Here is a 72,089-nt window from a genome sequence, read left to right as displayed (position 1 = left end):
TATTTCAGATTTATAATCGACAAGACTTAGGCAGCAACTATTTGATTTTCTGGGGGGGGGGGGGGGGGCTATGTTTTTTTTTTTTGGAAAAAAAAGTTTGTTTCCAGTTTTTGGTGAAAAAAATAATTTGTTTTGGACCCTGAGAAAAAAAAATTGTTTCGTTTCATCCTTATCTGCCACTATATGTAATGCTAAAATTGAAAGAAAAAAATTGTTTTCGGTTTGTCGCTAAAAAAATAGATTGTTCTTCGCCGAAGTCGAAAAAAAAAGTTTGTACAGAAAAAAACCCATAGCCCCCCCCCCCCCCCCCCCCCCCCCAAAAAAAAAATCAAATGGTTGCTGCCTTGGAGAACATGTTTAACCTGTTAACCCTGCCATATTCTGCATGTATGTGCCTGTTCCAAGTCAGGAGCATGTAATTCAGTGATTTTCTTCTGTTGATGTGTTACATAAATTTTTGTTTTTCTCTCAATTTTTGTACATAAATTAGGCCGTTAGTATTAGGGGGGGGGGCATTATTATTTGAATTGTTTTACATTTGTTATTCCGGGAGTCAGGGTGGCTCATTATCACATAACAAAATTATCGGACCTCAATAACCAATATAATATCTGTTTACGAGTAGTTTTCATACCTCGGACGACCTGTTAAACAAAAATCTTTTGACCGCATCAATCTAAACTGCCTTTATTTGCTTTTTCTTTCTGCAAATCTATATAGCTGCACAGTACTTCAGTTTTAATTTTAGGTCTAGAGGGACTGTTATAATTACAAGTTACAGCAATTTTGGAAAAAAAATGTAATTGTTCACATCAATTTATAGTGCCAGCATGCAGGGGCAGCTAGATCTAGGCTGGGGGTCCAACTATATGCTCCCATTCATATGCATTGATGTTAAAAAAAAAAAGTGGGGTTCCAACCCCTGGACCCCCTCCCCTTGATCCTCCAATGAGCATGTCCTTGTTTTATTCAAAATATTGAATCATAAACAAATATCAGTAGTTTTTATACTTCAGACTGAGTCGTGTAATAAAATTTTTTGACTGCATCAACCAAAACTTACCATATTTGCTTTTTATTATGTAAATCTATATAGCTGCACAGCAATTCAGTTATAATTTTAGTTCGAGAGGGACTGTAGTATATAAATAACTGCAATATTGTAAATCAATGACCACAAATTTTTTTTTCGCATTAATTGAGGGTGCCAGCATTTCCTATTTTTATTCAAAATATCGCATCAGAAACAAATATCAGTAGTTTTCATACCTCAGACTGACTCATGTTACAAAATTATTTGTCCGTATCAATCAAAACTGACCAAAACTGACCATATTTGCTCTTTTTTATACAACTCTTATAGTCGCATAGTAAATCTGTAATATTTTTATGTAAGGATGGAGTGTATAATCATTATAATACAAATCATCTATATTATAGGGTTATTGCATGAATATTGGGGAATATTGTTCCGAGTAGAATTTTATATTGCGCGTGCTTATATTATTATATCAGGATGGATTGTTCAATATAAACAAGATGAAGGAAAGCAATATTGGAAAACAAAATTATGCTCGCATCAGTTTAAAGTGCCAGCATGTCCTCTTTTTAATCAAAATTTTGAATCGTAAACTAATTTCAGTAGTTTTGATATCTCAGACTGACTCATGGATATTACAAAATTATTTGTCCGCATCAACCAAAACCATGAAAACTGACCATATTTGACCGCATCAACCAAAACTGACCATATGTGACAGCATCAACCAAAACTGACCATATTTACACTTTATAATGTAAATCTTAATATATATATATATATATATATAGCCGCATAGTAAATCACTTATACATGTAGTTACATATCACGATGGATTGTATAATTTAAAAGACAGCAATATTGTAACACATTGGCTAAAAAAAAATTTCACATCAATTTAGAGTACCAGCAATTTTCTGCAAGTCCTCTTTTTATTCAAAATATTGAATTGTAAACAAATTTCAGTAGTTTCAATATACATGTATCAGACTGAGTTGTTTTAACAAAATTATTTGACCATATCAACCAAAACTGAACTTATTTACACTTATAATGTAAATATATAAGGCCTCATTGTAAACCAATAATATTTCTATGTCAGGACAGATCATATGATAAAAATGACACCAACTTTGGAACACAATACACCTATATTGCTAATCCTGGCTGACCCGGCCTCTTGAACTTTTGAAGCATACAACAATCACTTTTCCATTGTGGCTAGATATTTTGTTTTAAGATGTCAAATTTTTACGGGAACCTGTGCGATATCCAGTAATGGCAGACAAATAGCGGTAAGGTGTATTTATACCATATCTAAAAATTTAGCGCACCCTTATTTTCTCTCTGTATCCATGATAATGAACCGTCACTAAAGTGACTTTTTAAGTCAGTTAGTTTGTGATGTTTTTTTTTAACAAAACTATTTTACGGCATCATCCAACACTCACATGACTGATTCATATACTTTATTTTAAAATAAAAAGTACATGTATGGGAAGTTCTCTTCTTGGAATAGTCTACTGTTAATATAATTTGAAGCCAATGGAAGAAGGCAAAGAAAATGCATGATTTTGTTTGTAGCCGAACGTCCAGTGGCAAATGCTTCATTTATGTTCAGATGAGTATATTTTTCTGAGTTTCAGACTCCAAGATATCATTTATAATCGTTATGGATATGTCTGGCTAAATTGACGAGATGGTGCAAATGTATATAGTTTTTTTACGTTATAATACAACACTTTTATCATTAATATCCCATAATTCATCCACTGTACAATTTTCGTATACACATTTGTCAAAACAGAATCTTAAATGAATGTAAATCCAAGGCAAACAAGGTAAATTACGATTAAAATTTCATGAATTAAATGCAGAGATATTATGACATGTATGAAGAGACTGTTAAAAACAGGGAACGAAGGAACGTAAACAATGATGTTTCCTATGCAATCTTAATATATCAATAAAAATATTTCTCCGATGAGTTGGATAACCTCCTATTCACTTCGATATTTGTACATGTAACGTATGATCAGAAAGAAATATAGAAAATCTGCTATTATATAGCAAAGTAATTGGAAGTGATTTATTTCTTCTAAATTATAAAGTTCCCTTACTGCAGTGACGTCAGTTTAGAACTGTTCTACAGTCCTGGCTGATTTAGTCAGTTCTGCTGACAGTTCTACGGTCAGAACTGATTTGGAAAGTTCTACCTAGAACTGATCCTGACAGTTCTACCCAGAACTGATTTAGTCAGTTCTGCCTAGAACTGATTCTGACAGTTCTACTTAGAACAGTTCTAGGGTAGAACTGTTCTAGGTAGAACTGTTCTAGGACAGGTTAGAACAGTTCTATGACAGTTCTCCTGACAGTTCTAAAGAGAGGTTAGAAGTGATCTCCATTGTACTTTGATTCAGACACGTACTCTTGGTGTCGCTGGTTTGTTTTATTGTTCTACATTTATTTGTTTTTGTAACTATTTCAAAGAAAATATTTTCATCGTAAAGATCGGCTTGAGTACTTTTTGTTATAGTGTGCGGCGTGCTCTTTTTATAAGGGATATTCGGAGATCTGTTCGAATTAACCAGTGTGTTCATCTCATCAAATTGCATACAGGAACTGGTGTATGTAAAAAAAAGTTAATTTGAAAAATTGGCCTGATCTATCATCAAACATTAAATGCTTACGTTTTGGTCAAATATGGTGAGACGTGTTTTTTTTTAATCTAAATAGACATAACGCGTACGTTTCACTGTGAGTCTTTGATTATCATTTTGAAAGAAGATAAAATTGAGAATGGAAATGGGGAATGTGTCAAAGAGACAACAACCCTACCATAGAGCAGAAAACAGCAGAAGACCACCAACAGATCTTCAATGCAATTCCCGCTACCGGAGGCGTCCTTCAGCTGGCCCCATAACAAATATATATACTAGTTTAGTAATAATGAATGCCATACTAAACTCCAAATTGTACACAAGAAACTAAAATTAAAAATAATACAAGACTTACAAAGGCCAGAGGCTCCTGACCTGGGACAGGCACAAAAATATGGCGGGGTTAAACATGTTGATGAGATCTCCACCTCCCCCTATACCTCTAGCCAATGCAGAAAATAAAAGTATTTTAGAATATTGTTTTTGCTTACTAGTTCTGTCAAAACTAAAACCTAATACAGTTCATAAATGGTTCAATGTGTATATTGTAGACACTAGATTATACCTTAACACCTTAACACCTTAACAGGTACTGTTCGGTTTTTAAGACACTAACTTGACGCAAATGACAGTATGACATAAGTCGTTGACCCCTGACAGTAATCTTTACGGTTACCTTTGATAAATCTTGTAATGTTTCGTGATTACATGAGGTACGCTTTTAAGTAACTATAAGGGATGGCTCAACTATATTTGGTCTAAAATTTAACAACAGTGTACAATTATGCCATGATAGTTGTAAATCTACCATCGATCTTATATTCATATTCCACTGACTCATGTTTAGGTTTTTGTAACGTGGTTATGTTCAAAAACTGTTAGGGTAAACAAAACTCAATTCGAAATGCTATTCTTCAGGCGTACATAAATATCTGGCATCTGTCACCTGACCTTGACTCCATTTTCTACGTCCTGTGATTTATGTTGCGTTTTCGTGGTATGCTCAGCTTCTCAATAACTCTATGTGATACCTCTCTCTCTCTCTCTCTCTCTCTCTCTCTCTCTCTCTCTCTCTCTCTCTCTCTCTCTCTCTCTCTCTCTCTCTCTCTCTCTCTCTCTCTCTCTCTCTCTCTCTCTCTCTCTCTCTCTCTCTCTCTCTCTCTCTCTCTCTCTCTCTATATATATATATATATATGTATTCCTCTTGAGGTGCACATAGGTGTCTGGCATATGTCAGTTGACTTTCAAAGCATGACCACAGAGTTATTATTTGTCTTGAAATTGTATTGTTTATAATTGCGTAAGCTTCTAATGAACGTTTAATTTAATCTGTATTTTTTTTCAATCACAACGTATGTAGCCTTTACAGAATGATAAAGGCAAGGAACCAAACAATTGCCTAATATAGTTCAAGTCAATAGCTGTGTCAAGAGTTGAACTGGATACAGTAAATACTATCCAATACTCATAGCATTTCTTCAAGAAGACTTCACGGATATCAAGGCGAGAAAAATCATTAAACAAACAGACCCCAGATATTAAAATCAATATGTAGTATATGTGGGTATATGTAAACAGTGGACGGCAATCTATTCGCCCAGCCCTACTGGGTTTACAGTACTCTCCTTCATACAGCTTAAAAGTTGTTTACATAATGTATAATCGTGGTGTATAATAATTTGTTTGTGTCATTTAATAGTGTTGTTTCTTTTCTTAACCCGTCGTTGCATAATCCGTATAAGACTTGTGCAAGCACACACAACTTCGGTCAAGATTCACTTGAAACATAGCATGTCAGATAAGTTGTATGCTTCAAGTTTCGAAGCATGTGTTATTGAGAAACAAACGGATCACAGTCTTTGCGAGTTTTGCAAGACGATTTCAAAGAATTATCTACAAAAAAATCACCCATTCCCAACTTACGATTCACCTTCAATATTTCAACGACAAGGAGAACTATAAAATGAATCGCTTGAAATATTCCATTTACCATTCAAAACGTGTATACGTTTTCCAACCATCTCTCATTCAACATGTCTAACCTCAACTCAACTCCTTAAATTATGTAACCTCAGTAGCCTAACGTCTGCTTTTCTTTTTTTTCAAATCATTCAAACTTAGAAAATGTAACTTTGTTAAAATTTGATACCAAATACACGTCACATGTGCTATCTAGATAAGACCAATGGACAATAATACTGACTATCGTCCTATAACTGATTTATTTACCATTGGTTTACACATGAGAGATTGCTGATGACATCTTTAATAATATAATAATAGATACGGTAACCGGAAAAGAAGCTCCACTTGCCATGTACTATTTCCGATCCTGATTCAGGGTAATAACATACTTTGACAACATATCCCTTGTGTAGATATACAACTGCATTCATTGACCCTTCATGCGATCCCCCGTCATCTGCTGCATGCATGTCCTCGTGATATCTCGCTGCTGTTTTGAACTATTTGAAGATGTAAAGAATAGCTTTTCATTGGTCTGATGAATGTACAAACAAAGAAATAGGGTCCATTAGAGGGTGCCGTGAAATGACCCGTGTATTGGTTATAGGTTTTACCGATATTGGTAATCACCTGATCAAAAATAACTGTCTGTGTAGAACCAAGGGTGGGTGACATATGGTTTCAATCTGGCATGAAAGGCAACCTTACTGGAAGGCACGGGAGAACCTTTTATTTAAAAAAAGGGAAAAAAAACATCAATGAACAGTTTATTTTTTCAATATTTACTTTTGTTGTATAATTCGACGCTAAGCAGTTGTTTGTAGTCAAACGGGTTTTCTTCTTCCCGATATCATGATACGTAATCCCTACCGATAATGATAGTGGTTGATTTTCATAAAACGGGAAAAAAGTCTGTTAAACAGTTTACCTGCCGTCTGAAGCTGACATAATAGTAACTAATGCATGTAGTAAACCTTTGTTAATTAATGTTGATTATTGTCATTTTACCTGCTTTGGTCTGTTACCTTTGACTTCTTTTAAACTGAGTCGTAATGTGTGTTTTAGTAGTTTGCAGTAAGTAAGAGTTGCAGTTCTTACCTCTGCATATCCCAAGTATTCCAATTTACCTATCCCAGAGTGTTTTTAAATTTTTGGTGAGTATTTGTTTTTTATAGTTTTTGATTAAGTTATTTATAAGGTCAATATATTTTCGCTCTTTAAGTATACTATTGTTTATTTTATTTTAAAGAAACCCCTGCCTCTTTCTCCTGAATTTGGTCTAACTTGTAAGAAAATGACCTGGTGATCAGTTTTTTTTTATAACTTTCAATTATTATTTAATTTATTAAATCAAATTTTATTAATAAATTCAAACCGCTAATTTGGCTTAGCGAGAATACATTGGCGAAGAAACCTGGAATTGCTCGTATTGGTTACTTTGGATTTATAAAATTTGATTGATCAAAACTAGTTATGTTTTTTTAATAAATTCAAACCGCTTATTCTTTGTTGTAGCAGTAATGTTCATTTTGTTACATCAAAAAATATCTGGTTTAAACTTACTCTGTCTAAGCAGTTCGATTATCAGTCCTTTTCAGTGTATCAATTGCTTCTTCTCATGTTGACTTTGCTCTATCTAAAATAATGTTTTATGTTATTTTTATGAGCGTATATCCAAACCTTTTTGATTGAAGCAAGTGTAAAACAAAGTAGGACGTTTCAGAGAGTTATAATGAGCAACGGTCATAATTATACAGCATAATGAAACTGAAACAAAGTAAAACAAAGTTATATTCACATGTACTAATCGAAAACAAGCAGACATTATCATGGCAAATAATCGACAGAAATACTAACAACAGAGATAAAACAACTCACAGAAACTAACGACTGAGCATAACGAAAACCACCAAAAACTAAGGTTATCTTAGGTCTTTTAGAAGGGCATTAAGAGCTTGCACCATATATATATATGGTACCTATCGAATTGCGCATGTAAGTGCAGGCATACCTGGTGATACCAACAAATATTTGACACACTCTTAGTCTTCACCTGTTTTACGAACGGCGTTTCTAGGATATTCAAAATAGGGGGCGTAGAAAACATTTTGTTTTACCTTTGTTTCGCTTAAAAACATAAAATAATTGTGAAATGCACTAATGTAACGGTTCCTGACTTGGAGCATGTATAGTTTATAGTTTAAGTGTCAAGGTTTGATATTGTTATGCCGAATTCTCTCCATTAATTGTCTATGGTATATTAAAATGATTGGATGGATTTTAACAGCAGTAGCCCAATAACGAGTAATTCCAAATTCTAGGGTAATAGGTGTTATTTTACATTGCAAAAGTCCTAAGCCAGGATGTTAAGAACGGGAGGCGTAATTCTGGTTGCCCTGGTATAGCGTACATGGGGAATGTCAGAAGCTTCTGGAATCAACCATTTAGCATCAAATTATGAAGTGTTATAACAGACTCCATGATTCAAATTGGTGAAAATAGTCTGCCTTTTGATCATTCAAATTATCTTTTGATTAACATGTGGATATCAAACATTTGAAAAAAGTTGTAAATTCAGTTAAAAGGTTATATGAAATTGGAATGAAAAATGAAAAATAAATCTTTAACGATAGCTTTTTCTGAACTTTTGATATATATATAAAAGTCTATAAAAAGGACCAACCAGCAAATTTACTACGTACCGGATCGTCTAGAATATGCGATATTATGCAGATAAGGAAAAAATTATATCAGTCTAAAAATTTGCACAACGGTACTGATATAAGATGTTATAAAACGAAAATGTTGTTATTAAATCGTGTTGACAAATATTTCGGCTCAACAAATGGCCTTCTTCTGTGTCACAAGTATATATATGTATACCTGTTTTGTTAAAATATACTTTTTTACTGTTTTTTTTTTTTTTTTGAAATGTTGTTTGTGCTGTATTTTAACCCCTTTACCAAGAAATTCGTTTTGCATGCACACGTATACAAAATGCTGTCTTGTTCACGAATACCTAAGATCTCCCTGTCATCATCAATCGAATTAATTACTATATATCGTTTAATTCAAACACTCGTTTCTTTGCATAGAAACAACTCTTCGTTAATCTGAGCATGGACAGAATACTTTACATCAAGAACTATAAATAAGTATACAAAAAGTGATGCACGAAAAAATGTGTTGCATTTCAGTAAATAACACGTGTTCGCGATTGATTGTAAACATGAAGAAGTCCGCCATGCATTGTTACTCATTTATTGGATTGGTCAAAAACCCAGGTAAAAATAGATTGCGTCACACGAAAATAAATAATGACATGTGCGAGAACATAAGTATGCTAATTCGGTCATTACCATATAAGGTAGTATTCCTGACCTGTTAAATGTGTTTGAACTAATTACCTACTTACCAATGTTTCCGCAACAGTCCTCTTCGCCGTTAACAGTTAATACAATACTGAGCAGTATGCTGATGCATACAAATCTCATTTATGTCATAACAACAGTTACATTTTTGTACCTCGAACCAGAATCGGTAAGTTTTGCGACAAAATAACAAAATATTAAACTATGATTTCTTTTATTTTCGGTTCTTCAAATAACAACATTGAGTAATTCTATAATTTAAGGATCGTATTGTATGCTTAATTCCACTTCATATTACTTTAGCAGACACTAAACCCGCTGCATATATAAATGATATGTTTGTTGACACACAACAAATGAAATTATATCCGTTTTAGGACCATTTATTTGTACTGCTGAGGAACCATCCTTAACATAGATTGTTAATTGTTCATTTAAATCATCGTAGCTAATATATGAAAAGAGAATGGAAACAGAAACTGGAACGTTCCAAGCAGAAAACAACCCAATTAAAGAGCAGAAATCAGCACTAGGCCCCTTATGTATCTTCAAAGCAGCACGAAATCCCGAATTCGGGAACTGGCTTCAGCTGGCCCCTGAACACAAGTGTACATGTATAAGAATTCAGCAAAATGGATACTAACCATAGTTTCGAACATACAAATGAGCCAAAATTGAAAAATAACACAAAAAAAACACACCAGACAAACGTAGGCTAGCGGTTCCTGACTTTTTACAGGCACCGGGGTTTAAATTGTCTTGTGGGACAAAAATGTGGGATCTCCACTCTGTATTGCCATTACGTAATTAAAATTTCCAATGCATAATCCTCATGTTGCTTTTGCTTATCCACCCCTTTTCTATTGATTTTGTATTTAAATTGTATTATAAATCACATTTATTCGTTCAGTGTTTGTTTAAATGTATTTATATGGCTTTTGATTCAGTTAAGCCATTTCAATTGATAATGTGTAATTATATAGTGTGTCTTTCTATGTGGTGTTGTTACACTTTTGTTTCATATAAGCATTGTATATATGATCAAACTCGCTGTATTTGTTTGCACCTGTCCTATGTCAGAAATCAGATGTTCAGTAGATGTCGTTTGTTTATGTGGTTCACACGTGTTTCTCGTTTCTCGTTTTTTTTTTTATATATATATACATTAGACCGTTGGTTTTCCCGCTTGCATGGATTTACACTTATCATTATTGAGACTCATTATAGCTTGCTGTTCGGTGTGAGCCAAAAGCTCCGTGTTGAAGACCGTACTTTGACCGATAATGGTTTACTTTTATAAATTGTGACTTGAATGTAGAGTTTTCTCATTGGCACCTATAACACATCTTCTTATATCTATCAACACACTGAACATTCTAGATGAAAAAGTAAAATTACAAAAATACTAGAACTGAACTCCGTGGAAAATTCAAAACGGAAAGTCCCTAATCAAATGGCAAACTGAAAAGATAAAACACATCAAACAAATTCAATTTGATAACAACTGTCATTTTCCTGACTTGGTACAGAAATTGAGACCGTAATACATTAAATACCAATGATGGCTAGATCAAGAATAACATATTGTCCAATAAAAAAGCTTTTGTCTTATTCACAATTACAAATAGTTGGTTTAAATTCTACCGAGGTCACATGTGCATAAGCCGATGAATTAATGGTTCGTGCTATTAAAACAGACAACACTAATTAAGACTAAAAACCTAACAATAATGTTACACAACTTTATAACCTTATTTTTAATAAGTTTTATTTATCTCGGGATCTCAATAACTGACAAATTATAAAAATAAGCCACCAAAAAGACACGATGAAAAGGTCTGAAAAATATTGAAAACACAAGTCTTTATGATAACAATATATATATATGTTAACGGTTTCCGATCACAGCAAGTGATAAACAATGACTATTATATGGTTTTAAAATATAAGAAAAAAATATTATAAATAATTATCAGATACAATTTACTCCCATGGGCTAAGATGATGCTGGTGAGTGCTCTGATCCGATCCCTCTTATTTTTGAATATCGGTTATAAGACATACAACGCATACACAAAAAATTATTGACTCTTATATAGCAGCACAACGAACAATTGTTTAACCACAATTAACTAGAAGCACACAGTTTAAAAGCAATCTTGCAATGACTGAACTTAAGTTTAAAAAATTGAACTCATAAAGTCATGATAATTTATTATTTGTAAATATTAATAGACTTGATATCCAGAAAAGAAACACCAATCTCCATGAATTGATTCTATTACAGATCCTGCATGATGACGTACGATTACAGTGTCTCCTCGCTTCAGGGATACTATTGCATTCATGGAGCCTGCTTCTGCATACCCCCCAGGTGCAGCATGACCTTTTGATATCATATCGTTGTTTTTCATCATTTGTAAATGTAGACTACTGCTACGATGCGTCTTAAGAAATGTAGAAGCAAAGAAATACACACCGTCATTGGGAGCTGAAAAATGACCAGTTCGGAAGTCATAAGCGCTACCAATATTTGTGATTACGTCATCAAAAATTACTGTTTGAGAAGAGCCCAGAGTGACGTCCGTCGATAGTCGTGCATGAAAAGCGACTTTTTTATCTAAAGTTTGTCCACCTGAAAAAAAAAACACAGTGTGGGGTATTAGCCTTTAATCTGAAATATGAACAAACTTGCATGGTATACAAATAGATTTAAGATGTATGTTTAATGACTGATCACTAAAATAAGTTGGTTTACTAGAGATATAGCACTTATATCAACATTGCTTTTGTTCTCTTCATAATTTTATATATAAATAAATCATCTTGCTAAAACTTACACTCTCCAAGCAGTCTGTTGGTTCTGTGCAGTGTATCAATTGCCCCTAGTAATGCTGCCTTAGATTTACCTAAAATAAGATGATTTTTACAACATTTGTGTAAACTTTCATCCCTGGCCTCTACAATTGAAGCTTATAATACAATACATTTGAAATATCACTTTGAACTCTTAGTCAGCATCAACCCTTATTAATCAGTGAAACCAGGATATGAAATCGTTATAGGAGAAGCCAATAGAATAAGAACATGTACAGGTCAGCAAAACCAGTTTAAAACGCACAATGTTCAATAGATAAATAAATATCTTACTTTTGACAAGATACTTTTCTATTACCAAAAGGAATGATTTAAAGCTAATGGCAAAGACTCCAGATGGCAGTTCTTTGTTTTTAAATAAGATAAACAATTGAAGATACATACCAATATTTCGGCAACAGTCCTTCCCACCGTAAACAAGCACAATTGTACTGAACAGTATGTTAATATATAGGTTTCTCATTTTGGTCCTGTGCAAGTATTTTTTTTTTAAGTTGAATCGTTTGTAAAATATTAAAATTTGACAATCATTAACAACTGATTTCGTTTTGCATTCAGTACTTAAAATGATAGCATAAAGTCATTTGATATTATAATGATCTTATAGCGTGCTGCTAACAACTAGTTTTTCAATTTACCAATCAATATATAGATTCGTTTTACCTTTTCTAAATGCTATAGGTATGGCAAAACAGTACCATACAAAAATAACGAGCTTCAAGGTAAAATTGTGACAGCCAGGCTATTTGAGAGATATTTGATAACCATCCAGCGACAAACATTACACTCATATCTTGACACGGGAACAAGCACATTTTACATTAATATACTAATGTATTGAACTTTAGTTTAACCTATGATACTCTCTTCAGCAGATAGGTTAAGGCAGCGAGGATGCCACATAATAGTACTTTAAATAAGAAGAGAACAAAATAAAAAATACAAAATGGGAAAAAAATTATAATGATATGACATATTTTAGTCATGCTTCTAATTTTATATTCACTCCGTTACACTTACCTGATAGGTTTAAATAATTAGATATGCTCTCCGGTATTTGGTCTTTCCTCGTTCAAGCGCTTAGCTGATCTTTTAAAAATCATCTACATCTATATCAGTTAAGCGTTTAGAACCTCAGTCTTCTTTCCGGCGAACATCCAGCCGGTCGTGTTTTCGCTCTGAGAAATACATTGAAATTTAATAGTTTATGAGTTAAGAAGTCTTTAAATAATTTGCATTATGGCAGAAGTCGCTATGAACGGTTCAAATAGCGAAGACGACGTTTTGCAGGAACGTCCCAGTTTGTCAACTGACGCGAACGAAACGACAAAGATGGAGGCTCGTACTCGTTCTTCTCCTTCGTCTAAGAAGAGCAAAAGCAGGTCTACTAAGAAAAAGGAAGACCAGCTAGACGCTAAAGAACAGAAATAGGAAAGCAGCTCTGTCCAATTTAATACAAGGTTACATAAAATATGTAATTTTATGGAAACTAGTCAAAGTCCTGGCACTTTAGGTGAGCAGGTACCAAATGTTTCTACTTGTAATCAACAGGATAGTGGCTCTTCGGGAGCGCGCAGACCTTTACAAGAAACACAAACTTCTGATGTAAATTTGCCTACAGATAATGAAGCAGAGGAAAAATTACATGGAGATGTTATGTCTCTGGCACCAGGTCGTTCAGAGAGGAGACTTAACATTGGGTTATTCTCAGATGAAGAAGATGGGATTTCAATGAAAAGTGACAATGAAAACCATAATACTGTAGCTAGATTCAGTAAATATTCAAAGTGTCAAGAACTTTAGAAAACAGACTCTGGTATTGACAATCTTAAACAGTTATTTGGTGACGACGCCAAAACTAAATCAGTTTCTAAGTCAGTTGGCCTTGTTTTAGACAAAAGTCAGATTGATATTCTTTCTGGATCATTGCATTGTGAAAAACCAGAAAAGATAAATGCATACAATGATCAATATAAGTTGTGTTTTCCAGTTCATGAAAGTTCTGAAAAACATTTGAGAAAAATATCTATTGGATATACCTAGTCTAGATAGCTTTACATCAAACCTACTAGTTAAAAAACATGGTCCAAAAGCTTTTACAATTTCTAGTAAGAAAAAGACTTTATATACACCTTATCTAAAATCAGTAGAAAGATTGGCTTATCAAGGACAAGCTGCTACAAAAATGGGTATTGTTTCATCGTCTTACATGCAACAAGCGTTAGGTATATATTAGAAACATTATTAAACAAAGAGGTGAATATAACTAGGGCTGTACAACAAGTCCGTGATATTTTTGCTATGTCAACAAAAAGTGTTGATCAGGTTGCAAGAGCAGGTGCTTTTCATCACCTTATTAGAAGAAAATTAGTAATGGAAGATACTGGGTTAAATGATATAAAAGAACTTAAAAATTCTTTAATTTCTTTACCACTTTCAACAGGTCAGGACCACTACCTTATATGGAAATGCATAAATTAGCATACTTATGTTCTCGCACATGTAATTGTTTATTTACATGTGACGCAATTTATTTTTACCTAGGTTTTTGACCAATCCAGTAAATGAGTCACAATGCATGATGGACTACTACGTGTTTACATCAACCAAGAACACGTGTTATTTACTGAAATACAACACATTTTTTCGTGCAATGCGGGATTCACATTTTCGCTTAGTTTTTCATTTTGTGTATCCTCATTTATAGTTCGTGATATAAAGTATTACTTCCATGCTCAGATTAACGAAGAGTTGTTTCTATGCGAAGAAAAAAGGGTTTGAATTACCCGATATATAGCCATTAACATGTTTGATGATGGCACAGAGATTTCATGAATTTGTCCACCAGAAGCAACGAAACAACAGCGAAAAAACACAATTACCCATGAGACAAACTTACTGGTTTAAAGTGAGCCGTCGATAACAGCCGGTGCTGATATTCAAGAGTACAGCAATGTTCGTATAGATAATAAAAGGCAAATGTGGGATCCTTGAATTTTGTGTTCGTAAAAAAGGCGAAGAAATATTTGCATAGATATAGGAAGATGTGGTGTGAGTGCCAATGAGACAACTCTCCATCCAAATAACAATTTAAAAAAAAAAAGTAAACCATTATAGGTCAATGGACGGCCTTCAACACGGAGCCTTGGCTCACACCGAAAAACAAGCTATAAAGGGCCCCAAAATTACTAGTGTAAAACCATTCAAACGGGAAAACCAACGGTCTATATATAATCTATATAAAAAAAAAACGAGAAACACGAATATATTACATAAACAAACGACAACAACTGTACATCAGATTCCTGACTTAGGACAGGTGCAAACATTTGCAGCGGACCTTCGCCCTTTTTCTGAAACAATAGCATAACATCACAACATAGAAAAACACACGATAAAATATCAATTGGCAGACTTAACTCAATCAAAAAACGTAAATTAATACACAATGAATGGCATACATGGCAGTGTTAACAAAATCTATAAGTATTTTTCTTGGTCACATTTCAGTATATGGGACTTCCAAACTGTTCCCTTTGTTTTGAAGGTAGTGAAGTCAGCAACTGTTTCAGTTTGTTCGTTTTTTAACGGGCTCGGACATTTGTCAAACTAAATAAAATCATTACAGCTGATTTCTTAAACCTGCAAAGTAAAACTTTGGTTGGCTTGCTTGCTTTGTTTGTATAGTTGTGTATACAAGCTTTGAAAATAAGATTGCCATCTTGAAACAATATATATATATATATAGGCATAGTTTAACTTGTATATTTTATATTTTGTACAATATACAAACAAAGCAAGCAAGCTAACCAAAGTTTTGCTTTACATGCATTAGAAAATAAGCTGTAATGATTTTATCCATATGTATTTGCGACAAGGTGGAAAATTTGATATGTTTTGTGAAAATTGCAGCGTTGGATCTATAATAAAAAAGAAGATGTGGTATGATTGCCAATGAAACAGCTGTACACAAGAGACCAAAATGACACAGAAATTAACATTTATAGATCACCGTACGGCCTTCAACAATGAGCAAAGCCCATATCACATAGTCAGCTATAAAAGGCCCCGATATGACAATGTAAAACAATTCAAACGAGAAAACTAACGGCCCTTAATTACATGTATATAAAAAAAAAATGAACGAAAAACAAATATGTTACACATAAACAAACGACAACCACTGAAATACATGCTCCTATACAATATATTTTTTTTTGATGGGATAGATTTCTTGTCCTTTTTATATATTTAATTGGGTACGGTTTTTTTTGTTTGTTTTTTTTTTGTTTGGATTGTTTTACACAAGTAATTTTTGGGTCATTAATAGCTTACTTTTTAGCATTGGACCTATGACTGCTTACTTTACTAAATTTTGTCTTTGTTGGAAAGATGTCTCATTTGGCACTCATACCTCATCTTCTTATTTCTATATACAAAGCACGTTTTAGAAAAAAAATAATAGGCAATATGGCACCCACTATGATCCAGAGACTTTTAATATTGGAGATATTTGACATATGTCAACAGGACAGCAGCCGAACGATAAAAAAAACCTCTGAGGTATATTTTGTGATAAAATTAGCAACAAACGGATATTATCGATGGATGAAATTATAAAAAATTTATTGAGCTATATACCGTACCTGCTCAGTGGCTGATCCAGGGGGCGGGGGTTCCGGGGGATGGACCCCCTTTTTTTGGACGATGAGTGCATTTGGATGGGGACATGTAGTTGGAACTCCCTCCCCTTTTGTCCAGGGTCAGGACCCCCCTTTTTAAAATGGCTGGACCTGCCCCTATCGCTTTCATAACACTTATTTTTAGCATACTGAATATTATGATGTTCTTAAAGGGGCACTAGCTACGATATATATAAAAAAAATAAAGTATGATTTTTTTTAGATCAATCATTAATCAAATTGGAATAATGAAATAATAATTTGCTTTTAGCAATCAATTTCCTTTAATTTTGTTGAAATACGCGATTAAACATAATTTTTGACTGATTCACTTGCAAGTGAAAACGTCATCATCATTCTAACCGGTATTCATGTGAACTTCAAGTTAACCCCCAGCTAGAGATTGACAACGCATGCATTGTACGTGTACTGGTTATTTAAAGAAAAAGAATGTCAACAATGAAAGTGAAACTACGGTAAATCATTTGATTACTAATTCGATGCACATAAAATCATTCTTATATGGTTAAAAACATTGAGAAACATCTATTTTTAATCTATAAAATAAAATCAAACAGACCTATAAAAATGCAATTGCACGTGTTGGTTTAATCTATTCGTTTCTTTATTTTTGTTTACATCGCTTATATGGTCATCTGAGGTCAAATCGATAGTTAATTAGATGGCGTCTGGACTAAAATACACACGAAACGAACCTATATATTATCTACCCCATGCTCTGTAAACTGTTTATTTTAGACTTTTGATAGTTTGGATAAATGTTTTACATTGTTATAAACCAAATATGAGAATTTGAGTCAAATCGGTTACAATGAATTTGACAGCTAGTGCCCCTTTAATACTATTAGTTCAGGTCATGTTAAAAAAAAATACACATTCAGTACAGAAAGAAGTGTTTCAATGAAAGTTTCGTCTTTTTTTAGGCAGAAATGATTTTGCAATAATATTATACAGGTTTAAAAGAGCTCAAATGATTTTCTTACTGGACAGTGGTCACTTCATTGGATATTTCACTGTGTCATGTCGTGAAATTAATGCTGGTTCAATTCATAACAATGCACAAAACCGGTTCAACTACTTTTGCAAGGCGAAAAAGAAAGTCGAATCGTGAAGCCAATAAACAATATTTTTTTAATCTGAGCATGCAAATTGAAGATTACGTTTTATCCTGCAATTGGGTGTCCTACTATACATATACAGCCCTACAGATATCGCTATGCTATATCTGTATACTATACAGATATCGCTTTAAAGCTCCGCCCACTGCCGGACTGAGTATTGTTTGAACCTGTGTGACCTCAGAATGTGTATTCCAGTTGTATTCCAATGACGATGACAATTGTCGATTTCAAAACTTGAATGTCAATGAATGTGTATGATTGTGTTACAAAATCAACCATGTCAATTTCAGCATGCATGTTTAGTGAAAGTCAAGTCTGAAGCGTAGGACAACTCGTACACTTCTGTTTCAAATTTGACAATGTTTTGTTATTTATTTTTACTGTTGAAATTAGTTGTTATGTTAAAATAGATAATTATTCACATTGAGCGATGTATTATTGATGACCATTCGAGATTCTTTTTTTGCGAAACCCGTCTTCAGCGTAATGTGTGATTTTGATCATATTACTACGCGGGCCTCAAGGGATTACAAATCGAAAATCAATGCTAAATATGTTAGTTTTTGTGTCTTTCAAAACACAAACAATATACAGAATTAATTGCAGGATAAAGACAATAACTGTTTAGTGTCTTTAAATATCAGCTGTATTTGTACTCGGCTCGAAACAGGTGTAGTAGCTCGCTAAAAGCTCGCATACACCTTGTTTCCTAGCCTCGTACAAATACAGCTGATATTTAAAGACACTAAACAGTTATTGTCTATATATATTTTACATTAAATATATTTGCAGAATAAAAACTTTGGTAATGAGAGTCCCAGACAATATATTAATTGACTGTTTTCCCACTAATTCCACGTGTTTTAAGTAGTAGTTTACTCGTAGTAGCCCACAATGCATTGTAGTTCATTGAGTCGATTGGTCAGTTTTTCAAGGCCATATTGGCCTTGTGTTTTTGAAATTACTATGCAAATATATTCTGACGTCAGAAAATCTAGAGTTCTCGACCTGTTCAAGCTGTGGAGTGTTTGGTGATAAATTTGAACAAACCTTGAAAGATAGGATAGAAAAAGTCAAACAACTTAAGAAATTGCTTCCTGAGTTGCATATTGAAAATAAACCTGGGTCTTTTCTGGGTAAAATAAAAAACAATGTTTTTAATGATTGGCAAGCAAAACGTGTAAAATAAAATGTTAATCAGAACAGTTTTAAATCAACTCCAAGTACTTAGCGTTCTTTTCAGAGAACAAGCACTGTTTCAAGACCTGACAAGAGTGACAATAAGTTTGAGAAAACGGGAACTATTTTTCGTCCCTCATGGTGCAACCAGGGAAAAAACCAAAAGAGAAAATGACTATTGAAAGGTAAGCAATATCATGGCTTGTCATCCGGAGATACCTGTTGGGGGACGTCTAATTTATTTTCTGAAAAAATGAGAACAAATAACAGACGATCAATGGGTGCTTTCTGTTATCAAAGAGGGTTACAAACTGGAATTCTTAGAGATTTCAAAGAACACAGGAATAAAATTAACCTGTGTATCTGCAAAAGATCTATATATTTTAGATACAGAAATAAAAGAGCTAGTACAAAAAGAAGCTGTAGAATATGTACCTCTGAACGAAATAGAAAACGGTTTTTACAGCACATTTTTTCTTGTCCCCAAGAAATCAGGGGACATGAGACCAGTAGTAAATTTAAAACCCCTCAACAAGTATCTCCGAAAACAACATTTCAAAATGGATTCCCTTTCTACCGTTCTCAATCTGGTGAAACAAGGAGATTGGGGAATCAGTCTGGACTTAAAGGACACATATGTACACGTCCCAATTTACAAAACGCACAAGATATATCTGAGGTTTTGTCTAAAAAATAGGAGAGCTCTTCAGTTCAAGGCTCTACCTTTCGGTCCAACCTCAGCCCCAAGAGATTTTACAAAAAATGTTGCAGTAGTTCCTGCTCACTTAAGGTCAAGGGGCATAAGACTGGTTGTCTATCTAGACGACTAGTTCCTTCTGAATCAGGAAAAAAGTCAAATAATATTAGATCGAGAATTAGTACTCAATCTCCTTGTCGAACTAGGATTCATAATAAACTTTAAAAAGTCCACTTTGGATCCATCACAACAGATAACATACTATGGGGCAATGTTTCTTTTGGATCTGGGGATCGTTGCAATGATCCTTCAAAATCAAATAAAAGCCAGACATTTCTTTTACCTTCTAGGGATAATGTCATCCTGCTTAGAAATAATTCCCAATGCCAGATTACACATGAGACCTGTTCAAATACATCTGTTGAAATTTTGGAAATCAGTTCAAAGTCCCAATTACTGCAATCTAATAAGCCATCTAAAATGGTTGTTAGATCAAACCAACATAAACAGGGGAGATCATTGAAAAATTGGGAAACCCATGCTACTATGACAACGGATGCCTCAACATAAGTGGGTTGGGGAGGTCACATGAAATTCAATAAAAACTGCTTAGACATGGAAGCAGTGATAAGAACGATAAAACACATCTTATCCCAACTGAGGTAGGGAGGGAAATATTAATACGTTGTGACAACTCAACGGTGGTACAATACATCAATCGTCAAGGGGGAACCAAAGCAATGATTTGTTGTCTAAAAACTTGGGAATTATGGAATTTGGCAATCGATCATAAGATTCAATTGAAAGCAGCACACTTTCTAGCGGATTTATTGTCGAGAAACAAAATAAGACACACAGAATGGACACTAGAAAAATCTATAGTGCAAAAAATATTCCTAAAGTTGGGATCACCAATAATAGATCTGTTTGCATCAATCCACAACAAACAAACTCAGATTTTTTGCACGTGGTTCCCTAACGACCAAGTTCATGCTCTAGACGCACTGTCAATTCCATGTCAGAATCTGTTCGGGTATGCATATCCTCCGATATGCCTAATTCCAAAAATGCTACAACACATGTCCCAATACAGGTGTCAAATTCTTCTAAGAGCACCACATTGGCCAAGAAGACCATGGTACCCAGACCCGTTGAAATTTCTAGTAGATTACCCTTTAAATATTCCAATCAAAAGTAATCTTTCACACCAGCCAGAATCAAGGATGTATCATCCCAATCCAGAAATATTCAATCTAACTGTATGGCTTCTATCAACAGACTCTTTAAAAAGAGAGGCTTTTCTAAGGACACTAGACAATTAGTGTCTGCCTCATGGAGGGCAGAAACTCAAAAAGATTATTTTGGTAAATTCAAAAAATTCTGTAGCTGGTGTAATGAAAGGGAAATTGATCCCTATACTGCCTCTTTGACAGAGGTAGCAGATTTTTTGACAGGTCTGTTTACTAGGGGACTTCAATATAGAACAATAGCTGGATATAGGTCCATGTTATCTACAGTGTTACCGCCCATAGCAAAAATTCATGTAGGCCAACATCCTTACATAATAAGACTTTTAAAAGGTGTATTCAATTCAAGACCACCTAAAATTAAACTTTTACCAGAATGGGATCTTCTGAAAGTTTTAGACATGTTACAAAAAAGTCCGTTTGAACCAATGAAAAACAGTGTTTTAAAATATGTAACTTGGAAAACTATTTTTGCTATAACTCTTTTCAGACGCTGTAGTGATCTTCAAGCATTGAAAATAGGAGATGGTAATATTAGTGTACATAGTACTGGTGTGTTTTTCATTAGAGAAGGCCTTTCAAAGCAGGATCGTCCTGGACATGATTGTTCAAAAATATTTGTTCCAAGTTTTAAGGACAACGAATTATTGAATCCGGAAAGGTCATTGTTTTATTATTTGAAAATGATAGATAACTTCCGTAATTGTGACAGAAGTATTCGTAAACTGTTTTTGAGTGTAAATAGTCCGCACAACCCGGTCTCTAGTCAGACAATTTCGAATTGGATTGTCCAAACTATCCAAAAGGCATATAATGACAAAAATAAGTCTGTCAAGGCGCATAGTACAAGAGCTATTGGTCCTTCATGGGCCGTATTTAATGGTTTATCTTTGAAATCCATCATGGAGGCAGCAGACTGGTGTAGAGAGTCTACTTTCACGAAATTCTATTTGAGAAATCTAGAACCGAGCGTTTTATCTTAATTGTTGAAGAAAACAGAAAGAAAACATAAATAAAATAAACATTAAATATTGTACATTCATGTATATTATATATAGATATTGAAATTCTCTTTTCCGACGAGATGCGATGGATTTTTAGATGACGAATATAGACTAAAACGTGTTTGAATGAAAGAACAACAGAATATTCATTTGAATATAAGGGTAAATAATGGGTGATATTTTACATGGAGAAGAGGAGGAGTGATATTATTGTTTTAAAAATGTACAGTGTATATATATAAATTGAACAAGAATGTTTTACCAACCACAGAACAAATTTCTGCTTTGAGTTCCGGATGTATCCAATTATGTAAACCTATCAGGTAAGTGTAACGTAGTGAATATAAAATTATATAATTTGGTCCACAAATTTGAATTTTGTGAACAGAGATACACTAACCTGATATACTACCCACCTCCTCCCCTCAGTAATTTCTTTGGTGAATTCAGCTGGATTTTCGCCGGAGAAAACTGAGGTTCTAAGCGCTAAACTGATATAGATGTAGATGATTTTAAAAGATCAGCTAAGCGCTTGAGCGAGATAAGACCAAATACCGGGGAGAATATCCAATATCTTTTTTTTTTATTATATTCAGTCTATTAATCATGAAAAACGCTTTTTTTTAATGTCAGTAACATCCTTTTGGGCGCGTTGAACTTGGCAAACTAAACCTTATAGAATCCTGATTAAGTGCTGCTGCTAATGGATTCTTGATTTAAAAACTTTACTTACAGTAAATGATTATAAACTGTAATAATACACTACATGTTTAGTCATTAACTAAATAAAAGCAGATTTGCATGCACCCTAACTTAACACATGTGTAAATGGGGACATCTTATTTTATCTTTAATAGTTATTAAGCTAGTCATGTTAATATTTTGGCTTGTCCCAGACATGATTCAAATAATTACAGATCAACGATAGTAAAATCAGTCAACGTTCCCTGGTTTCTAAACGTACACGTTATATATTTCAAAAATGCATAAATTAGATTGACTCATTATTGTTTGCAAATAGTGTTTGGTAATTATGCCATTCATGTTCAGGATGTAAATACCCTGATGAAGGAAAGGTCGTTCTGTTTTCCATTGGGTAGAGAAATACATGTTGGACATTGGACAAATAGTTTGTCTTGGAAAAAACCACATTCAAATTGTTCAGAGACATGCCGATCGAGTTCGTCAGCATGCATAATACGCGGCACTGTTAGAACAAGAGATATCGGAATTCACCAAACATTCCAACGGGAAATAGATGCATAAACTAGCATTCCACAGAGTAAATTGATCACCCTGTCCAGAGGGATAAAGTATAAATAACCATAACGTTATACCTAAGAAACTGCTAGATTTCAAACTTGATATTTAGGTTAGTCAATAGTTGAGGTAATATTTTAGTTAATCTCCATTTTCCTGAAATTAAGGCAAAGACATAGTCGATATCTGTTAACCATCTAACTAATATGACCATTATTTTTCTTATTTTACAAAAATATAAAAAAAGATCATGTGGTGTGATTGCCAATGAGACAACTATTAACACGAGACCAAATGACACAGAAATTAAAAACTATAGGTCCCCGTACGGACTTCAACAATGAGCAAAGCCAATACCGCATAGTCAAAGGCCCCGAAATTACAAATGTAAAACAATTCAAACTAGAAAACTAACGGCCTAATTTATGTACAAAAAAATGAACGGAAAACAAGCATGTAACACAGCAACTAACGACAACCACTGAATTACAGGCTCCTGACTTGGGACAGGCACATACATACATACAGAATGTGGCGGGCTAAACATGTTAGCCGGATCCCCTTAACCTGGCACAGTGGTATAACAGTAGAACAAAAGAACTATAAAAATCAGTTGAAAAAGACTCAACTCATCAGATAGATACAAATAGAAATACATCTCTAACAAAAACACATAGTAAACGTGGCCGGTAACTTGTACATCCCAACAACAAATAGACACTAAGTACAGATCTGAGAGTACTCGCAGTTACTGACAGCTAGTTCAAAACCACTAACAACTTAAAATCGTGCATGTAAGACTAAATTGTCTATCAGTACACATCCAACATCCAATGGATTTAGTGTAAAGACTGCATAAACAGTCAGAGAAAAGCATGATCTTGTGCAATGCCAAGATACAGGTATCGACAAGTTGTAGATCCCTAAACGTGCATATGTATATAACCATAATATTTAGTTTGCTTTTAACATAATGATAACAAAATCAATAGTGGTACCTATAAAAACAATATTCAAAGATCGAATTACTGTCTTTGAGAATAAGTTTATCTAAAGGATCGATAAGTTTATTTGGATCGTTCCAAATTTCCGGCCACGGTAAACAACATTTCCGTGAAAATGAAGATGCTTTATCCCGTTTGACATAAGTTTTCTAAAAGTACATTTACATGTACCCCTCTTTTCACCCATTTTCTATTGTTATATCTCAATCAAAAATCAAAACAATCTACAATATCGTACGTTGATAACAAATCGATTGACTCAATAGCACTGAAGACGAACAGACACCTTACAAATAGCAACAGCAACTGTATATTTGATTAATTAAAGGAGGCGAATTCAATCAGACACCGCAGATTTCTTAATGTTTGAATAATTACATTAGATGTAGTTTCATTATAACACCTTATTCTGATTGGCTAACTGTACATCACGTGTTATTCCTCAAGCAATTGCATTGCACAATAAAACTTATCATTCATGATAACACGAGGTCCCACAATAAAGTGCACAGGTGAATTAATAAAAAAAAATGATAAAATTCTAGTATTTTTATTATCCTAGCTAAAAATGTAATTATAAGTATTGAATGCTTCTTTTTTTAACTTCATAGGATTGTAAAAGCGTTGACCGTGCGCACATGTGTAGAATGAAGCGCTTCCGCTTCATACAAAATGTACTTCGGTCAACGCGTGACACCCCAATGAAGTTACAAAAAGAAGCATTCAATTCTTAATTGAAAGGTTGTATTCAAAATTGAGGCGAAAGATATCAAAGGTACATTCAATGTGTAAAAAAATAAACGGTACCAACTTAGTGCAGCAGATACATTGTTCGTCAACATTTCATTGGAATCAAAGTGATAAAGACTGAAAACTTAAAGGATTATTTTATTCCTTAACCAACAGAAAAGTAATTTTTATAATAGAATCGTTCTGTTATTGCCATTGTGTGTATTGATAATGTTCTTTTCTGTTGGTTAAGGAATTAAATATTCCTTTAAGTTTTCCAATGAAATGTTGACGAACAATGTATCTGCTGAACTAAGTTAGAACGGTTTATTTTATAACATTTATATCTGTCTTTTCATGTTCTTGTATCGCAGGTATCATTTGTCCTATGATCTGTGAGTACGGGTTTGAAACAAGTCCATACGGTGGTAAACTTTGCAAATGTAACAAACCACGTAAGTCTATGTATTTCAAGATTTAGGAGATGAATACTATACTGGTGCAACAATCCACGTAAGTCTATGTATTTCTAGATTTAGGAGATGAATACTATACTGGTGCAACAATCCACGTAAGTCTATGTATTTCTAGATTTAGGAGATGAATACTATACTGGTGCAACAATCCACGTAAGTCTATGTATTCCTAGATTGAGGAGATGAATACTGTACTAGTGTTTCAAATGATTTTATAGTTTACTTAGTTATCAGCATTTTGTTACAGAGCCTATCAGAGTTCTTAACACGCATCTTCACGTTTCATATTTGTCTTGTCGGGACCTTTTAAACCCGACTATACGGTATTATTTTTCTCGTTGTTAAAGGACGTATCGTTGCTTGGAATTGGTCATAATTACTTTGAATTTGAATTCTAGTGGATAGTTGTATAATTGGCAATCATGCAACGTCTCCTTACATTTATAAAGAATGATAATACAAGAAATAGAGGCAGAGTAATTGCCAATGAAAGTGCATAGTGTTAAAAACCGAATTAAGCTGACAAATCTAGAGACCCCCTACCTTGTAATTGTATATTTATTATGAATTACATTCACGAAATCCGTAAGTTATGTAAATGCAGCTTTTTGTGGAATATTCATACATTATTATGTTCACGATTAGTTGTAAATATAATTAGAATTGTATGCACGTGAGATCACATCTGGGTTTGGACGGGTTCGAGTTACTTGTTCCATTCGAATTTACTTGTTTACGTAAAAGTCCCACTGTTATCTTTTATTGTCGCAAGGAAATTATAATAATAAGAGATCAATAAAGCAACGATTGTAAAGTGAAAAAGACAATCCATATGGTCTTTGATTTAAACAAATTCTGTTTTTCTTCTTTGATCAAAATAAATTGATCCAATATAGTTCACCTTTGCGACGATTTACAGAATATTTGTTTGTAGTGTAGATAAATAGCACATAAGTAGCTTCAGAACCCCAAAAAAGTCAAACTCTTGTTGATTTATACTAGAATTTTACAATTTTACTGGACTAAATGGGTATTTCAGTTATGTTCGAGTCCTACATTTACACATTGTAAAAAGTATTGCAACACCTTGATTTTTTGAAACTTGAAAAATCAGCCTCTTATTTTGGATGGAACATGATAAAATATTTGTAAAATAATATTAAAACATAGTTCATGATAACATTGGCATTAAAACGAACAAAAAATATATGAAAAAAAAATGTTTTATCTCACCACAATTTTAATAACAAAATAAAATGTTTCTTTAACGAAAAAATGCTTTTTACAACTTTTACTGTAGTCGAACTTTACAATGTCAGACATTTCAAAATTAATCTTAAGATGATTGTTCACATCATGGTTGATTTTTTTACGCCCAAAGAATTAGAACTGGATGCGTAGCCTCCATTCAAACGGATAAGCGCCTCGTAACGCGTTCTGATTCCTACCATAAATCGACTAATGTGTTGCTAACTTACAGGTAGCAGCAACCATTTCTGATGAAGGGCATTGTTTATTTCATGACTTGTTTGAACTGGGGTGTCCTTTCACGCCAAATAGTGTCCCATATATGCTTGATATTGTTCAAATCCGGGCTACGATCAGGCCAAGGAAGATGAAGCGAATTCCATTGGAACAATGGATCTTCCTCCACGATGCTAATTTTCAACTTTGGCGAGCTCTGCACTTCATTTGATACGGACAACTGTGTGTCTGCTCGTAAGCAAATGTCCTCGAAATGGTCTTATCGCACGATAACCAGTAGCGATGAGTCGATCTCGAACAGTTCTTATTTAAAGGCTCCTGTATGACCACCACTCACTTTTTTAGGATTGTATTGTATGCAATGGGTTTCCTTCTGACCAACCTTCATTATGCTCGATTTTCCCTAGCAGATGGTATAGGGGGTCTTCTTGATCTCGGAAGGTCTTTAACATCGTTTTTTGTCTGATTTATATTCTCAAAACGAATGGTGATGACCAACAATACATGCAGTTGTCACAGCGACATACCTACTTTTCTTATGCTGATAATCCGCCATTTTGCTGCAGTTAAGAGTTGTGGATGACCAATTACATGGTGTCAATCACTTAACTTTATAAACTTGGTGATCTAAAGTGTTGAAAACAATGAGGATAAAAACATCTGTTTTGTTGTTTACGGGTCTAGTAGCTGTATGTGCAGATAACAACTTGTCGAGTCGATATTTATTGATTAAACTCAGATGATATTTAAATCATGTTTAACTAGTTGTATTTCATCAATCTATATCACAAAAAAATGAAGTGTTTTTTTTAATTTCAATTTCAATTTGGTGTTGCAATACTTTTTTTCATGTGTATATTTGAAAATCCATTAATATTTACAAAATTGAGGAGCTGATAATAGGGAAATTAGGAAAATAAAGTAAAGCTAAGTAGTTCACTTTATGAAGTGTTGTTTTAATTTTTTAATACCTTTTGTTTATTGAGATGGCCATTTAACTAGTCTGACCTGCTTCTACTAGGCTAAGCTTATTTGAGAACATAGCGTACTAAAGATAAAATGATGAAATGATTATTCCAAATCGTGTTTCAGCCCAATGTTCCAATGTTCCACTGATATGTAATAGGTTCTGTGAAAATGGGTTTAAAGTGGACGCTAATGGATGTGAGAATTCCGATTGCAACACACCTCGTACGTCTGTATAATAAGCTAAACTTATTTCATGAAAACTGGGACAGCTTACTGAACGGTAACTTTTATTCATTTGTGATTGACTGCTGAAGTACTGACTTTGTACACACACTTTGAAAAATAAAACAATACACTTGGGTTTTTTAGCTCACCTGGCCGAAAGGCCAAGTGAGCTTTTCTCATCACTTGGCGTCCGGCGTCCGTCGTCCGTCGTCGTCCTGCGTTAACTTTTACAAAAATCTTCTCCTCTGAAACTACTGAGCCAAATTTAACAAAACTTGGCCACAATCATCATTGGGGTATCTAGTTTAAAAAATGTGTCCGGTGACCCGGCCAACCAACCAAGATGGCCGCCATGGCTAAAAATAGAACATAGGGGTAAAATGCAGTTTTTGGCTTATAACTCAAAAACCAAAGCATTTAGAGCAAATCTGACACGGGGATTGTTCATCAGGTCAAGATTATCTGCCCTGAAATTTTCAGATGAATCGGACATTTCGTTGTTGGGTTGCTGCCCCGGAAATGGTAATTTTAAGGAAATTTTGCTGTTTTTGGTTATTATCTTGAATATTATTATAGATAGAGATAAACTGTAAACAGCAATAATGTTCAGCAAAGTAAGATCTACAAATAAGTCAACATGACCAAAATGGTCAGTTGACCACTTTAGGAGTTATTGCCCTTTATAGTCAATTTTTAACCATTTTTCGTAAATCTTAGTAATCTTTTAGAAAAATCTTCTCCTCTGATACTACTGGGCCAAATTTAACCACACTTGGCCATAATCATCATTAGGGTATCTAGTTTAAAAAATGTGTCCGGTGCCCCGCCCAACCAACCAAGATGGCCGCCATGGCTAAAAATAGAACATAGGGGTAAAATGCAGTTTTTGGCTTATAACTCAAAAACCAAAGCATTTAGAGCAAATCTGACATGGGGTAATATTGTTCATCAGGTCAAGATTATCTGCCTTGAAATTTTCAGATGAATCGGACATTTCGTTGTTGGGTTGCTGCCCCGGAAATGGTAATTTTAAGGACATTTTGCTGTTTTTGGTTATTATCTTGAATATTATTATAGATAGAGATAAACTGTAAACAGCAATAATGTTCAGCAAAGTAAGATCTAAAAATAAGTCAACATGACCAAAATGGTCAGTTGACCACTTTAGGAGTTATTGCCCTTTATAGTCAATTTTTTAACATTTTTCGTAAATCTTAGTAATCTTTTAGAAAAATCTTCTCCTCTGATACTACTGGGCCAAATTTAACCAAACTTGGCCATAATCATCATTGGGGTATCTAGTTTAAAAAATGTGTCCGGTGCCCCGCCCAACCAACCAAGATGGCCGCCATGGCTAAAAATAGAACATAGGGGTAAAATGCAGTTTTTGGCTTATAACTCAAAAACCAAAGCATTTAGAGCAAATCTGACAGCGGTAAAATTGTTCATCAGGTCAAGACCTATCTGCCCTGAAATTTTCAGATGAATCGGACATGCTGTTTTTGGTTATTATCTTGAATATTATTATAGATAGAGATAAACTGTAAACAGCAATAATGTACAGCAAAGTAAGAACTAAAAATAAGTCAATATGACCAAAATAGTCAATTGTCCCCCTAAGGAGTTATTGCCCTTCATAGTCAATTTTTAACAATTTTCTTAAAATTTGAAGATTTTCAATAACATTTTCCACAGAAAGTACTGTTATAGATAGAGATAATTGTAAGCAGCAAGAATGTTTAGTAAAGTAAGATCTACAAACACATCACCATCACCAAAACACAATGTTGTCATGAATCCATCTGTGTCCATTGTTTAATATTCACATAGACCAAGGTGAGCGACACAGGCTCTTTAGAGCCTCTAGTTTTATCTGTTCGTGTAAAATAAAGGTATTGAATATTCCACAGTTATATTTCATCTATATGATGTCAAAACGATTATATATCAACCAGAAAGAAGTACATCGACTGAAAACATGGATATGAAAAAAGCTACAATTGATTACTTATTACTGTCAATACGCCGCGAATGATTAATGTTTAAATGAATAACTGTACTATACAGCTTTCCGATCTACTGTTTTCAGATTACCTTTGAAAACAGAGTTAAACATTTGACCCTTTCTAAACGATTCAAAATACAAGCATGACTATCATAACTTGATAACGCAGATTCTTAAAGATTTGTCTGGAAGGTTTTCTATAGATCTATATTATGGTTAGAGTCATTAACAAATGTTACATATATAGTGTTAACACTCATGAGCATAACACAACTGGCGATATGTTTAACAGCAATTACGGAAGCTATTCCAACAATATATGGATATTAGCTGGTGTTACAAGGAACAGTTGTCTCACATATATTTGTTCAAATTCTTTCCTTTTTACTTGATTTAAACGAAATTTTATATTTGAACTTAGGTAAAAATTCATAACCTTTGAGTCATTTTCAGCTCACTGCCCGGATGTTAATTGTGGAATGTACTGTGCACATAGATTTATACTTGACGCCGCCGGATGTGCAATTTGTAAATGCAACAAACCACGTAAGTCTGTAAAAAAAGCGTAATTATTCTTTAAATAGAGGAACAGCTTACCATAGATAGAAAGTTTATATATTGGTAATCGAATGTTATTGAAATTACTTTGTAAAGACACTCTGGAGGAAAAAAAAGTCTTCTTATAAACAATAAATGAAGGGAACGTTACTGGGTGCGACATGTGGAGTGGGATCTTCCTACCATTTCGAATCACCTGAGATCACCCCTAGTCTTGGTGGGGTTCGCGTTGCACTGTCTTGGGTTTTCTATGTTGTGTATTCTGTAGTGCTGTTTGTCTCTTTGAGTTTGAATGTCCGTTTGGTATCCTTCGACGCTCATAAACGTATGTAAAATCAATGATCCATGATCTATGAGCTTTGCTCAATCATTTTTTAGCTCGCTGGTCAGATGTTATATGCGAAATGTACTGTGAACATGGGTTCAAAGCTGGTACTGATGGGTGTGGAATTTGTGAATGCAACCTGCCACGTAGGTCAATAATTAGGATAAACGAATGTTATTTTCCAAATATATTCAGAACCATTTTAAATCAAATGAAAAACGCAATTTTTAAAATGTCATTTAGGTTCTTTATATTTGTGTTCTTAATCGAATTTCAACAAAGGCCACAGTAATATATCGCTGTTCAATAGCCATGAATCTATTAAGCAAAAACAAATCCGGGTCACAAACCAAAACCGAGAGAAACACATCAACTATATGAGGAAAACAACGGAATAACAAAAATACTGATGAACTGCTACAAAATCAAACGCCAACATACATATATAGAAACGGACTATTTCATAACAACTGCCATATTCCGGACTTGGTACAGAACATTTGAAGAAGAACTGGTGGGTTGAACCTGGTTTTATGGCTTATAATGCAATAATAAAACAGTTCTGCTAAAAAGACAACATTACGTAACAGAAATACAGTACAAATAAACGAAAGAGCGCTCATGACAGAGAAATACATAAATACATAATACAATAGTTTATTCCATATTGATAAAACTTTAGTAGGTGTTTCTATATGAATGGAAGCATATTCACCTGCGGAAAAAGGATATTCACCGCGCATAACGTCGCGTGCTTTTACCTGCACTATTTTGGTAAAAAAACGATTGATGTACAATTGGTTTTGGTTAATAATTGCCATTACATACATTTCTCTCGGAATATGGAATAAAACAATTACTGTCTTTTGTTTCGGTAAATATGTGGTTTAATTGACTTTTGAAAAACTGATATTCACTTCGGCCGTTGGCCTCAGTGAATATCAGTTTTTCAAAAGTCAATAAAACTACACATTTACCTCATCAAAAGACAGTAATTGTATAATATTACAACATGTAATACACAGAATAACAACGGACACTTATGTCTACCACACAAAGTACACCACAGTAGAATATTGCATATCGGGATGAATCATTTGTTCTTTTAGTTCCGTCATATTGACAAAATTGGGTGCACAAGGTAAATTGCCTATTGTGTTTCTAAATCACCGTCAAAGTAGTAAGTGGTTTACTTCTATATATTTCTTAAATATTTCGTTGATAGATTACGAAATAATTGAAAACCTTCGCTTCGAACTCTATTAAGTGAAGTTGGCCTTAAATACATTTTGTAGGTGTAGCTCTCCTTATATGTTCATTTTGGCCGTACGGCTTTCTCAAGCATTTATTTTTGGTCTGATTGTTTCGGATATAAGTAATTAGAATGAGAAAAGCGCTTCAATATGACACAATGTATAATACATGTTCATCGTACTAAACATTTCTATTTCAGCTCGAAGAGGTTATTAATCGGAAAGATGATTACAAAAATCATGTATACATGCAGTTATTAATAACAGCGGATATGTATGCCATAATAAAATTTAAAGATTATATCTTATGTTTATTTCATATTTCTTCTTGATTCAAGTAAAAGAGCAACACAAACCAACCATTTAGTGAACACAGGAAACATAAGTTGTTACTAACAAAATCCACAAAAGAGGGACAAAAGATACCAGAGGGACGAAAGAAACTAGAGGGACAGTCAAACTCATAAATCGAAAATAAACTGACAACGCCATGGTTAAAAATGAAAAGGACAAACAGACAAACATCAGTACACATATGCATGACACAACATAGAAAACTAAAGAATAAACAACACGAACCCCACCAAAAACTGAGTGTCTCAGGTCCTACGGAAGGGTAAGTAGATCCTTTTCCGCATAAAATGTTACTATCGAGAAAAAAAAGGTGATAATTCAATTTGTCAACTAGTTTAAATTAAATAAAATTCAACCAAAGGCTACACTCCAGTATAGTCCGTTGGGTACTGTGGAGTAAATACATACATGTACTCAACAAAGTAAGAACGCAAGGAGGTCGTTATTTCGTGTATGCAGGCATTTTAACTACTGGAATACTATCCAATTTTGCCGAAAACTTTTGATTTATTACACCACTTTCGAAAAAGTATCATGCTTTGTCATTTTCTACGTATGTTGTTCATAGATAGTAATATCCTTGTTTTCCGGGTGGGGGGGGGGGGGGGACTTGTGCTGCAATTAGTTATAGGTAGCCTTGCAAATTAAGATTTGACTATTATAAGAATCATTTGAAAACAAAACATAAATCTCTAACTGCAATTTAATTTTCAATTTTGAAGTACATGTACCTGTTTATTTGTTTCAGATTCCTGCTCTTAGCTATCCTCATAAGTCTCGGTTTAAGTTAGCGGTTTAAGTTAGAACTCATGGTTTCCCTTGATGGACGGTTGCTGCTTACAAAGAAACTCCATTCTTAAACAATGACCTATCTAGAGCTAATATTATAAAAGATCCTTCTTGCCATTGTGGGTCCGATATTTAGGATGTCTACCATGATTACTTCTTTGTTTGTCCAAAATACACATTATGTAGAAAAACCTTATTCAATAACCTTAACTGGCTATCCGAAAACTTTGTTTTAGATACAAAACTTTTAATTTGCGGACACATGGAACTTTCGAACGAACAAAATATTCAAATTTTCAAACATGTTTAAAATTTCATAAAAAGGTCAAACAGACTTCTTATGCCTTGATAGAGCGTTATTATTACTTGCACGGAACGTCATCGTCGTCATCAATACACAAGTCATCGTCACAAAATTATACGACTTTTCAAACCTTCTTTTTTCTCTTTTTACTTTCTCTCCACTTTTTTTACCTATGAAAGCTAGTATTATATTCTATAAACTGTTTGCTTTATTTGCATGTCCATTATATTATACTAGTATTGCAACTTTATATTGTATTACGGAGAAGACTTCATAAGTATGATTTACTTGTGTCTAATCCATTTTGCTTTAATTCAGGAAATAAAATATGTTTAAACTAAACTAAAAAGAAGCTAATGAATCAAGGGTTAAGTGTGGTAAAGTTAAAAGTAGTATATATTGTGTGGCAGCAGCAAATATTTTTGCCACGTTGACAAAAATTTTGCCCCCGTCAGCAAAAATTGCATAATATATTTGTTGGATAATATCAAAATATTGATTTTTAATTTGTAAAATATAAAAGAATGTTTTTATTTTTTTTTTCACTGCATTAAACAATTTTAATGCATTACCAATCAATTTAACATTGTTGATATGCTGGATATGGAAGTAGTAAAAGTAAATTGAACATTTAAAAAAAATTTTCATTTCATTAAACAATTTAACGCATTACCAATCATTTAAATTGTTGATATGCTGGATATGGAAGTAGTAAAAGGAACATTTAAAACAATTTGAGAGCTTTAATTTGATAAAAGTTTAATTGGTAAATATAATAATTAACCCTAACCCTAACCCTAACCCTAACCCTAACCCTAACCCAAACAAAAATATCATACATTATAAATTATTATTATTATTAATAAAACATGGATGAGATAGAATCATGTGAAAATATAGCCAGACTTGATAACATATTCGATATAATATATGCAAAGTCAGTTTTTGACATTCTGAAGAAGGAAAATCAAGTGGAACACATAAGTGGAGGAAATGCATGGGATTTTTTTTATCAAGTAGAAACAGATAAAGTGTACACCGATTTTGTTAATTTAGTCAGACAATCAAATATTCCAGATAATGTGAGAGTCTACTATCAACTTACATTTTTACAATCAACAGATTGGAAAAATACTATATTGAAAACACCGCACAGAGCATCTCGCATAATAGATAAAGTTGAAAAAATGATAGATTTGGAACCTATTTTTAACAATGGAAAATGATGATTTAGATGAAAAACTTAGGAATGTATATTACAATACAGCAAATGGGGGAGCATACCTAAGTGCTGAAAAAATTTATCAAACGTTGAAGACATCAAGAGATGGAAATGTACCAAGCGTATACAAGATCAGGAAATGGATGGAAAAAATAGACGACTACAATTTACAAAAACCTGTAAAACGTAGAATTAAAAGAGTGAAAATAATTGTATCGGAACCGTATGAGCAATACGATGCTGACCTTATGGATGTATCCAACATACAGAAATATAACAATAAGACACGTTTCCTGTTGGTTGTTATCGATATTTTCACACGGTTTTTATGGATTTATCCATTAAAAAACAAGTTTGGGAAGACAGTAGCTGATGCATTTGAAAAAATCTTCAAACATGGTAAAATCCCTTTGAAGGTTTCCACAGATGCGGGAACTGAATTCAAAAACAAAGATTTGAAACGTGTGTTTAAAAAATATGACATTTACCATCATGTCTATTTAAATTCCGACAGTAGTAAAGCGTCAATAGCAGAGAGGGTCAATTTGACATTTCGGAGGATGATGTTCCGATATTTTACAAAGCATAGAACTTATAGCTATCTCAATGTTCTACAAAATTTGGTAGCAAGTTATAATGCAACGCCACATAGAAGTTTAAATAATACAGCTCCAAAAGATGTGAATGAGAAAAACAAATATGATTTGTGGGCATATATGTATATTAAAACTCCACCCAAAGAAAAACGAATCAGAGAAAAGAAAGAAACATTAAAAGTACAACGTAAAAGAGGGAAACAGTTTCATTTTAAAATCAATGACATGGTAAGACTGAGCCATTTGAAGAAACCGTTTCAAAGAGCTTATCAGCAACAGTGGACCTCCGAAATATTTAAAATATATAGACGATTTCTAATACATGGGAAAATCTTTTATAAAGTACAAGATTTTTTGGACAAGGAAGTTGTAGGCAATTTCAATTATACAGAGTTGCAGCGTGTGAAAAAGGAGGCTGACGCATTGTGGTTTGTTGAGAAAGTGCTTAAATGGCGAAGGCGGAATGGTCAACGTGAGGGTTATGTAAAATTCCAGGATTGGGATAAACGTTTTTGTCAGTGGATTCCTGAGAGAGATATTGTTGACTTTTAAAATGAGCTTTTACATGGTCATTAACAGTAACAAAAATTTAGACATTTACCCACATAACAGACCACACAAATTCCGTACATATCTTCAGACGCCAATAGTGATGAAATCAAAATGGAAAGTCGCATTAGTTGATATTAAATTATCATCAAATAATGATCTATATATATATGCAAACATATGCGGTGATGTAATAGTCGATGGTAACAAACAACCCTTATTGAAGCGAATATGTTGCTGCTCTCAAACTGAATACTACCACTTTGATCAACTTGCATACATTCCAGTGGTGAAAAGTGAAATAAGAGACATTGAATTCTTTATTACTGACATGCAAGGGAGTCATGCATCATTTTTAAAAAATCCAGTGTCGATTACACTGCACTTCAGGTCGTATCCATACTTTGCATGATAATCATGGAATTGAACAATTCTCAATATGTGCTAGACCCTAGGACATGGATAATGTACTATGAAAATCTAGCGAATGACAAACATCACAATTCATATCTTAATAATTCATACAGAAGAACTATCCAGAGTGGTGGTTCCCTCACTAATTCAGCAGCTAGCTTCATGGAACCAATCACATTACCACAAAGTAAACCACATGCGCAATCACCCATTAAACTTGTAACACATGCACAGCAGCAGGTGGAAAATGCTAAGTCGGAAATTAGTCGAGCTGTGAAAAAGATAAAACGCAAACGTGGGAAGTTACAAAACAGTAATAGAAAAAGCCATAGAGGGGAGCAGAAGAAAACGAAAAAGACAAAGAAAGGAGGAAGGAAAAATAAAACAAACAGTAAGAAAGGAAGTGTACAGAGTGTGAAAAAAAGATTAAAGAATCAGCTAATTGAAAAGGATATTTTCCAGTAAAATTCAAAATGGCTAAAATAAATCCTGAAACATTTCATGAGCTGCAACCAAGTCAGTTGTCTTTATTCAATCTACCAGGTCATCAAACTGCAGTCACAAGAATCACATATGAACATATTCGACCAGCTGCAACTTTTACAAAGACATCGCCAATAGAGTTTCACATATCTGGTGGAACAGAGTATCTAGACTTAAGTAAATCAACAATGCATGTACGTCTAAGACTTAAAAGAGGAGATGGAACCATAGCAGATAGCAGTGACGTTAATTGCGGGCCTGTGAACTATGTTTTGCATGCATTATTTAATCAAATAGATGTTTTAATTCAAAATAAAATTGTCACATCTTCAACAGGATTTTACCCTTACAAAGCTTATATGCAAACTTTATTGAAATATGGGAAAGAAGCTAAAGAATCGCAGCTCTCAAGTCAATTATGGATAGACGATCATCAAGGAACATTGGATGATGCAGATTGTAACACAGGATCAAATCTTGGGCTCTACAGAAGAACAGCATACATAAAAAATGGTAAAACTGTTGATCTTGAAGGAAACATTTTCCATCCCCTGTTTTCAATGAATCGTTACATATTAAATCAAGTAGGAGTTACTGTGAAATTCTACAGATCGAGACCAGAATTTTATCTAATGTCGGTTGATGAAGATGCTGATTATTACCTTGAGATTGAAGATATGTATCTATCAATAGCAAAGATCCACGTTCACCCCGGCATTGTATATGGCCACGATTCTATACTCAGGACAGTAAACGCTAAATATCCCATTGTGCAAAATGATGTTCGCACAATTTCACTTCCAGCTGGTCAAATAAGTTTTAACTTCAACAACATATTCCAGAATAATAGACCCAATAAGGTATTGATAGCCTTTACGGGGAGTCAAAACATAGCAGGTGACTACTCACTATGTCCGTGGACATTCAAACATTGCCACCTAAGTGAAATAAATCTTAAAGTTGAGGGAGTGCCAGTTTCCGGGAATCCTGTCAGAGTAAAATTTGACTCGTCAAGTGGAGAATCATCCATTGTTGCATTTCGCAATCTATTTGAGGTTGCTGGGAAAACTCTGCAAGACTGTGGTAATGGATTAAACAGAGACAGTTTTTCTGAAGGATATGCCTTGTATGCCTTTCAACTGGAACCAATTTTTGAAGGTTTAGATTATTTAACATTGAAAAGGAATGAACGTGTCAATTTGGAATGCACATTTGATTCTCCCCTCACTGAACCAACAACTATAATCATTTATAGTGAATTTAGTGGATATTTTGAAATAACTCAAACTCGAGACATCATAATTCAAGAATGAACACTATGCAATTGGAGTGTATGATTAATTGTGATGAACTAATGAAGGATAAAATTGTTGGTATATTTGCAGCAGATCAGATACCTAAGATAGTGAGAAATCGACCCATGGGATTTATTTGTAACACTGAAAATCATTTTGAGAATGGTGCACACTGGATCGCCTTTTTCATAAATGAGGAACGAAGAGGGATATTTTTCGACAGCTTCGCACACTCTCCCGATTATTATTCACGTCACTTCTTAAAATTCTTTGAACACAATGCGATATCTCTGGAAATAAATCAAAAACGATTACAGAGTGAGAATTCATCAGTATGCGGTCAATATTGCATTTTCATCTTATCACTCTTATGTAGAGAGTATGATCTAACTAACATTCACGATTTTTTCAGTGATAATCATCAAGCAAACGACATCTTTGTTTTCAATGTGATTGGTAAAACCTATTCACACTGCATATGAAAAAGTGTTTAAAATGATGAGACACATGGTAACAATCATCATTCGAGCAAGAGGTGATCATCATGAGTTTGGTGAAATTTCAAACACCCATGACTTCAATATGTGTCGGTCCAACGGGTTCAGGAAAAACTACATACATTAAAAGATTATTAGAGAACGCTCAGGAAATGTTTACAATACCACCTCAGAAGATATACTACTGTTACAGCATATGGCAAGATGTCTTCGATGAATTGAAAAAAACTGTCTCCAACATTTCATTTCAACTGGAACTGCCTGATGAAAGTGATTTTCTTGTTGATAAGGATATACACACATTATGGATCATTGATGATAAAATGGATGAAGTAGTGGACTGTAAACTGATGCAGAAGATTTATTGCGTTTTAAGTCATCACACCTTAACATCAATTATTTTTATACTACAAAATTTATATCAGAAGGGGAAGGTTATGCGATCAATCAGTTTGAATTCTCACGTCTTTTTTCTTTTCAAAAATGGTAGAGATTCACTGCAAATACAATCTTTAGCTCGACAAATGTTTCCAGGTCAAGTTCGCTTTTTCATGGACGTTTACCAACGTGCAATTAGCAGACCATACAATTGCTTGATAGTGGATATAGCACCAGGTTCAAACCCTGAATATCAGTTGCGCGCAAATCCTTTTCCGGGGGAGGACACGATTGTTTATCAACCAAAATGATTTTAAAAGAATCAAGTAGAAGCTTCCTTAAATTATTGGCGAACACTACACCTGAACAATCTGCTCAAATCATAAAAAGCACGGACCACAGACAATTACAACTATTAGTAGAAATAGTATTCAACTGTCTAAAAAGCGTCATACCATTGTCTGAGAGGGTTAAAAGGAATCTTTCAACTTTTGCAAAGTTCATTCGTGCTGTGGTAGTTAATAATATAACACCTCAGTTGAGGAGAAAACGTTTACTGAAGATAATTGTTATTATTCCAACATTGATATCATCTTTTTTCAAATACTATGACTCGGGAGTTAATACTATTACCCAAGGAGAAATATGAAAGATTGATGAATATGTCCAACCAATGTGAAATTGTTAATGTGAAAGAAAAAGAAAAGGAATATGATGGTAAAGATAGTGACAGTATAAAAACAGAAATAAACCTAGAAGAAGATGTAACCAAACAACATGGTAGTGGTCAGGTTTTGCAAAAAACAGAATTGAAAAATTTAAAAGAAACTGTAGATCGATCAAAATCAGACAATCAAGAGGAAAATAGGATGGATGTTGATGAATATGATGGTGCAGCAGAGGGTAAAGCTATCAAGATGTCTCCTGAAAAATTCTTAAGAAATGTGGAAAAATCGCAAAATCGCAAAAGATTAAAGAGTAAATGGTTATCATTTCATTTGTAATGAAGAAGTGGATTATTTAAAACTATTGGAGACTTCAATCAATCACTTGTATTTTTCTTTAAATTTGTCTATATTTATATATGTATATAATATATTGTCTATTTGTATATTTACACTGTGTACCTTTAAATTTAATTAATAAAATAAATATTTAGATAACATATGTTCGCCTATTAGTTCTAGTCCACGATCGCGTAGTATATATAAAACGTTGAAAGTGCTATTGATATCACAATTGTCATGGCTGATGATCATTTCTGCGAGGATTTATTGCGTCTTTATCCTGACAGTAACCCTCAATATCAACAGCAGTTGCGAGAGTTAAATGATCGATTGAGTGTTGATAATGACAACAGATCAAATCTTACGGTTAAGGTCTATTCATGTTATTATTGTAAACTTCTGTTTGATCACCCTTCCAAACTGAAGAGACACCAGAGAAACAGTTGTACATTTCCATGTCGACAATGTGATAGACATTTTGATTCAGCGGAAAATTTGTTTAAACATAGCAACATCGATCATACAACTTATCAGACTGGTTCAGGAAACACTGATTCAAATTCACATACTACAATCAAACATAAAAGTGTGGATAAGTCTGCTCTCTTGGGAATAGCACGAGCTCGTTTCATTTATCCGAATGAGGATAATGGGGAAAAGTATGATCTTCTAGCATTTTTATCTGGAATTAAGCATGAGGTAAAAACTCATTTACAAGAGATGTGTGATGAACTCGGTCATATTAAGTGGTATATGAATTGTCTTGTGCAAATGATCAAGCCGAATGGAGGTGAAGGTGGTAATGATTTAAAGAATAATGCACATTTTATCTCGAAGACATCGAATCTAGTTGATAGAGCAAATATAGATGATGAACATGATATTAATGTGACATATCAAAAAATATTCAAAAGTTTTGATGAGTATATACGAAATGGGAGCGGTTGAAGATTGATGAATATGTCCAACCAATGTGAAATTGTTAATGTGAAAGAAAAAGAAAAGGAATATGATGGTAAAGATAGTGACAGTATAAAAACAGAAATAAACCTAGAAGAAGATGTAACCAAACAACATGGTAGTGGTCAGGTTTTGCAAAAAACAGAATTGAAAAATTTAAAAGAAACTGTAGATCGATCAAAATCAGACAATCAAGAGGAAAATAGGATGGATGTTGATGAATATGATGGTGCAGCAGAGGGTAAAGCTATCAAGATGTCTCCTGAAAAATTCTTAAGAAATGTGGAAAAATCGCAAAATCGCAAAAGATTAAAGAGTAAATGGTTATCATTTCATTTGTAATGAAGAAGTGGATTATTTAAAACTATTGGAGACTTCAATCAATCACTTGTATTTTTCTTTAAATTTGTCTATATTTATATATGTATATAATATATTGTCTATTTGTATATTTACACTGTGTACCTTTAAATTTAATTAATAAAATAAATATTTAGATAACATATGTTCGCCTATTAGTTCTAGTCCACGATCGCGTAGTATATATAAAACGTTGAAAGTGCTATTGATATCACAATTGTCATGGCTGATGATCATTTCTGCGAGGATTTATTGCGTCTTTATCCTGACAGTAACCCTCAATATCAACAGCAGTTGCGAGAGTTAAATGATCGATTGAGTGTTGATAATGACAACAGATCAAATCTTACGGTTAAGGTCTATTCATGTTATTATTGTAAACTTCTGTTTGATCACCCTTCCAAACTGAAGAGACACCAGAGAAACAGTTGTACATTTCCATGTCGACAATGTGATAGACATTTTGATTCAGCGGAAAATTTGTTTAAACATAGCAACATCGATCATACAACTTATCAGACTGGTTCAGGAAACACTGATTCAAATTCACATACTACAATCAAACATAAAAGTGTGGATAAGTCTGCTCTCTTGGGAATAGCACGAGCTCGTTTCATTTATCCGAATGAGGATAATGGGGAAAAGTATGATCTTCTAGCATTTTTATCTGGAATTAAGCATGAGGTAAAAACTCATTTACAAGAGATGTGTGATGAACTCGGTCATATTAAGTGGTATATGAATTGTCTTGTGCAAATGATCAAGCCGAATGGAGGTGAAGGTGGTAATGATTTAAAGAATAATGCACATTTTATCTCGAAGACATCGAATCTAGTTGATAGAGCAAATATAGATGATGAACATGATATTAATGTGACATATCAAAAAATATTCAAAAGTTTTGATGAGTATATACGAAATGGGAGCGGTTGGTCATTAGATCATATTAAACACATTGAGATTAATACAGCTAAATATAAACCTTTAGGCGGTGGATCGTATATACCCCTACCAAGAACTCTTGCTGCAACCAGAGCGTTACTCAACATAAGAAACTTAGATGAAAAATGTTTTGTATATGCTATTATAGCATCCATACATCCTACGTGTTCAGGTGACCCTTCTAAAGTGCATCACTACATCCCATATGAACATGAATTGAACATGGAAGGTATACAATTGCCCGTTGCACCATCATTTGTGAGTAAATTTGAAAGGCAGAATAACATTTCAGTAATGGTGTTAGGATTTGAAGAGGGTGAATTTTTCCCCCTCCATGTAACAGGTCTAAGAGAAGCTCATCATGAAGTTGACTTATTGTATTTGAAAAGTGGGAATAAAAGTCACTGGTGTTTGATTACAGATCTCAATAGACTTTTATATCGAACAAAATGCTTGGGACGCAGTCATAAGTATTGCAGATTCTGTTTATCAGGTTTCACCAGTGAACATACTTTAGAGAAACATATAAAATACTGCTCAAAATTTGAAGCTCAACATGTGACATATCCCACCAAGGGGGTAGACGATATACTAACATTTCAAGATCACGCCAAACAGTTACAAACATCATTTGTTATTTATGCTGACATGGAAACATTTTGCGAACCTATGGTTACTGAAGAGCCAGAAGATAATCGAACCAGCACAACGAAATTAACAAAGTTGATACCATGCGGGTACGGTTATCAAGTTGTTTGCATCGATGACAGATACACTCAACCACCTAAAATATATAGAGGTGAAAATGTTAGTGAACACTTCCTTCATAGTCTTCTTGACGAAAATAAACGTATAAAGGCTATTTTGAACAATCCTGAACCCTTGTGCATGACTGTTGAAGATGAGGAAGATTTTCAATCAAGTACACATTGCCACATTTGCATGGAAGAATTTACAGATTCCACTATCCGCGTTCGAGACCATGCACATGTTTCAGGTAAATTTCGTGGCGCTTCATGCAGAGATTGCAATCTTAATTTTAAAGAACACACATTCGTGCCAGTTATATTTCATAACCTGAAACAGTTTGATGCACATTTAATCTGTTCCTCGATAGGTATTTTCAAGAGTGAAGAAATTGGCTGCATAGCCACGAATGCAGAAAAGTACATCAGTTTCAACCTATCCAATCTGCGCTTTATCGATTCATACCAGTTTTTGAATTGTTCACTAGAGGAATTGGTATCGTCAATGTCTAAGGAGAATCCGAAAGAAACATTTAAACATTTTACAAAAGAATTTGATGATGATAAGCGGATTGCTCTTTTGTTGAAAAAAGGAACATATCCTTACGAATACATTGACAATGCAGCAAGGTTCAATGAAACTGAATTACCCTCTATAGACAAATTCTACAGCAATTTATCAGAGAAAACAATTAGTCAAACCGAGTATGAACATGCGCAACGGGTATGGAATCAAATGAATATTAAGAATATAGGCGAATATCACGATCTTTATCTAAAAACTGACGTTCTATTATTAGCTGATGTATTTGAAACTTTCAGGAAGAAGTGGATAACGAACTATTCCCTCGACCCTGCAAATTATTACACTCTTCCAGGGCTTTCCTGGCAATCTGCATTGAAAATGACTGGTGTGAGACTTGAGCTATTGACAGATCCTACAATGTGGCTCTTCTTTGAGCAGAGTATACGAGGAGGTTTAACAATGGTGAGCTGCAGACATGCAAAAGCAAACAATCCCTACTTGAGCAATTATGATCCAGCTTTACCAACTTCATACTTGATGTATGTAGATGCGAACAATTTATACGGTTTAAGCATGAGCATGCCATTAGCTGTGGGGAAATTCCAGTGGTTGTCAGAAGAGGAAATAAACGATTTCAATGTCTTAAATGTATCCAATAACGCTGACATCGGATATGTCATTGAATGCGATTTGGATTACCCAGATAACTTACACGATCTTCACAATGATTTTCCTCTTGCAGTTGAAAAAGGAGTGATAACAAATGAAATGCTTTCACCTCATTCACGTCATCTGTATGAGCAAGCAAATGATGATGGGAAAGAATACCAACCGAGCACCAAATTGCTAGCTACTTTGAAAGATAAAAAGCATTACATCTTGCACTATGTGAATCTAAAGTTATACCTCAAACTAGGTTTGGTTTTGAAGAAGATTCACAATATAGTTTCATTTGAACAGCGTCCATGGTTGAAACAGTATATTGACTTCAATACCGAAATGAGGAAAAAGGCTACTAGCAATTTCGAGCAAAAACTTTTTAAAAATGGCAACAATGCTATTTTCGGTAAATCAATGGAATCGTTGCGGAAACATATCAACTTCTCTCTCTGTCATAGGTGGGATAAGTTTCAAAAACTTACTGCAAAATCATCATTTAAAAGCTTTAAGATATTCAACGACCACTTGTGCGGCGTGCTACAAACCAAAACAAAAATTTTCTTCAACAAACCAATTTACCTAGGACAAATGATTCTCGATCTGTCAAAGGCGCACATGGTTGATTACTACTACAACCACATGAAAAAACTATACAAGGAGAATGTAACATTATGTTACACAGATACTGACAGTTTCATTATGCATGTGAGAACTGATGACATATATAGAGACATGTCGTTAAACAGTGAGCTATATGACTTTTCAAATTATCCAGCTGATCACCCTCTTTACACCAAAGACAGGAAATCGATTATTGGTTTATTCAAAGATGAATGCAAGTCCATTCAAATGGTGGAATATATCGGACTAAGAGCAAAAATGTATAGTTTTATCACCGCAGACGACAAGGAAACTGTAGTAGCAAAGGGTATTAAAACCCGAAATGTTAGATTCGAACAATATAAAAACACCTTGTTCAATTGTTCTCCACTACTCTCGCATATGTACACTTTGAGAAGTTTCAACCATCAGATTCACATGGTGAAGGTTGTGAAAAGTGGACTATCACCATATGATGACAAGAGACACTTGCTGGATGATAATGTGCATTCGCTAGCATATTTTCATAGAAAATTAAAAGAAAAACATTAATACAATTGTAAATTGAAAAAAAAATCCATATCCGTAATAAATTCAAGAAAAAGAAAACACACTGTACAATAATTATATAATATTTTATTTCATGTAAATAAATATATGATTTTATAATAAAATATATCAACATATTTAAGTTTTATCCGTTTGCTATCAACCTGGGGAAGTGAAATACATAGGGCAATGGGGAGTAGCATGGTAAAATGGCGACTTTAACTTAAAAACCCCAATGAAAATACATAACTTTAAAACCCAAATGGACCTTCAAACAAACTTCAAACATAATGACAATAGGACAATGGGGAATAACACCTTCAAACATTAAGGCAATAGGACAATGGGGAATAACACCTTCAAACATAGGACAATGTGAAATAACACCTTCGAACATTAGAACAATGGGGAATAGCACCTTCAAACATTAGAACAATGGGGAATAACACCTTCAAACATTATGTCAATGGGGAATAACACCTTCAAATGGGGAATAACACCTTCAAACACACCAGTGAAATACATTGGACAATGGGGAATAACACCTTCAAACACGATGAAAATATTACAAATAAATTTTAGATTAAAATATAAGAGACATATTCTTTGGTAAATTAAACACAATTATGAAAATGGGGAATTACACCTTCAAACGCACCAGTGAAATACATTGTGCAATGGGGAAAAAGACCTTCAAACACGATGAAAATATTACAAATAAATTTCTTAAATTTTAGATTAAAATATATGAGACATATTCTTTGGTAAATTAAACACGTGAAAATCGCATGTTTAATATTTTCCTTAAAATATCGGAAAAGTTCTCCCTATTGAACGAAAGTCCGAGTGAATTTAAAACAGACCCTGGGACGTTCTTTAAATGAATGAATATCTCTTCAGATGTGAAATGGCTGCATTCCCTTATCATTTTATTTAATTGATATCTTTGATCAAAAATTTCCTCGGCAGCATTAAACACATCTAATTCGGCAAATCCAGGATTTAAAACAAATTGAAAGTCTGCATAATCCATAAAAATAATTAAAATTGGTGAGGGAATTTTACAAAAAAAATCTCTCATTTGAATATCACATTTTGTTGTTAATTTATTATAAATACATGCAACAGATAAAGTTCTTAATGAAGGTGGAGCTGACCGCTTTCGTTTTTCACTCAGTGTCTTTTTTTCTACTTCTTCTCCCATTGTCCTTTTTCTGTTCTGATTGGCTAAAAGAAATAAATAAGATACATAAACTCTAGTAAAATAGTTTTCACATCATAAATCTACAGATACATGCATGAAAACAAATGAACAAAGTGCGACACCTGTATTAAGAAATTGGATTTCATAATGGAGATTTCTAAAATAAATGAAAAGGATGAATTGAGTAGTGCAAATGTGGAAGAATATTCACTTAAAATGACAGATGAGCATGATTACAATTTTATCAATATGGATACAGCTGAAATCAGTGACCAGTTTCCACAACTGCACTGGCTTGGTGCAAAGATGAAAATTGTCGGATTGTTATTCTGTTCGATAACTCTAGCAGTTATATTAATAAATGGGCCATTAAACAGTGAAAATGATCCTCCATTCATATCTGATGATGTTAAACGAAACAGTAGCGGAAACGATTTATTTTGTAATAAAATGGACACTTTTGCTTTATCTGAAGATATTTTTGTAAATACATGTATATTGAATAGTGAACTGTTTGTATTATTGAGAAATGATCCTCTTAGAAATGAGATCGCTTTAAATCAAAGGCAATGGTTTTATCTTAAAGCGAGTATTTCACATATTGATAAATCAATCTTTGATTGGAAAAATGTTGCTAAGTTATAAATGATTTCTATCCTAACTATTGTATATAAGAACATATTAGAAACAGAATAAAAATTTGATCACTTACTGGTGTTATCTTCACTCGCCATCTTTAACTGCTTCAGAAAGTATGAATCCAGCTCCAGCTGTTTTCTTTTTCTTCTTTAGCCCCTTGAACGGGCCAGATTCTGCTGCAACAATCACCTTTCTGACGTCCGACTCTGACACTCCCGCCTCCTCATCGCTATCGCTGATAGCAATCACCTTTCTCTAAAATAAGAATATCATAATATAGAAAATCATCTTAAAATTTTAAAGTTATTTCAATGTTTTCAATTTTTTTTTTTTTTTTTTTTTTTTTTTTTCTTTTTATGGTACATTTAATTGGATAATTACTTTAAATTCATAAACTTGAAAATTATAACTACTTATTTTGATTTACATAGAAAAAAAAAACAAAAGTTGTTTTACCTTTCTTTTCAAAGTAACTTTTTTTACTTCTTCTTCTTCTACTTCTTCTTCTTCTTCTTCTTCTTCTTCTTCTTCTTCTTCTTCTTCTTCTTCTTCCTCTTCAACAACTATAACCTTCTTTTTCCTGCTAGGTTTTTGCAGCTAAAAAAATTAATATATAATAAAAACAATTGAACGTGTAAGAAATCATATAAATCAACGTTTGCTGTGGGAAAGAAATTCGTATTTATTAGCGGTTGAGAAATTTACCTAGAAACAAAAATGTTGAAATATCTGCAACTGAACGTTTATCAAAACATTTTTTACTTGCTATCAATAACTTTGAAAATTAATACTAACAGTGGTGAAATCAACCCAGAAACAAGTGAAATATCTGCAGCTGAACGCAAGCCGCTTGTAAATACTCTCTATCAATAACTTACTTTTAACTAAAACGTTTGTTGTATATTAAACCTATAAAGTATATATTTATGTTCAATTATTTGCTGTTGAAGGATAATTAGAACGTTTATCATATAGTTTTTACTCGCTTTCAATAACTTTGAAAATTATGTGTACTTACTAGCAGTAGTGAAATTTACGAAAAAACATATAAGGTGAAACATCTGCAGCTGGTGCTTTTATTAAACACTCGCAATATCTTACTTTAAAATAATTTTGTAGATCGCTCCTATTTCTTAGAGAATAAAATATATATCACGCTCAACTATTTGCTGCTGAACGATAATAATTTAGCTATATGTTCATGTAAATATTTACTGCTAAATATTAGAAATCACTAACCTGTTTTTTTATTTCTGCCTCAGCTTTTAAAAGAACTGGCTTCAGATTGCATAGCTCTTTAAACTCATCAGTCCCAAGAGTTATGCTTCTGCTACTTGTTAAACTGCCTATGTGGATATAAACATATCCCTTGTACGGTGTAACCGCAATGTTCTTCTTTCTTCCAAAATTCAACTCAGCCCGCTCTACTTCTCCACCAAATCCCCTCATGTACTCAACCTGGTTCATCATTTTTATCGCTTTATGATAGAATTGAGTGTACCGCGTTAATAAAGGAATAAAGCTTCCGTTTCATTAAATTATGAATAATAGTTTCCAACACTTATTTACTCCTAAAGGCTCGCCAACCTTCCATTATCCATGTTACACCATTTTATTAATTCATATGTAATTTCAGTGTAGATCTGTCCCGATCGCGATTTTTCATGTCAGATTGATCTCCAATATTGCGGCAGTATTTGGATAATACACCTTCTGTTTACATTAAATCTTAGTTCATCAGTTTAAATATAAAGTGTTTATCACCTTTCAAATTTGAAAAGTGATCATTACTCAATAAATTTTGATTGTTTTTATTTAAGATCAATTATATATTATAGATTTGTTCGAACCGGATTTTGATGGTTATTTTTTACATCTCATTACTATTTTTTCTCTCTATATATAATTTTTCCTTCATTAAAACAAAACCTATTTTCTTTTCTTTTCTTTGGATCATATTTTCAATGGTAAATCGAGTTGGATTTTGACGATTATTTTTACATCTCATTACTATCTCCTTTTTTTCTCTCTCTCTCTCTCGCTCTAATTTTTTTCATCGTTAAAACACCTTTTTTCTTTTCTTTGGATCATAGTTTCAATGGTGAATCCTATCTCCTTTTTCTCTCTCTCTATTTTTTCCTTCGTTAGAACATAAGCGACTTTTTTCTTTTCTTTGGATCATCTTTTCTTTGGATCATATTTTCAATGGTGGATCATATCTCCTTTTTCTCTCTCTCTCTATTTTTCCCCCTACATGCTACTTTTTTCTTTTCTTTTCTTTGGATCGTAGTTAATTGTTTTGCTCATGACTTTTTTGCAGCTAGCTAATTTTTCCCATGTGTAAATATTTCATTTGATAAGATTTGAGATTGAAGCTTGTGGATTACCATCTTTTATAATTAATAGTTGATAAAAATGTTTTAAGCAAAGTTTTTGTTTTGCAAATTTCTAGATATGCTCTTTTCTTTTCTTTGGATCATTGTAAATGGTGAATCTTGTTTTGTTCATGACTTTTTTTTCAGCTAGCTTCTTTTTTCCTGTGTAAATATTTCATTTTCTTGACAAGATTTGAGATTGAAGCTTGTGGTTTGACCTCTTTGAAGAGTTGTCTCATCAGCAATTAAACCATATTTCTTTTATAATTAATAAATTTAAAGTAGATAAAAATTAATTAAGCAAAGTTTTTGTTTGCAAATTTCTAGATGATATACAAATGGTGTCAACTGGTAATCATCCACATTGATTGGGGTAGCAATGCAGTGGGAAAAGTTTAAGAAAAGTCTAATTTATTAACACATATCAAATACAAATACTTTATTCCATGAAACAACATAGTAAGTTTCAAAACAAATCAAGTTTTCTGCACTATTTATATAACAATTGTAAATAATATAAACAAGAGAACTATCAAATGAAATTTGGTTATAAAAAACTTACATCATTTGTAATGCACCATTTTTTTTCACATAAAACATGTTATAGAAAGCACCATGACAGCGGTTACAAATCAAGAATTTTTATATATTTATCTCTAGGTTTAACTTAATCATATAGCACTATAAAAAGTAATAAAAACAAAAGAAAAAAAGTTTAAGCAAACACAATATGATAAAATATGCGATAATATGTTGTAATTAAATTTGGATGCTGTAAATTCTCATATGAAAAAATTCCAAAGATGAAAATGATGATAAAGTAAACATAAAAACAAAAAGTTCTCCAAACATTATATACATATATATATTATTTACATATATACAATAATACCAATCATATTTGTTTTTTAATTTAATTTATTTCTATTACAAAACTAAACATATGTAAATGGAAAACTAAAAAGAATAATTTAATGAAAGGAATAGATTAATAATGAACTTTAATACCAGAGAAAGTAGATTATTTAATGAAAAGAATAGATTTATAATGAAATTTATGGTTTGAATGAGCATGAAACATATAAACTAAGGTGAATTTATAAAAACAAACTACATGTATACTACTATTTACAATATAATAAAATGAGAGTAGAGAAATGCGAGTATAATCAAAATCTTTTCTTTAATTAAAATAAAGTGTAACTAATCCAAATAAATCAAATGAAAGAAAATTGAAAAGTTTTGGTGATATAATTTTTCATAATATAAGTAGATTTGTAGAATACATCCTCATCAGTGATTATTAAAATTTAGATAACAGTGTATAAATAAGTTTATAAAATTTAGAAAAAAGATTATAAAATTTAGAAAAAAAAAAATAAAAAAAATATAAAATTTAGAAAAAAAATTTAAAAAATTTCATAAAATTTAAAAGTTTAGAAAATTAATCATAGGTTAGTCTCTGTGGCCGAATAGATATCCTGTTTGATCTTCTCAATATTCTTGGTGGTTGTTGTTGTGCTGGGGCTACTCGTCTGTTATTTTCACGTGGTGGAAAAAAATAATTTATAATTTCTTGAAGCCTTTCATAAATTGCGATGAGGATATATTCTACAAATTAAAAAGTAGTAAATACAGAGATAGATATTAACTTAAACAGTTTTTTTTGGTGTATTAACAAAATCTGCAATTTCTATTTCGGATAGTGAATCTGCATCGACATTGAAGGAGAATTGGTGTTGGCGGAAATTGGTTTTTGCAGTTCTCTTCTTTTTGCAGATGCAAAATAACATCAGCGACAAGAGCATAACACATGCTAGAGATGCTGTAAAGATAAATTTGAATATGTCACTTACTTTAAAAATTATAAAATATATTGATATATATAAATAGATTAGACCATTGGTTTTTCTGTTTGAATTGTCTTTATAGCTTACTGTTTGGTGTGAGCTTTTGCTCTGTGTTGAAGGTCATACTTTGATCTATAATACATTGGCACTCATACCGCATCTTTTTCTTATTTATAAATAAGTGTTTTTATTAGAACATGTATATATTTTTATTTTATTTATTTATTTTATTTTTATATTGTTTGTCAATCAAATAAATAAATTAAATTTAGATACTTACCAAAAATCATTATAAGAATGATCTTAATATTATCTAGACCCTTGTCTTCCTCCTGTGCATGTGGTGTTGACTTCTGAAATAAAGAAATAAAATCATGTATTTCATGAAAATGTTGATATTAAAAAATCTTATCCTTCACATTTTAATTTGTTTTTAAGCACTATACTATAGAGAATACAAATTGACTCGTTCATGTACATGTATTTCCTAATAAAAATAGAAAACAAAACGGACGTTTTAATTAAAAAAATATCAGATAAATGCTTACCAGTTGTTTATCAGTGGTGCCGATTGACAATGTGGATCCTGGTGTTACTCTTGTTGCTGCTGTTGTTGTTGTAGAAGCTATGACTCCATTCTGTAAAAAAAAAAATATACATAATGTAAGAAATGTTTTACACAATAAAATTAATAAATAATATATAAGATCTGCTCATAGTTTAGGTTGTTTCTAGTCACTTTACATATAGAGACAATACTACGTGATTACTTTAAAGCTCTTATTATTCTGTTATTCTTTTCTAATTTCCTATATACTTACATCACAATGTATACCATTAACAATTGTTATTGTTTCTGGTGCTGCTAAAACATTGCTGCATTTAGAATTTCCTTGTTTGATCTCAATTGAATGCAGGTCTCTATTATTTGCAAGGTCCAATTGTCCGGCAACAAAAAATCTTTCGAATACGACTTTCTTTACATCTAGTCGGATTCTGGTGTTGTAGAGCCCTGCTCCAGTCCATCTGCAATGGAGAGTATCCCCCTCCACTGTGCATACATCTCTCAATTCATGCGAGCATGAAACAGCTGACATTGTGAAACAAATGATGATGAATATAAACATGGTGTTGATGGGTGACATTTTGCAAATATTTTGAGGAATTAAATACCCGGATGAGAAATAAAAACAATAGTCTAATTAGGGAATAAATTAGGGGTAATTAATTCCGTGATATATGGTTGGGATAAGAGTGGTAGATGGATAAGGTTTAATTAATGTTTGAGTATGGATTGTTTTAATAAATAATAATAATAGTTTTTACAATATACGCTAGGGTTAGGGTTAATTAATATATTTTCAATTCTTATTCATTTTTGTTACAAATGAAACTTAAAAGTTTTATAAAATTTCTTCTCTCAACGCGAAGTCATTTAATCTTCTATTTTTTCAGTTTTACTTTTAACTTCTTTATCCAAAATATTAACAATTTAAATTGTCTATATGTTAAATGCGATGGAAAATAAATCAAAACATTCTTTTATAAGTGAAAAAACAAAATTTTCATTTAATATTATACAACAGTTATATTATGTAATTTTCTTGACGTCTGCAAAATGCAACGTGTGAAAAAATCAAAACAGTCTTTTATATTTCTACAAATTTTAAAATCCAATATTTTGATATTATTCAACAAATATATTATACAATTTTGCTAGCGGGAACAAATTTTTGTCAGGAACAAATTTTTGTCAACGTGGCAAAAATATTTGCTGCTGCCACACAATATATACTACTGTTAAAGTCAACCTCTCACTGGTTTATGTGTCAGATATTTTCTTTTTGTCATAGTCACAATTCAGTCGTCTTTTCCTCGATTGTGACATCACTAAATGACGCTTAACACGAATTTGAACTATCCATGAACAACATGACGGATAACACATGAGGAGCAGGATCTTCCTAAACTCCGGTGCTCCGGAGAAACAGTCAGCCTCTTTCTGTAACGACGAGTTTCTCGTGGAATATAAGAACAGTTTTATTTAGAGTTACCGAAACAATAGTGTTACATGTCTTGAAAAATACACTGAACAAGTTTCCAAATTGTTCGTACTGTCATTTTGTGATACAACTTCAGAAACGCATTGCTTAAATAATAAATTAATGTGATGGTTGTTTACTGATTTATTACTTTATTTTAATAGTTTAGCGGGACGTTGCGTTTGAGTTTTCTTCTCTGTGAGTTTTCCCTTCTTTTTTGAAGGGTATATATATTTCTAAATAAAAACCTCTTTTTACTATATTCATCCTTATATCTCAACAAATTAAATACAATGTACATGTACAGCGGAATGCTATATGAACAAAGCATACGTTGCAATTCAGCATGTTTGAGATGAATGTCAGCCCGGAAGTTTGAAAAATACACAGATGCTCTCAAACTAGTGAGTAGACCTCCGTATATATAAGAGCATTTCGATGTCATGGGACGAAAATATTTCGTATTTCGTATTATTATGACAAATATATTTCGTGTTATTATCAGATAACGTTATTTTGTTAGTTCCATAAACTTCTTGTATTAGGAAGATGGATATTTTGCCACCTTATTCAACGTCTTTTAAAATATGAAAATAACACATTATAAATATTTTTTCTTAGAGGATATAAAGTACTTAAAATATTCATTTATGATAAAATAATGGTACACTTGACAGATTATATATTATTTCACCGCGTTCCGTGCAAATACAAACAAGTTTTCATTTTTTTTAAATACCCTAGGAGAGGAAAAAGATACCAAAAGGACATTCAAACTCAGCTGTCGAAAAAGACAAACAGACAAACAAACTTACAGTACACAAACCACAAAACACAACATAGAAAACCAAAGACTGAGTAAGACGAGCTACACCAAAACTGGTAGGGATCTTATACGCTCTGGAAGGCTAAGCAGATCCTGATCTACTTGAGGCACTCACCGCGTTGCTCATGTTAGTGCAAATATAAGTCTTATTCGGTAGGTCACATTCGGGGAAAAGGAGATGATTTTGTACTTTCTACAACGTAACATTGGATTGGTAACAAACTAAATGTTAGAAGTCAATAACATGCATAAGCCTAAGATACATGATTTTATTTATTATTTGTAAGGCAGCAACCATTTGATTTTCGGGGGATTGGGGGGGGGGGGGGGGGTGGGGGGGGCTATGGATTAAAAAATGTTTGTTTCACCCTAAACTGCCACTATATGTAATGCTAAAATTGAAAGAAAAAAATTGTTTTCGACTTATCGCCAAAAAAAAAAAGTTTGTCCGTGGAAAATGGTTGCTGCCTAAGTGGTTTTGAACGAGCTGTCAGTAACTGTGAGTACACTCAGATCTGTACTTAATGTCTTTTTGTTTTTGGGGTGTATAAGTAACCAGCCACGTCTACTTTGTGTTTTTGTTAGATGTACTTCTATTTGTATCCATCTGTAAGTTAAGCCATTTTCAACTGATCTTTATAGTGGGTTCTTATGTGTACTATTACACCACTGTCCCAGGTTAGGAGAAGAGTTGGGTGCTCACAAACATGTTTAACTCCGCCATATTCTTCATGTGCCTGCACAGAGTCAGGAGGCTGTAGTTTAGTGGTTGTCGTTGGTTCGTGTATGTCATATTTTCTTTTTCGTAAACTGTTTTGTGAAAAATTAGGCCGTGAGTTTTCTCAATTGAATTGTTTCATATCTTCATGTCGGGGCCTTTTATAGCCGACCGTACGGTTGCCTATAATTGCTTACATCCACTTTATTTGAACTTTGGTGGATAGTTGTCTCATTGTCAATCATATAACATCTCTTATTTCTTATAGCAAAGCCTTCAAAGAACAATAAAAAAAGTAGAAATGCATCATAAGAGAAAAATAACTTAAGATATACCAATCGCTGTAGATGATAGAAGCATATGGCAGTTAATATTTCAACATTTAAATGTATGTAGGAGTCGGAAGTGCGTGGGGATGTGATAAGTAAGCGTCACGTGGATTTATGTGGACATTATAATTATAAAATTAATTACTGGTAGAATTAGCAAGTGCTCCGTAGAGGTAGCAGATCCTGCTTCACATTTGTTACATAATTATATGTATTTTTTTTTTTTTTTTTTTTATCATTTTTGAAATATAAATTTGGCCATTAGTTTTCTCGTTTGAATTGTTTTACATTGTTATCTCTTTTATAGCTGACTATGTGGTATGATCTTTGCCCATTGTTAAAGGCTGTACAGTGACCTATTGTTGTTAACTCTTGTGACATGTTTGTCTCTTGTGGAGAGTTTACTCATTGGTATTCATACCACATCTTCTTTTTTTTCATATTATCTCTTTTCATATTTTCTAAATATGAAATGAATATATACAATATTAATGTACCACAAATCTCAGCCATCGTTTCAGGGATTCCATTTAGTAAATCTAGTAATTTATTATAAAATGTTATAAAATCTGACAAAATTTATATAAATATATATCGTACTAAATGTATTCCTATTTCAGCTCGAAGAGGTTACTGATATGAAAGAAGATATACAAAGTTCATGTACATGTATGCAGTTATCAATAAAAAGGCTCCATGTATATGTTTGCAATGATAGACTATAAAGAGTGTTTTTTATTTTAATTACTTTTTTTCCTTCCTGACTCGGGTACAATAGCACCCCCCCCCCCCCATAACAATCAAATGGTAGCTCCCTTACATTCGATGCCACGTGTTGAGAGAATGACACTCGCTCTACACACCTGTATGAAACAATCCATACGGAATGTACACGGAATGTAGTAGGAAAATTGCTTTAAATTCCTACCAGAAAAGAGTGATATTCTAGTCAGACAGTAGTAGGAATCCACACGGAAAACAGCCGAAAAATTTAAATTAGCAGGAATTTCCTAGTGGGAATATTGTATATTCCTACCAGGAATATACAAATTAGCAGGAATACTTTGGTAGGAAAATAAAATTCCTACTAGAAAACCTGGTAGGAATTTTTCAAAATTCCACCCAGAAAAAAATATTTTCTGGTAGGAATCTAAAAATATACAAAATATAAGTGTATATTCACAAATACACAACTGGGTCAATGATAAGTTTGAATCTCAACAACAAAGAACAAAGGAAATTCATGGAATAAATTCCTTTTTTGAAAAAATGGACTTTTGAAATTTTTAAGGAAACTGCAATGTATGCAAGCTATAAAAAGTGTTTTACATAAACATGTAGATCTATATTAGTTTAATGGACAAATAATGAGTAAGATTATGCACTATTGATGAATTAATTATAACTTTATATTTTTGGCAGGCAGATAAAAAAAATTAATGTATAACAATTACCTTTAGTCTTGATTAGCCATATTTTCTTACACTTCTATATTGTAGTTGTGTGACCCTAACTTGCAGCATTGTATTCCAACACAACATTTCATTCTTTCCCCTCCTAAATTTGAATTTGTGAACTGGAACTTGCTTGCATTTACATTGCAAAATGTGTGTCATTAGCAAACAGAAATCCAGTTCAAGATTACTTTCCAGGTAGAAAGATTTTCTGGTAGGAATTTATAAAATAAGTCTGGTAGGAATCTTAAACATGTAGTAGGAAAATAAATAATCAAATCAGATTTTCAAAACAGAAAAAAAATCCATACAGACTTTTAAATTTCCACCTAGGTTGTAGGATTTTTTAAGTAGGAATATTAAAAAATCCAGTCAGAATGTTGTTCATTTTCCATGTCCGCCTACTTTCTATATGGAATTTTTGAATTTAGGTGGATTTCTACTTCATTCCTACTAGTGTCTAGGTGGAATCCTACTACTTATTTCGTACGGGCGTTAAAAATCCCTGCACCAACTCTTTGATTGGTCCATTCGTAACAAATTTGCACTTCCAACTTTCTATCTTTTCCATTATATCCTATTTTACATGTGGCAGTGAAACATCACCCGACCTTCACCCCTGGCGTCCTATATGAAAGAATATAAAATATATTGTATTTATTGTTAGTTTAATTTCATCCTGTACGTGCATAAAATACTGGCGTACATTTAGGAACCAACCGAATTAATCAATCAATATCCTATAAATAATGTTTTCTTAAATTCTGAGTTGATAAGTACAAATGCACAAATACGTGAAATAAAATAATTTCATAACAATGCGTAGACATATACCTGTAATTCTAAATGTAAATAGGTATACTATGTAATATATTAATTCAGTTCAGTGTACATGTTTCTATTATAACTTTAAATGTGCACACATGTATGACCCCAATACTTTACTTTATCTTTGACACAAATGATAAAAGTTCAGATATATTTAGTAGATGCCTAAGCTACAGGGCATTATTGGTAAGCTTACTTATTATTATATTATACCATTGCACCATATTCATGTAACATATTAGTAATTTTAAACATATTATTACAGCTCTTAAGGATTTTTTTTCAAAATTTAAGACGTTTACTGACTTTTATACCAAAGTTAGTGGTCATCCTTTTGGTAATTACACAATATGCTTGTAGTTATACAAAATAAATAATATAAAAAGGCAACAGCGGAAGGGTGCTCGATCATGTTAAACTGGTTTAAATTGTACAATGTACAACAGTCCAAAGTCGTGCTCTCTGAACTATGTGTACAATGTATTTCTTAATGTTCGCTGTTTTCTCCCTCTTTTTTTGTTGGTAATATGTATTATTTGAACTGAATCAAAATGTGTAAATTGTGTTGGCTTCTGTAAATTATTAACGGGTAATTAAAATCTAAATTGAAAGGAGTACAAGGGTATTTTTTCTAGCAAATGTTGGAAAAACAGCGTATTGTTTGGGTTCCTGCTTCGGAATATATATAAACACTAGACACAACAAAACCCACACTTCCACACTGAAATGATGACATTCATTTGGTAAAGAATTACGAAGTTGGTATAGTGTGACATTTAGCTGCGGGTCAGTAGATGACGCAGCATTGAAATCACAAATGTTGGCTTAATCTGCCAAGGTTGGAGGCGGGGACGGGTCTTGACCTAGTTTGGCGAAGATGTTTGACCTTTTAACTTTTTTGTAGATTTATTTTGGTGGGTTGTTTTCTCATTGACGCATACCTCAAATCTGGTGTAATTTATATCTGTTTATGCTTTGAATAATAATTGGACTAAATATTTACTTCAGAAAATGGCTAGTGTTTCTCCTGACGATACGAAGCCAGACATGTACGAAGAAAGATTCAATAACATTGTTTATAGTGGAGTTATCGCCCTTGGCGTAGGACTTGGTCATAGAGTCGGACTTTTTAGAGCTCTTACGGACTTGTCGGAACCAGAAACATCTCAATCAATAGCAGATCATGCAGGACTGAATGAGAGGTACATATCATACCATTAATTATATCGGAGTTATCTCCCTTGGTATAAGACTCGGACACATTGTATGTAGAGTTGGACTTTTTCGAGCTCTTACTGCCTTTCATCCAAATCAATAGCAGATAATGCGGGATTGAATGAAAGGTACCATTACACCCAGAGGCAATTGTTTCTATCCATTGGAAGGTCGACTTTCCATATATTTTGTGAATGTGACAAAAATTTCGTTTTCAATGCGATCGGTTGGGATATGTGACAAAGGTTGTGTTTTCTAAGCGATCAGTTGTGATATGTGACAAAGGTTGCGTTTTTCAAAGCAATCGGTTGTAAATCGACAAAGTTTGCGTTTACAAAGCGTTTAATATTGAAATTGGTATGTTTTGTTTAAGGGATAAACCGCAAGGTGCTGTTTTAAAAACCTTCTGTTTGGTATGTAAAAAGGGTTCCATCTTCATTTTTGTATTTTTTATTCATACATTCTTATTTCATAGATATGTGAGGGAGTGGTTGTTTTCAATGGCTGCCGCTAAGATTGTCTTTATAACAGACGACAACAAATACTACATACCAGCTGACTGTAAGACAAAAACATCCAAGAGCTTATTTGCAACAATGATTCTCGCCACTGCTCCACTGACAAAGGATGTAGAAGCATGTTTCCGGTCAAAGGATCAATCATCTGCTGGTGAGATATTAATGGAAATGTTTTTTTTTAAAGTCAATTCAAAGTTAATGGATTATATAGGTTAGACCGTTGGTTTTCCCGTTTGAATGGTTTTACATTACTAAATTTGGGGCCTTTTATAGCTTGCTCTTTCGGTGTTAGCCAAGGCTCCGTGTTGAAGGCCGTAACTTGACCTACATTTGTATAATGGTTTACTCTTATTGTTATTTGGATGGAGAGTTGTCTCATTGACACTCATACCACTTCTTCCTAAATAATTTATGTCAGATGTTACTAAAAATGTATAGTAAATGGGCTATGTCAGTTGTTCATAAAAATGTCTAGTAAATGAGCTATGTCAACTGTTAGTAAAGGTGTTATGTTAGATCAATTCACAGTGTATTGGCTATATATATGTCATTTGTTACTACATTATACAACATGTCTAGTAAATGAGCTATGTCAACTGTTAGTAAAACTGTTATTTTAGATTAATTCACAGTTTATTGGAAAAGATGAAAAAGAGAAAAGATCTTTTCTAAATCTTTCCTTTGCCAACAAAAGTCTCGATGGCGTCAACCTAGGCAATATCCTTCATCATAAATTAGTTCAATCGAAAATACCTCCTTATTTCAAAGACCAGTCTGTACCAATAATTTCTTATACCTATACCAAACCTATTGCAACTAAAATTTTCAATTACAAACGCGTTTTTCAGAATCTCGATATTGACGACTTCAAGTCTAAACCTCCTGATTGCACTTGTGCTAGTTCCCAATTCATATATAATCCTGCTGGCCACGTTATTACCGGTGACCTTAACATTGTTAATAACACTTCTCTACGAAATGTGTGATCGAAAGGTCCGAAATATCGTGAGCCTAAATCCATCAATTGGAAATACAACTTTAAAATTTTGATGGACTCAGTCGAGGATTATGTCAGGCAATGGGCTAAACGTGAAAAAGAAAGACGTAGACACTCTATCCGAGTGGATTAAGGCAGTGAGGTCGTTAATACAAATCAGAATCAAGAAACTGAATGGGTCCATTAATGCCCATGCTACGTCAATCTTTAAAGACCCAAATGTTGCTAAACACTTATCCGACCTCCATGATAAATATGTTGTTGTCCCCGCAGACAAAGCCCCAAATAACATCGTTTTTGTCTGTAAAAGTCACTACATTAATTGCTTGATAAACGAATTAGGTATAGACAATTCACTTGGAAACTCAACATATACTAGTACCCTCACGACACTTACCAAAGAGGAAATCCTGGATAATCATAGGTCTGTTCTTTGTTCCTTTCAACCAAAGATGAAGAACTGGATCTTCCATCACTGTATTGGATACCTAAACTACATAAGTGTCCTTACAAACAACGGTATATTGCTGGGTCTTTCAAGTGCTCCACGAAACCTCTTTCTAAATTATTAACATTTATTTTATCAGCAATCAACGACGGGCTTTAAAGTTATTGTGAAACTGCCTATTCTAGAGGTGGCGTGAATCAGATACTTAAAAATTCCAAAGATCTTTTAGAGTACATACAATCTAACTCTCTTTCATCTTGTAACAGTATTAAAACATTTGACTTTTCTACTCTTTACACAAGTATTCCACATTCCAAACTAAAAGACAAATTGAAAGAGTTGGTATTACTTTGCTTCATAAAAAAGAATGGCCAACGTAGATACAAGTATCTTGTCTTAGGGAGGGATAAATCATACTTTGTAAAGAATTACTCTGATTCAAACAAAAAATTCTCTGAAACCGATATTATCAAGATGCTTGATTTCTTGATTGACAACATATTTGTAACGTTCGGAGGACGTGTTTTTCAACAGACTGTCGGCATCCCAATGGGAACAAACTGTGCCCCTCTCCTTGCCGACTTGTTTCTGTATTATTATGAGGCTGACTTCATGCAGAAACTTCTTAGGAAGAAAGATAAGAAGTTAGCAATATCCTTTAACTCTACTTTCCGCTATATAGATGACGTTCTATCACTAAACAATTCAAAATTTGATGACTATGTGGAACGCATCTATCCCATCGAATTGGAGATAAAGGATACTACAGATACAGTTAAGTCGGCTTCATATCTTGACTTACATCTAGAAATTGACAATGAGGGTCGGTTGAAAACAAAACTTTACGACAAAAGAGATGATTTCAGCTTTCCAATTGTGAACTTTCCATTTCTAAGTAGCAACATTCCAGCAGCACCTGCATACGAGGAATATATCTCCCAATTGATACGATATTCCCGTGCTTGCATTTCCTATCATGATGTTCTTGATAAAGGGTTACTGCTCACAAGGAAGCTATTAAACCAAGAGTTCCAAATGATGAAGTTGAAATCATCCCTTCGTAAATTTTACGGACGCCATCACGAGTTGGTTGACCGTTATGGAATAACCGTTTCACAAATGATATCGGATATGTTCCTTACGTCGTAACTACAATCCCCTTCCCTTTCATGAATGTGACCTACCGAATTAGACTATTTACCGGATTTGTAATCACATAAGCAACACGACGGGTGCCACATGTGGAGCAGGATCTGCTTACCCTTCCGGAGCACCTGAGATCACCCCTAGTTTTTGGTGTGGGTCGTGTTGTTTATTCTTTAGTTTTCTATGTTGTGTCATGTGTACTATTGTTTTTCTGTTGGTCTTTTTCATTTTTAGCCATGGCGTTGTCAGTTTGTTTTAGATTTATGAGTTTGACTGTCCCTTTGGTATCTTTCGTCCCTCTTTTATTGGCTATATATATATATGTCATTTGTTACTACAAAATGTCTTTTTTTGTAAATGAGCTATGTCAGCTGTTATTAGAAATGTTATTTAATTTCAATTAACAGTTAATGAGCTCTGTAAGATGTTAATAAACATGTATAGTAAACGGGCTATGAGAAAATCTTGCTTGAAAATTTTGAATCATTGAACTGAAACTGGAAAAAGAAAACAAATAATGCATTTACATGTATCTGTTTTTAACCGTTAATACATACAGGGGTCTGTATAAACTATGTAATATATATTGGTACTTTGGCAAGGATAATAACACTGTGTCTAAACCACACCGGCAAAATTTGCTCGGACTCGATGGTATCTAACATCCGACACAATGACGGAACACCAATAGACAAAAGAAAGGTAGGTTTCTCCTTATTTTTTTTATTTTTTTTATGATATCGAAGAATATATATACATATACAACTATTTTCTATTGTGAGATGCAATATTTTCTACAACCGTTCTATATTAACGGAGAAATAACTCAAAATGCATGTCAAAATGACGAATTGAGTGAACCTTGCCTCGAAATTGTACGGAAGCGTATTAGGGACATAGAAAAAATAAAATTGGCATTGAACTTTTTTTTCAAAGTCAAAATTTTGACTTTTCAAATCTCGAAATTTTGACTTTAACTTGAAATTTTGACTTTTAAAATCCCGAAATTTTGACTTAAAATTGAAATTTTGACTTTCTAAAGTCTTAAAATTTCTACTTTTTGAAAAGTCGAAATTTTGACTTTTTTGAAACTCGAAATTTCGAATTACAAAAAGTCGAAATTTCCACTTTAAACTCGAAATTTCGAGTTTTTTAAAACTCGAAATTTTGACTTATTTAAAACTCGAAATTTTGACTTATTCAAAACTCAAAATTTCGATTAATTTAAAACTCGAAATTTCAACTTAATTTAGACTCAAAATTTCGACTTTTTTAAAACTCGAAATTTCGACTTATTTTAAACCCGAAATTTCAACTTATTTTAAACTCAAAATTTCGACTTTTTGTAAACTCAAAATTTCGAATGTTGAAATTTCGAAATTTTGAATTTTTTTAATTAATTTTAAAACTTTGATGTTAGTATTCAAACACAGTTATTACAATTTTAGAAGGAGTAGACATAGACGCAAATTATTAAAGCGTCTTCCACACATTTTGTCAATTTATATTCAGAAATTGGTTTTGTTCTTAAATTAAGATATGGATCAGCATTTAATATTGAAGAAATCATTCGTAAAAAGAACATGCATGTTGACAGAATCCCCCCCCCCCATATTTCATTTTTTAGTTTCCACGACACTGTCATAGGATCGTCAGATCTGATGACATTTAGCATCACAGTTTCAAAGGCTTGTTTGGTATCCCAATAGCAAGTCACTGACTTTGCCTTGTTTAAACAAAATGCCATTCATATTCAGGACGACCAATGAGTTGCTCAGTTTTCTAGTTTTGGAAGTTTGCATTCTTATAACACAACTATTAACCCTTGTCTTTATATATTAGACTGTTGAATAAAAGTATGTCGTAATATAGGTGTGTCGGAATAGCGGGGGTGTCTTGATACACATATCTGAAGTTCAGACTTGAAGTATGTATTCGAACGTGAAACATATTTTATTTATTCTTCGCCAAGAACAAGATTTTCTTTCTAAAATAACCTCTCTAACATGGTTTAGTTTATTAAAATATGCTTATGAAGTTTGTGATGTATATGGCTCTCCGCCTTGCTGATATAAATGACTGTGAATGTGGTAATCGCAAACGTATAAATACTGAGGAAAAGTCGAAATTTTAGGTTTAAAGAAAGTTGAAATTTTGAGTTTAAAAGAAGTCGAAATTTCGAGTTTAGAAGAAGTCGAAATTTCGAGTTTAAAAAAAGTCGAAATTTCGAGTTTAAAAGTCGAAATTTTGAGTTTAAAAGAAGTCGAAATTTCGAGTTTAGAAAAAGTCGAAATTTCGAGTTTTAAAAGAGTCAAAATTTCAAGATAAGAAAAGTTAAAATTTCGAGTTAAAGTCGAAATTTTGAGATTTGAAATGCCAAAATTTTGACTTTGAAAAAAAATGTCACTACCAATTTTATTTTTTTCTATGTCCCTAATACGCTTCCGTAAAATTGTTTAATTTCTCGTTAAACTGTTCACATTGTACGGAAAGAAAGGTACGGGAAGATAGATATTGACACGGAGATTGCAAATTTAGTTATTATGAGCATCTCCATAATTGTATCTCTGTGTATGGAACGAAAGAAATGGGTCATGTCAAAATGGAACTGGCCGGTTTCGTCAATGTATACAACCCGGTTTCGTCATAGATTTCAAAATGGATAACCCGGTTTGGTCAAATAAAAAAAATCATAATCGCATTACATTATAATTGATTATTTAACTTCAGCGTTCAAAAGGAGTTTTGTGGGTCGTTGGAAAACAAATTCGTTCACCGGACAACGGCTTATTATTCATATGAGTCTCAGATTCAAAAAAAATAATAAGCAAAAACTTGAATTCCTACTCTTATAGAACACAAATATTTTAATTTACTTTGCATTCCGAAATTTTTTAACAGCATATTGAGATTAAAGCTCTCTAAATATGCGTTTTCTATATGAGTTATGGGAAAATATGTTGAACATGTTTAAACTTGAAATTAAAGTTTACGGTCTTAAAAATCGAAACACACAATTGATATGTGATTTTCTCGCACAATAGGATGGACACCTTTATAAGTAATCTAATCATTCTATGTGTGTAATCTTTTCTACAATCGTTAAAAATAAATCTTAGGATAAACGTTGATAAGACAACTGTATATGCATGCATAATCGACATAGAAAATGAATGTAGGATTACAACTACCATGCATTAAAATATGTTTTTTTATCCCTTATTGTAACTATACTGTTATATATGTACAAATTAGTACAATAGTATAATAGTCTCAGGTCATCGACAAAGTTCAATAATAATTATTTTGTTAACATTACTAAAAAAAAAACGAGTCTGTATTGTCGCCGTTGTGTTATGATGATCATACACTGACGTTGGTCAATATATTTTGACAATATATACGGACAGACGGATTCAGTTTATTTCAAAGTGGACGTATTATTCAAAAATGTCTATCCACATGAAAAGTTCATACAAATTCCAAGCGACAACAACCCAACCATAGAGCAGAAAACAGCCGAAGGCCACAATGGGTCTTCAATGAAGCGAGAAACTCCCGCATCCGGTGGCGTCCTTTAGCTGGCCCCTTAATAAATGTTTATACTAGTTCAGTGATAGTCGGGACTTCATAGTAAACTGCGAATACATGTATATTTATTATATTTAAGGGATAATTTTAACTATGATACAAGTTTTGGTACACATCGCGCGTTTGCTATACAGGCTCTGTCATCGGACGAGTTAAGGTTTTTTCATCATTTTTTATTATTTGTACTTTTTGTTGTACTGTTTGTGTCAGCGACAACACTTTGACTCAGTCCATTCCCGAATCACACGCTTGTAATTCCATGGTTGTCTTTGGTTGCTTTATACCATATGCGTTTTGAACATAAAATAGGCAGGTAGTTTTCTTGTTTGAATTGTTTTACATTTATAATTTAGGGCCCTGTTATAGCTTGCTTTCATGCAGTTTGTGTGTTTTTCTCATTGTTTAAGGCATACGCTGACCTAAACTTGATTAATTCAACATAAGTTTTGTGTCTAAAAGAAAGTTGTCTCATTGTCAATGCTTATGGGATAAGTGGTCACCGTCACTTCTTCTTAATAAGACCTAGATATAAATGACGGTCATGTTTTGCAAACCAACTTTTATTCACATTGAAAATACAAAACTGTCAGATATTGTTTTCGAAAGTTATCTTGAAGATTCAATTGAATTTGAACTGTACAAAAAATGAATTTGAACTGTAAAAAAAATGTGAAAAACATGCCTATGAAAATAAATGTGCCTACCAGAAACGGGGAGAAAGTTACAAATCTCACTGCTATGTTATGGATGCTTAAGTGTGAAAACTCGCTTTAGTGCGCAAGTAACACAGTATATATTATATAGTACCAGAAAATCTGGCAGGACTGCATGCATGATTAATTTGTGCAGAACAGCATAGACTAAAGTCGGTTTGGGACTGTTCGTCAATGATTGAATGCATAAATGTATTAATAATTGATAGTAAATATTGTGAACTAAGTGTATATAATATAGTATAGAAAATTAAAATTATGGCACAAACAAAACACATCCTTTTATTTTTCATCTTTACATACTACTATAATATAAACAAAGAAAATATAATAATGTTACAAAATAATTAGATACCAGTGTTTGCTATTCAGTATTTATATTCCATTTAAAATTAGTTTGAAGTTAAGTGAAATAAGGGATACGCCTTTCATTAGGAAAATGTGTATTATCATAATTAACTATGTCCAAAAGTGCCCGTTTTAAATAGATTTTAACACGCCAAGTTTACTTTACAATAAATATATATTTAAATTCTCGAAAGACAATGTTCAGATCCGTGCCACAGTTTCTTTTCATAAATTGTTTGTTAAAAAAAACAAAAAAACTCGGGTGATATATATAGACGAAACCGGGTGATTGTGTAGTAACAACATTGACGAAACCGGTTTATTTTAATTTGACATGACCCTTTTCTTTCGTTCCATACACAAAAATACAATTATTGAGATGCTCATAATAACTAAATTTGCAATCTCCGTGTCAATATCTATCTTCCCGTACCTTTCTTTCCGTACAATGTGAACAGTTTAACGAGAAATTAAACAATTTCGAGGCAAGGTTCACTCAATTCGTCATTTTGACATGCATTTTGAGTTATTTCTCCGTTAATATAGAACGGTTGTAGAAAATATTGCATCTCACAATAGAAAATAGTTGTATATGTATTTATATTCTTCGATATCATAAAAAAAATAAAAAAAATAAGGAGAAACCTACCTTTCTTTTGTCTATTGGTGTTCCGTCATTGTGCCGGGTGTTAGATACCATCGAGTCCGAGCAAATTTTGCCGGTGTGGTTTAGACACAGTGAATAAGGCTAAAACCCAAAACTCGTTTCACAATTTAATAATAAGATATTAATGGTTCAAATAACCAAAATGACATGATTAGAAATATATTATATATTATGTATAAATAATTTGTAATTAATGTTTACAGGATATGACTTTTCGAAGCTTGAACAAGTTTTCCATTATATGAATCAGGATGGGGCAAGTTGTGATGGAACCTGGATAGAAGAGAACATTTTCCCTTCTAAATACAAAAGCAGAGGTAAGGTTGTTCAGATTTTTAAATACGAGCGTGTTCACCCTCATTACATAAAATTAAGAATGGAAATGGGTAATATGTCAAAGAGACAACAACCCGGCCAACGAGCACCAATGGGTCTTCAACACTATGAGATAATCCAACCCCCGGTTGTCGGCCTCATGTGTTTTGTTCGATCACGAGCGTCACATACACTTGTTTTACTCTGCAACAATCTGTATCTTACCTGCTGTACGCTTTTAAGAATCTAATTGGTCAAAATCGAACATAATCGAATAAACTAAGCATTTCTAATTTTTCAGATAAAATCAGGACAATATTGGACATTGGATGCGGAACTGGCAAGATTACTGCAAACATAGCTAATTACCTCCCTAATGCCAAAGTTGTTGGAATAGATGTAGATCAGTATGCGATTGAAACTGCACTAAAACTCAAAGAAGACGAAGAGTTGACTAACGTCGAATTCTATCTTCTCGGTGCAGACAATTTGAAAGAGATATGGACAGGAAGATTTGATTGGATAATAATGCTAAAAGTGTTCCACGATCTACCCAATCCAGGTCCTTGTCTTAAAGGAGCTATGTGTGCATTGAAAGACGATGGCGTGTTGACCTTTCATGATCCTCTCTGTCATTCGGATCCCAAGCTAAATGTTGGAAGTAAAATACATGCGTCAACACTGGCACTAAGCTGTTACATTTGCCTCCCGTGTAGTTTGTCGGCACCGCCGGCTGTGGGTAATGGGATTGGCTGGGGACTGGAAAATAGGGCAAAATACCTCAGAGATAATGGTTTAACAATACATGGTAATGAGTCTGTCGAAGTAATCCACTGTTCCAAGACATTAAAATGACTGTTTTAGCTTCACCGTTGATGATAGTGCTGACAGATAATAACCAATATGGTTATTACTTAATATGGTTATTAAAAGTTCCCCAGAAATCCTTATAAGATAATGTTACATGAGATATTAGTCATCGTCGTCAAATGTAAAATCTGGAATATTGTTTTGATAATCACATTTTCCCAAAGTTAACATAATTGCATTTTGTTGGTTAAATTTCAAGGGTGAAAAAGTCCTCCTCTAACTCAAATTGGTGAATAGGTTACCTTACATTTTATTGTGTTTTATCAAAGTTTAATTTAATTCAAATTTTAAGCATATTTATTTATACTAAAGTATAGTGGATTTGGAAACAAGTTATTACAACTTATATTAATCCTTTTCCACTTCGCTGGTGCGAGTGCTGCCTTTTAGTGGGCATTTGCTTGCTCTTTTTCGAAATCTACAAGAGTGTCTTTTACGTGCAAGATTTATCTTTCAAATTGTGATAATTTCATTATGACATAATTATTACATCATTAATTGTTATGTAATTAGTTGCTATATTATGATGTCTATATATACTTGAATGAATTTAGCTTCTTTGTTATTCATAGCATCCAAAAATATTTTATAGATTCTTGCACAACACAGTCTGACCTCCAAAACTGTGTCTCAGATTTTTCCTATTGTATTTCATTATCTCATAAATCTTCAATGAAAGTTGCAACATCAATTCGTAAGAGACCACTTAATTCAATTGGGTATAAAATTTGTTCTATTGATGTTTTGGAAATGTGGGACACAGTTTTGGAGGTCAGGCTGTGTTGTACAAGAATATATAAAATATTTTGGGATGCTATGAAGAACAAAGAAGATAAATTCATTCAAGTGTGGACATCACAATATAGCAACTAATTACATAATAATTAATTATGTAATAATTATGTCATAATGAAATTATCACAATTTGAAAGATTAATCTTTCTTCTTTCTTTTGGTACATGTACCTCATTTATAAAATTAAAAGAAGGATGAAATGAATTACATCAGTTTAAAGTTGTCTGATTGGGAGTGACAAAATCTTTGTATTGTGCTACCTTAATGAGATAGACCTTTCTTATTACTGTTATAAAGACAACCACGTTAAAAACAAATCGCCCGTAAAGACTACATTTTCTGACTCTATTGCTAATCGGAGAATTGGCTTATTCAAAAATAGATTAGAATAAAATAAATAAAATTTGACCTGAACAAAGATAAAAGATTTTCCAAATAAAGTCAAATATTAATGATGGTAGTTCATTTTAATAAAAAGCTCATGGACATTTTGCGTTAAACTCAATATCAAAGGCAGACTATCGCACTTCAGCGCATCAATCATCGAGCTTCAGTATAACAACCATCGCGCTTCAGCGCTGCATAACCACCATCGCACTTCAGCGTAACAACCATCGGACTTCAACTTAAGGGCATACGATACAGTTTTGAACCTGTATTTACAAGTTGATGAAAATTTGCATATAGGCTATTTTTTACCTGATTAAATCAAATATGAAATAAAAAATATACCTTCATGTGCTACTTTTTGAGTAAAATGAGGTCGAAATTTTGTATATTTGCTCAAAATTCAGATTTGTGTCCGTATTTTCTTTTTCGAAAGAAAGACATAACTTTTTTGTTTTAAAAGATAAACACAAATTGTTTTTTGTTAAATAATCCGTAATTTCTGTATCATTAAGTATCATTAAAAACTTATGCAATTTTTATTTCGAAATAACTCTATATTTATCAAATGTTCATGAATAGAGAAAAAACGTCATTTTTTGCTGCATGTTTATTAATATTAAAAAAATTGCGCTATTTACAGTTTTATAAAATTTGGGTCACATAATCTCCTTGTAAAATGAAACAAATTGCTGTTTTAAAAAATAGGGGTCCATGCACTCGTTTTCAAATTAAATCAGTTTGAATGATAAAAATCAGTCGAAAAATACATCTTTTCCCGATATGTCATAGTTTGACGTCGCGAAAATAACATTTTACGTTAGCAACGTCATTACCTTCCCTGTAACTGTATCGTATGCCCTTAACAACCATGCATTGCACTTCAGTGTGACCATTGTTTTTCAGTGTGACCATCGTACTTCAGTTACTGCAGTTAATTGTCGTGAGTTGTGACAATCTTATTTCAGAGTGACCATTGTTTTTCAGTGTGACCATCGTACTTCAGTTACTGCAGTTAATTGTCGTTAGTTGTGACCATTGTTTTTCAGTGTGACCATCGTACTTCAGTTACTGCAAATAATTGTCGTTAGTTGTGACCATTGTTCTTTAGTGTGACTATCGTACTTCAGACTGACCATCGTACTTCATACTTCAGTGTGAACATTGCGGTTCGGAGTACCATCGCGATTCCGATTTTTACATGCAGTTATTTTAATTTGTTCACTATACATACTTGCGACATTAGAGTTTCTAAACGCTCGACACATTTAATTATAAATTACAGCGTCTAAAATGCACGTTTGAGGTTCTACATGTACTACAATCAGTATGTACCGGTATCCTTTGACCTGTAATGTAGTTATCTTAAGTATTATAGATTTTGACTTGTGGCAAAGATAATAAGATGTCTGAAGTCCTAAGTGTATTGAATCAAAGGTAATAACTTGTAAATGAATTCATTATTCACATTTAGTTCAAATGAAAACTATTGGATATACGCCAATAAGACAGCAACTCAACGACAAAAGAAAGCAATTGAAAAAACATACATGTAAAGAAGCTAACGAGGGGGCATAAGGTCGGTCTTCATTTATATATTTTTATGAAACCAAACGTACATATATGTCTTGAATCGTCAAAATGAGGATAAAAAGAATAGACGGAAGTTCCTTACAGCACATCCTTAACTCAAAGATTTAACATATCAGACAACTGTATGCAAAAAAAAAAAAAAAAAAAAAAACGACGAAAATATGTCATGCAACAATTTCATAAATATAAAAGTGTATTTATAATCTACGGAAGCCGATAAGGGCCATTCAAAAAAAATATTTTATGTCGTTATTACGACATAGCATGTCGTAATTTCGACATAACATGTCGTTATTACAACATCGCTATGTCGTAATTTCGACATAACATGTCGTTATAACGACATCGCTATGTCGTAATTTCGACATATCATGTCGTAATAACGACATCACTATGTCGTTAAAACGACATAGCTATCGCTATATATAAAAGAATATGTATTATGATTGCCAAGAGACTAAATGACACAGAAATTAACAACTATAGGTCATCATAATGCCCCCAATAATTAGAAAAGCCCCCGATTAGTCAGCTATAAAAGAGGGAGGAAAGATACCAAAGGGAGAGTCCCCGAAATGCTGTGTGGCAGACAGTGTTATTAATTAATTATTAGCTCCCTTGGTAAAACTCCAAATTTCATATTTAATGTATTTTATTGTTAAATAATTTACATGAAGCTTAATAAGTATATATTTGTTAATTGCATAGCTTTTGCTATTTGAATTCATTGGTTAAAGGTTTTTTATTTATATTGTAAAGTTTAATATTTGCATCGTCGCAAAATCTTTGGTTACCTTCTTTGGATACCTTCAGTGAGAAAGTTATATATTTTTAAAAT

The 72,089-nt window shown here is 33.1% G+C and overlaps 7 protein-coding genes across 8 annotated transcripts; 4 read left to right on the top strand and 3 right to left on the bottom strand.

Annotated features, from left to right (window-relative positions):
• Positions 1–11,232: 11,232 nt before the first annotated feature.
• LOC139496291 (complement C1q tumor necrosis factor-related protein 3-like) lies at positions 11,233–12,444 on the bottom strand. Its single transcript, XM_071284795.1, has 3 exons — positions 12,297–12,444; positions 11,876–11,944; positions 11,233–11,670 (listed from the first exon to the last, which is right to left on the bottom strand). Exons 1-3 carry the CDS (start codon positions 12,373–12,375, stop codon positions 11,264–11,266), a joined length of 555 nt encoding a protein of 184 aa, XP_071140896.1. The 5' UTR covers positions 12,376–12,444; the 3' UTR covers positions 11,233–11,263.
• A 22,370-nt stretch (positions 12,445–34,814) lies between these two features.
• On the top strand, positions 34,815–35,969 carry LOC139494594 (uncharacterized). The gene has a single exon (XM_071282753.1). The coding sequence runs from the start codon at positions 34,815–34,817 to the stop codon at positions 35,967–35,969; it is 1,155 nt and encodes a 384-aa protein (XP_071138854.1).
• Positions 35,970–36,853: 884 nt separating this feature from the next.
• On the top strand, positions 36,854–38,176 carry LOC139494593 (uncharacterized protein F54H12.2-like). The gene has a single exon (XM_071282752.1). It carries the CDS (start codon positions 36,854–36,856, stop codon positions 38,174–38,176), a length of 1,323 nt encoding a protein of 440 aa, XP_071138853.1.
• A 3,406-nt stretch (positions 38,177–41,582) lies between these two features.
• On the top strand, positions 41,583–45,386 carry LOC139494592 (uncharacterized). Its single transcript, XM_071282751.1, has one exon. The coding sequence runs from the start codon at positions 41,583–41,585 to the stop codon at positions 45,384–45,386; it is 3,804 nt and encodes a 1,267-aa protein (XP_071138852.1).
• Positions 45,387–47,310: 1,924 nt separating this feature from the next.
• On the bottom strand, positions 47,311–49,232 carry LOC139494590 (ABC transporter F family member 4-like). The gene is made up of 3 exons (XM_071282750.1): positions 48,466–49,232; positions 47,683–47,823; positions 47,311–47,481 (listed from the first exon to the last, which is right to left on the bottom strand). The coding sequence occupies exons 1-3, from the start codon at positions 48,694–48,696 to the stop codon at positions 47,311–47,313; spliced, it is 543 nt and encodes a 180-aa protein (XP_071138851.1). The 5' UTR covers positions 48,697–49,232.
• Positions 49,233–50,025: 793 nt separating this feature from the next.
• LOC139496290 (uncharacterized) lies at positions 50,026–52,596 on the bottom strand. 2 transcript variants are annotated; one of them, XM_071284794.1, is made up of 4 exons: positions 52,273–52,596; positions 52,000–52,089; positions 51,732–51,804; positions 50,026–51,212 (listed from the first exon to the last, which is right to left on the bottom strand). In XM_071284794.1, the coding sequence occupies exons 1-4, from the start codon at positions 52,594–52,596 to the stop codon at positions 51,046–51,048; spliced, it is 654 nt and encodes a 217-aa protein (XP_071140895.1). In that variant the 3' UTR covers positions 50,026–51,045. The 2 variants fall into 2 exon arrangements, with proteins under 2 accessions (XP_071140895.1, XP_071140894.1); XM_071284793.1 differs by having other exon boundaries at positions 51,073–51,426.
• A 6,065-nt stretch (positions 52,597–58,661) lies between these two features.
• On the top strand, positions 58,662–68,917 carry LOC139496288 (S-adenosylmethionine-dependent methyltransferase Rv2258c-like). Its single transcript, XM_071284792.1, has 4 exons — positions 58,662–58,850; positions 59,339–59,532; positions 67,495–67,608; positions 67,908–68,917. Exons 1-4 carry the CDS (start codon positions 58,696–58,698, stop codon positions 68,459–68,461), a joined length of 1,017 nt encoding a protein of 338 aa, XP_071140893.1. The 5' UTR covers positions 58,662–58,695; the 3' UTR covers positions 68,462–68,917.
• The last annotated feature ends 3,172 nt before the right edge of the window (positions 68,918–72,089 follow it).

This window comes from Mytilus edulis, chromosome 11 (assembly GCF_963676685.1).
Source record: "Mytilus edulis chromosome 11, xbMytEdul2.2, whole genome shotgun sequence".
NCBI lineage: Eukaryota > Metazoa > Mollusca > Bivalvia > Mytilida > Mytilidae > Mytilus > Mytilus edulis.
This window is presented reverse-complemented; position numbering and strand designations above follow the sequence as displayed.

Excerpts from the sequence above, each read along its gene's own strand:
- LOC139494592 (XM_071282751.1), top strand. The coding sequence starts at position 41,583 with ATGGCTGATGATCATTTCTGCGAGGATTTATTGCGTCTTTATCCTGAC.
- LOC139494593 (XM_071282752.1), top strand. The coding sequence starts at position 36,854 with ATGGCTAAAATAAATCCTGAAACATTTCATGAGCTGCAACCAAGTCAG.
- LOC139494590 (XM_071282750.1), bottom strand. The coding sequence starts at position 48,696 with ATGATGAACCAGGTTGAGTACATGAGGGGATTTGGTGGAGAAGTAGAG. Across the intron at positions 47,824-48,465 it reads AGGCAGAAATAAAAAAACAG|CTGCAAAAACCTAGCAGGAA; the intron begins GTTAGTGATTTC and ends TAATTTTTTTAG. Across the intron at positions 47,482-47,682 it reads AAGTTACTTTGAAAAGAAAG|AGAAAGGTGATTGCTATCAG; the intron begins GTAAAACAACTT and ends TTCTTATTTTAG.
- LOC139496291 (XM_071284795.1), bottom strand. The coding sequence starts at position 12,375 with ATGAGAAACCTATATATTAACATACTGTTCAGTACAATTGTGCTTGTT. Across the intron at positions 11,945-12,296 it reads GGACTGTTGCCGAAATATTG|GTAAATCTAAGGCAGCATTA; the intron begins GTATGTATCTTC and ends ATCTTATTTTAG. Across the intron at positions 11,671-11,875 it reads CAACAGACTGCTTGGAGAGT|GTGGACAAACTTTAGATAAA; the intron begins GTAAGTTTTAGC and ends TTTTTTTTTCAG.
- LOC139496288 (XM_071284792.1), top strand. The coding sequence starts at position 58,696 with ATGTACGAAGAAAGATTCAATAACATTGTTTATAGTGGAGTTATCGCC. Across the intron at positions 58,851-59,338 it reads CATGCAGGACTGAATGAGAG|ATATGTGAGGGAGTGGTTGT; the intron begins GTACATATCATA and ends CTTATTTCATAG. Across the intron at positions 59,533-67,494 it reads AAAGGATCAATCATCTGCTG|GATATGACTTTTCGAAGCTT; the intron begins GTGAGATATTAA and ends TAATGTTTACAG.
- LOC139494594 (XM_071282753.1), top strand. The coding sequence starts at position 34,815 with ATGGAAAATGATGATTTAGATGAAAAACTTAGGAATGTATATTACAAT.
- LOC139496290 (XM_071284793.1), bottom strand. The coding sequence starts at position 52,596 with ATGTCACCCATCAACACCATGTTTATATTCATCATCATTTGTTTCACA. Across the intron at positions 52,090-52,272 it reads TTAATGGTATACATTGTGAT|AATGGAGTCATAGCTTCTAC; the intron begins GTAAGTATATAG and ends TTTTTTTTACAG. Across the intron at positions 51,805-51,999 it reads GCACCACTGATAAACAACTG|AAGTCAACACCACATGCACA; the intron begins GTAAGCATTTAT and ends TCTTTATTTCAG.